This window comes from Drosophila biarmipes, unplaced genomic scaffold (assembly GCF_025231255.1).
Source record: "Drosophila biarmipes strain raj3 unplaced genomic scaffold, RU_DBia_V1.1 ptg000005l, whole genome shotgun sequence".
Lineage (NCBI taxonomy): Eukaryota > Metazoa > Arthropoda > Insecta > Diptera > Drosophilidae > Drosophila > Drosophila biarmipes.
Window position 1 is genome coordinate 3,588,218 of NW_026114527.1, and position 72,089 is coordinate 3,660,306.

Genomic DNA, 72,089 nt, shown 5'->3' on the forward strand with positions numbered 1-72,089 from the left:
ATTACAGTTGCTGCAGACTTTGCCCTCAAGAGCGAGGCTTGTTGCTCAGCCAAACGCTCATTGAGCTTCTCTTGTTGTTCCAGAAAACGAACTAGGTTTTCGTTTCCCACTCCTGACGCCATTGATGCGGCCTCGTCAGGGTTTCCAGATTGTCCAAAGTTGCCTTCTCTTCCATTCTTCTGAGCTTCCTCACAGGTACGAATCAGGTTGCGAAATAATGTGCTTGCCTGCAAGTACTTGTCCTCGTACCTTTCGTTGTCGATGACTGTATTGACGAACCCCTCCTTCTCGTCAAAAAGGGCCATTTGGTCGCTGATGGATTCGAATTCCTTCCATACGTTGTTGAGCCTATCCAATGACACATGTATTTCATCAAGCTTCCAATTTGATCCCGCACGTGGATCTTGCGACGCCGTTAGCAAACGCGTAATGCTTGCCTACGCACGGCTTCTTGCTGCCATCAATGTTAGTGTCAGGTGTGTAGCAAAGCGGAGCAACTCTGGTTTTTCCTGCTATGAGCGAAACAGATACGGTGTCATCTGCTCTCACAACTCTGCTATAGATGACTGCGGAATATGCCTTGATGGAGGCATCTGAAAATCCATGCAGTTCGATGTGATCTTCATTGTTTTGTACAAACCGTGGCAGGCGAATATCTCGCAGTATGTGTAGGTCGTTGCGGCATTTTTTCCACCAATCCGCAGTTTTTGAAGGAAGCTCCGTGTCCCAGCCGAGATCGAGCAGCCACAATTCTGGGAACAGAATTTTAAACTGCACCACCGCTGCAAAGATGCGTGCCACATCTGACAACCCTTGGCGTTTGGTGTTCTCCGGATTTGTTGTGAGGCAGACCTTGTAGGATAAGACATCCTCTTCTGGATCCCATTGAATACCCAGAACCTTTGCTGTAGAATTGGACCCTTTTCCTTGTACATCGGTGGCCGCGAGAGCTTTGTCGGCGATACGTGATGAATTTGAAATACATTTTCCAAGTTCCATACCTGCACATTTCATCAATTGAATCAACTCGTTTTGATTGTGAATGAGCTCCTCCTCGGTATGTGCTCCCGTCAGTACGTCGTCCACATAAAACTGCTCTTTCAGGATCTTTGCAGCGGTAAGAAACTCGTGTTGATGGCCGTGGGCTAACTGATCCAGGACTCTTACTGCCAGAAATGGTGCGCAGGATGTGCCGTATGTTACTGTGGAAAGTTCGTAGTGCTTGATAGGACTTGTTTCATCTTCTCTCCAGACAATACGCTGATCGCAATGCTTAGCAGCCACCCAGATTTGCCGATACATCTTGACAATATCTGCTGAGAAGACATTCTGAAACGCATACAAATCGATAAAAGGATTCGTAGAATGCTGGGAGTAGTGGGAATATCCGGGAGCGGTGGTTTTCGCAGCGGAGGTTTGGACGCTTCCGAGACTCCCGCTGCGATGACCGCAGCTGCGGTCTTATACTCTAGTTTTTCTTATATGTTATACGTTTCCTTTTGAGGAGTGTGTCTAGGAAAAATGAGCTAAAGAATCACTTTAATGTTCAAGTTGTATAAGACTTATAGGATTTTCAGGGCTGAGGATATCGAAATTGTTTGTGTCTACAATAAATATAGACGGGTGTGTATAGAAAAATTAGCTAGTGGGATCACTTTAAGGTTTATGTTTTAAATTTCTTATTGGGAACACTTTTGAGGGTTTATATCTAAAGGCCACCCAATAATATTTATGTGTAGGATAAGAAGTTTAGTTTTAAGAATTTCTTAAAACGGTGCAACGGTATATTCCCACTACTCGACTGAAAAAGGCAAAAAACGACGATGACCTCCGATACCGTAAATAGTATACCCCCTCACTAAAAAAAAAATGTTGGTGTCATTGGAAATCATTTTTCAATCCCTTTCCCATGGTATAATTTTCTGTGTTCTAAAATAAAAACTGCACATTTTGAACAAAACTCACAAAATTAAAATTTCACACCTTCGCACACAAGCAGTCATGAGCAAGGACTCGAGGGTAGGGGGTGAGATTCGGGTTCGTGGGTACGCACGTTCACTTTCTCCTGCTCATTCTCAGAAGATAACGAGAGGTCACAATATTTGAAATGCAATAAAAAGGGAGGGTTCCGTGGAATACCAAACACACTGATTCTAAGATGAGTATACGCTTGCCATTAAAAACAACTCATACAAAATACATTTAAAACCGCCTAAAAAACCTCCGCAACCGCTTTTAATAGCTACTCTAAGCTTAAGGCTTAGGAAATTCGAATGGTTGAATCGCGACATCTTATGCCAATGCTGGCCCGACTTTAACTGACTATTTATTCATATCTTGCTTACACAGCGATTGCCTTTCCTTAACCTATGTCGAAGTTGCACACCTTCGATATTTACCTACATCCAGACCCCTCCTACAACACGTTCACCCCCGGTAACTTGTTATCAATCCTGGTGTTCGTTTTCCTTCTAATAACTATTCTACTGGGGTATTGGGCTGCTCCTTATGTTCGAGAACCAATCGGATTGGTTCTAGGAGTACAACATGCCTGTATGCACTCCCTGTAGATGTCAATCTGTTAAGTGAACATTCTGGACTATAAAAATGACACCACTCAAATTACTCAGGATCAGTTCTTCAAATGCCTCAGTACTGTATTCTAATAAAATAATTAGATCCACATCGGTCCTTGCAATCGCGCCTAACAATTCTAATCGTGCTTTTTACCTTTTAAACGATTGGGTGAAAATTGTTAACAACATTATCGTGCTTTTTACCTATATAACGAGTGGGTGAAAATTGTTAACAACATTACAACATATAACAATATATTTTTTGAATAAAAATATTAAAACCAAATCTCTAAAAATGGAGTCATTCGTTGCTTGTGATTTGTGCACCAAAAATAAGGAGATGAGTGAGTTTGAAACTCATTATGCTCAGTGCTCAAAGCCTCGGAATGCCTTCGAGGTTTTAATGTGTAAATCAAAAATAAGGTGTGACTTATGCTCTACCTTAGTTCATAATTATGAATTTGACGAGCACTATCAAAATTGTAATGGACCTATAAATGTATTCAATGTTTTAATGAATGTTGAAAAACGGCAACCACAAAACAGAAGACAAAATCATTTGGAAGATCATCCCACAACATCAACAAATGCTCTCAAACGGATGAGAATGGATGAGGGTAAGGAAGTACTCAAACATGGAAAAAAGCTAAGATTAGCGAAAATAAAAATGATTTAAAATTAAAACTTTTATGTCCCACATGTGGTGATAAATATCTTGCATCAAGGCAACGTCAACATATATTGACCGATAAGCATAAAAATGCATCAGCCAGAGAAGTAAAAAATAATGAAAACATAATTCTTCGTAACTCTCAAACTGTTTTTCCTGTTAAATCATATCTAATCAATAGTACAGTCCAAAGCACTATTGATTTAAAAGATTTTTATCAGCATTGCCAAAAAAATATAATTGAAATTATAAAGCATTGCATGATAGATTAAATTCAACCTAAGAGTTTTTCGTACCTATATTAAACAAACAGATGAAGGAGTTACTGTTGAAACAACAAAACATTTTGGGACATCATATAAATCTGTATACCAAAATGAAAGCATTATCGATGAACTTAATATGGCAGTAGATAGCTTACTTGCATCGAGCAGTGAGTTTCAAGAAAAAGACTCTGGTTGGGCAATAAAAAATTTCAATTATTTTGAAATTACTATAATAAAGCTAGAAAACATTCCTGCTAGCCAGAATACTGACGTATTTTGTTTCAAATGGTGCATACTGGCATTCATAGCTAACGAAACTCATGAGAGTGCTACCTTTACAACAGCAAAGCAAAAAAAGTATTCACGAGAGAAAATGACAAAGCCCACAACTTACCACATTAATATTAATAATAAAATAATTGTATATGACGGAATAAGATTGGATTTTTCAGGAATCGAGTTTCCAATAACGAATGAAGGGATTATCCATTTCGAGAAAAATAATAAAGACTTTAGTATAAATGTTTATGAGATCGACGCTGATGGTGATCAAATTATCGGCCCAACGTTTAGAACCAAATGTATTCAAACTAACCACATCAATATATTGGGAATAAATAACGTAAGCCAAGACAGTATGCATTACGTTTACATTACAAGTGTAAAAAGATTATGCTACTCACAGCATTCCAAGGCAAAATCAGGAGGATATTTTTGTGATAACTGTCTACAGTTTTTTACAGTTAATTATACTACCCACAACAAACTTGAATGTGGAAAAGTGGCCTCGTTTTACCCTGAACCAAACTTCATTCAAGGGCTTCCATAAAAAATTATCTCCTCCGGTGGTGATATATGCCGATATTGAGGCTGTTATTGAAAACTATAGAACATGCCTAAATTCGTCTTCAACGTCGTCAACAACAAAAGTGCAGAAGCATACTGCATGTGCCGTATCATTTTATATAGCACATAAATATAATCCGGATCTTAACGAATTGTGGACATATGAAGGTATGTAAAAACAATAAATAATTAATTTCTAAGTATTTTAAAAACTAATTCAAATTTTCGTATAATTTTATAGGCGCTGACTGCATACAAAAATTCTGCAAATCACTAAAGGAAAAAACTACGAGCTTGTTTTACATGTACTGGTCGACCCCCAAAAACCCGATTGCTAGCACAATCCATGAACAGGAAGGAAATTGCTGTGCCTATGAAAAGGAAATAAATGCTGACGACCTAGACAAATATTTTGATCAATTTTCTGGAAAATACATGGGTCCCATTCATAAAAATTGTAAGCCAAAGTACAAATTAAGTGATCCCTTCTTTCCTGTAGTATTTCATAACTTATCTAAATATGACATACATTTATTCATTACTGAATTAGAAGGAGACTTAAGCCCCTCACCCTGTAATGAAGAGCTTTATATAACACTAACGCAGACAATTAAAATAAATGCATCAAATAGATATAAAATAAGATATATCGATTCGATTAGATTTTTAAATTCTAGTTTAGCTACATGGAGGACAAAGATTTTAAAATTCTAAGTACTAAATTTCAGGGAGAAAAATTTAAGCAAATGCGTAGGAAGGGTGTTATCCCTTACGACTGTTTAGATAGTTTTGAAAAATTTGAGGATACCCAGCTTCCTGACATTGATACTTTTTACAATTCTCTCAGCGAAGAAAATTGTAGTATAGATGATTACAATTTTGCACAAAAGGTTTGGTGAAAAATTTGAGGATACCCAGCTTCCTGACATTGATACTTTTTACAATTCTCTCAGCGAAGAAAATTGTAGTATAGATGATTACAATTTTGCACAAAAGGTTTGGAAAACTTTCAACTGTAATACTATAAATGATTATATAAAACTTTATTTAGAAAGTGATGTTTTCATTTTGACCGATGTTTTCGAAAATTTTAGAAAAATTAGTCATCAAATTTATAAGCTTGACCCTATTAACTATGATACAGCACCGTCAATATCTTGGAATGCTATGCTCAAGTATACTAATGTAAATTTAGAACTTATTAGTGACGGAGACATGTACAACTTGTTAAAAAGAGCGATAAGGGGTGGGTTAACTCAATGTAATATATAACTAACTTCGATTCAAGTAAATTAAAAAACTACCTCAGTTATATTGATGCAAATAATTTATATGGTTGGGCAATGAGTCAACCCTTACCGCTTTCAGAATTTAAATTTTTAAGTAATGATCAATTAGAATCTTTCGATTTCAAAAATATTTCTGCTGATGGAAATTTAGGATATATATTAGAAGTGGATTTAGAATATCCTACTGATCGGCATGACTCGCATAACTACTTGCCTTTCTGTCCAGAAAACAAAGTTCCTCCAGGAGCTAAGCAGAAATAACTTATAGCTGCTTTATCGAATAAAAGCGAATACATTATTCACTTAAAACAGCTTCAACTTTGTATACAGCATGGTTTAATTGTAAAAAAAATACATAGGGCTTTGTCTTTTACACAATCATGCTGGTTAAAGCCCAATATTGATTTAAACACTGATCAAAAAAAACTAGCCGAAAATGATTTTGAAAAAAATTTTTTTAGGTTAATGAATAATGCAGTATACGGCAAAACAATGGAAAATGTCACCAAGCGTAGAAATATAGTATTAGTAAAACATTATAAATCAAGACAAAATTCGCCAGGCTTCAGGGAACGCATAGCTAGACATGACTTCCATAGCGTTGAGATATTTGGGACAGATCTTGCAACGATTGAATCAACACCATCAAAAATTATGTATGATAAGCCAATATACATAGGAGTTGCTGTTTTAAAATTATCTAAATGATTAATGTATAAAGTTTATTATAATTTTCTATTACTTAAAAGTCCTTCTTCGAAAATAATTTATATGTATACAGATTCATTTATTTTATCTTCACAAGAAGACTTTTACGAAACTATGAAAGAAAATCCTGAACGATTTGATACCTCAAATTATAAAATAGAAAACCAATTTAATATAGTTCAAGTAATAATGGGGAACCTGGCAAAATGAAGGATGAACATGCAGGTAGTGTTATGACTTCTTTTGCTGGACTTAAGGCTAAGGCATACTCTTGTTTAGTTGATAAGGAAGGAAACGAAAACGAATGTATAAAAAAAATTTAAGGAGTTAAGAAATCAGTTATTTAAATAACTGAATCATAAAGATTATATAGAATGTATAAAATATAAAAAAACATTTTATGGATCCCAGCGAGTTATTCGAAGTAGGTCGCACATCCTCTATACTGAAATTATGAATAAAATAAGTCTTAATTATAAGGATGATAAGAGATATATTTTACCAGATAATTGTAATACATTGGCTCGTGGTCATTATAATATTGAACATATATTAAGTAGTCAAAATTAAACCCCATATTAATTAAATGTTTATTTGTTTATATTATAAGAATAAAAATTTATAAATAAATAGATAAAAAATTAAACTTGTTATTGTTGCGTTTTATTACTTTAGCAGGTCATTTACAGATATCTATGAGTTGTGGCTGGAATCGAAACCGCTCCATTTTACAAGCACTTGATTATTTTTCTTTTTTAGTATTTTCTTTTTGTCTTTCACTTTTTGAAGTTCCTCTTCATAAAATGACCCATTAATAGGGGTACCCATATAATCTTATGATTCATATGTTACGGGGTATGTAGACTTGACTTTTAAAACTTTAAAAACTTCTGTGGTCCAATTAGGTTCGTATCCCTCCATAAATGCTTCCTTGTATTTACTTATTCTAACAAAATCACCTACTAAAAATTTATGTTTTGGAAATATTTTTGGTGTATTATATAACGATTTTAAAATAAACTCTTCATTTTTCGTGCAGACATCTATAGGGTTCATTTTAATTGTTCGGTGATATGAATTATTGTAATGATTTACGAGATAATTGATGTTATGAATCCTCTTATATTTACCCTGCATACTAAACATTTTCCACATACGGTTTTTTTTATGTTCTATTAAAGCGTTCACTTATAGAAGCCTTGAGATGCGTATAAGTATGATAATGATTTATATCAAATTTATCCATTAATTTCCTAAAAGTGGAATTAAAAAATTCTTTCCCTTGATCTGACTGAATATTCTTACTCTTTTTAAAAACAGATTTCATTGCCTCTGCTACATCCAGGGCAGACTTTGACTTAACTGCCTCGGCGTATGCATACTTTGAGAACGTGTCAATAACGGTCAGTAAATATCTTATTTTCTTTCCAAAATGGTATCATTTCAACTAAATCAATTTGCCATGCGTCATTTATCCCTTTTTGAACGAACTTTCGCAGTATGAAGTTTTTTCGCGCTGCCTTATGAATTTCATCGACAACTTGTTGTTTGCTCATCTTAAAGTGTTGATTTATTAGTGTTATTTTTTATTTGATGACGATGGTTGCTTAGTCAGTAATGCTTGCTTATATACAAAAACATCCCTTTTTATTTCTGAACGCATCTTTTTTGAAATTTCAAAACATATTCGTGTTAAATCTATTTGCACATCCTTATCATAGGTACCTTCTAAATCAGATAGTTGAATATCAAATTTTTGTAAAGATACACACTTAGGAATAATATGATTATTGTAAAGATATATTACTTGCTGTCTTAATATGGAGTTCCAACATAAAAATGTTGTAAAAAATATGCCTAATCTTAGTAATGATCTCCAGGACTCAGAATCAAACTCAATTTTGTTACCATACTGATTAATCACAACAACGTACTGATTATCTGATTTCCTAAATCTAAAGTTACATTTTATGGAGTGCAAGCACGGATGATCAATAATTGTCTTTGTCAAATCCAATTAAATTATTTTTACTTTGCTGCATCCAAACCATCGGCAAAAATTTTCGAGTAGTTGACAGACCACATTTCAATTTTAAGTTATGAATCTCGAATCCAAAAATGACTTCGTGGTCCTGTTTCTTTCGAGAAGTTTTATTTCTTTTGGTTACACACATGTCCATTAGGTAAGACTACTTCAAATAAACTGTAAATATGTTCTTGTCTTACCGGTATATAAAGGAGAAAGCCCCTCAGTTGATTAAAAAATCTCAACCAATGATGAACACAGTCGATCGTAATTCAAGCATTATAGTAGATTTTCAATATGTACTTGGTAACAACAAACAAGTTTTCGTTAAGAAGCTGGCGTTTATGCCTGCTGGAACTGTTAAACCTAATTTTTTCCATTTCAAACCGCCATATAAAATAAAAGAATGGGATAATGGAGCACTTAAGCAGCAGCACCTTAACCAGCAGAACATAAACGGATTGGATTGGTCAGCTGGAGATATTCCATACACAAATCTTGAAGAAATACTCACCACTCAATAAGTATCACACAGTTCTTGTTCGTGGTGAAATTAAAAAGAATTTTTTAATCAAGTATTTCTCAACAAACATTATCGATATAGATATCGGAAGAAGTTTAACTCAACTACCCAATTTTTTTACGAATTGTAGAATACACAAGAAAAAAATTCCACTTCGATGTTCATTAAATAATTTATTTAAGCTGTTTGTATTCCTAGAAAATATATATAGTAATGGTGACACATGTGTTTAAAATTTAGTTAAACGAAATTCATGGTCCTATCAGGTTGTCTCTTATTATGGATTCTTTTAAGAGATTTTTTGGAAATGATCATCGTAAAAATGGATACACGCAACTTATTTATTGTAATTATTGCGGATCTGATACTCATTTCGAGAAGAACTGCTCAAGAAACGCGATCAAGAGAATATTAATAAAACCTAGTATAACTTAAAAAACATTATATAAGCAATTAGTAATAATATAATATATTAAAATTCATTCCGAATAAAATAAATTTTTTTTAATAAAAAATGTTTACACAATTTATACATCCTTTTACAATGCTTATTTGTGGACCCTCAGGATCGGGAAAAACAACCTTTTTATGAAATCTAATCACCAAAAAGAATGATCTTTTTAATATTTCAATAGATCGAATTATTTGGTGTTATGCAGAGGAGAGTGCCAAGGCCAATTTTGAAAAGATTGAATATTTTAAAGGAGTCCCTGAAACAGTTCAAAATGAAACGAATGAACCAATTCTTTTAATATTGGATGACTTGATAATGGGAGCCTTTAATAAAAATGTGTGTGAGCTGTTTACAAAAGGATCACACCATAGGAATTTATCAGTAATAGTGGTAACTCAGAACATATTTCATAAATCTTCGCACACCAGAGATATTTCACTAAATACTTTGCTTTCAAAAATCTTCGTGATAAGCTTCAATTTCAATGTTTAGCAAGACAAATTTACCAGAAAACCCCACAGAGCTATTTAGAATATATAAAGAGGTAACGGAGCAACCTCACGTATATTTATTTATTGATCTCACTCAGGGCATTAACGATCTCTTAAGATTTAGATCTGACATTTTTAATTCAGAATATTCTGTGTGCTATTCAAATGAAAATGGTTTACAAAAAGAGCCTAAGTCGCTTGAAAGCGAACAAACATTTATTGTATGTGCTCAAAAGGCCGACAATAGACTACGTAAGGCAATTATAAGCAATAGTAATAGTGACCTGGTAAAAACAATAGTAGAGATTGTATTGAACACATTACAGGGAAACCATAAAGTTACTAAATCCCATCTTAATGCTCTAACAAAGTATAAAAATGCATTGCGCTACCTTTCGTGCCCAAAGCGTAAATTAAACTCTAAGAGAAAAGTCCTTATTCAAAAAGGGGGATTTCTACCGATTCTAATAACTTCATTGCTTTCTGGAATTTTTGGAAAACTATTAAAAAATTATTAAGAATAAACATAATTTAAGCAAAGTAATTTTAATGCATCCTAACAGCTATCAGAAATTGATAAACAATGACAGAGGAAATGAACTGATAAATATAAAATTTTTACCAATATTAAATAACAACAAAATAAGTGATTTCGATAAATGGATCAAAATTCGTCAAGAATTAAGTTACTATCAAAATAAAAAACGTAATAAATCATGGAATTTTCAAAATGAACAAAAAGTGAATCCTATTACAACCAAAACAATTGAATTCCAAACCACTGATTGGATTGATATAAAACCCAGCACATCAAAATCAACATCAAATTACGATCACTCACGTCCGGAAAAATTTGAGTTTCCCGATTTACCACCTGAAAGTGATAATGAGGATTTTAGTTCAAATAAAAAAGAAAATGTTGTATCAGATAAACAAAAAGGGAGTGACACCTATTTTTTATATAGTGAAACAGATAAAAAGAAAATAGGATTAGGGAAACCAGTGCTCAAAGCGAAGCTTAATGAACGAAGCAAATTCAAAGCAAAACTACAAAATTTAAAAACGGAAACTTTACCTTATCAAAATTTTAAATATGTAACAGGACGTGAAAGGTTAATGCGATCGGTTAGAACAAAAAATCCAGTGCAAACTGGTAAAAATAAATTAAATTGGATTTCGTATTATTAACTTTCATAAAAATCAAATATGGGTTTTTTAAATGAGATTTTTATCACATTGTTAAGTAATGACTCAATGAATGTATTTCCTGACAACGTAAAGTGTGCATTTACAAACATTGTTAACATTCCAGAAGACATGAACGATGATTGGGAAGTCGGTATTTCAGACATATATTTGAATAATTACATTAAATAGAAACCGAGTTTGTTAGTCTTGTAAATGCTGAAATATTTAGGTATAAAAATGTATCCGTTCAAACGAATATTCCCGAAAATGGATTTATTTTTATTTACACTGACATAATAAAACCAAGGTCAGTAGGTAGTAAAAGAGCGCGATGTCTTCGTGTAATGCATTATAATGGAAAGAAAAGAAATATTCAATTTAAAAATATTGAATATTACCCTTTGGACATCGCAATACTAATTACTGATTCCAATGGATATAAGGTACCATTTGAAACTTAAGCTGTTCCGATTTTCGTTACTCTTCACTTTAGAAGAAGAAGAAGGTCCGGACAGTAAATAATGCATACCCCAATCTTATTTATTTAGAAGCAAAATAGTCATAACGGTGAAATCTTATCAGGATTATTATGTAAATCAGTGTGGTGGGGGCTGAAGCAACATCGGAAGGGTTTACATATCTCCGCATATAGTGCAACAAGGACGAGGAATCGGAAATTTTTTTAGCGGTCTTTTTAATTACATAAAACCACTTTTTCTTTCGGGCATAACTGCTATAAAAAATAAGGCTGCTGAGACTGCTAAGGATGTAATCAATGAATTTGGGAGAAAGCCTTTAAGAAATATAATTCAAGAACAAAGTAAAATTGCTTTACAAAATCTTTCAAATAAGCAATTGATAAAATTACCCGTTTTCAAAGTGGAAGTGGAAAAAGAAATAAAAGGCTAGGTAATAGGAAAAAACGACTTCATTATACATCTAAACGACAACGTAAACATACCCAAACGCAACATAAAAAAAAATCAACAAGAAAATTAAATATTAAAAATATTTTTTTCTAAAGCAAAATGAGTACCGAATGATTATCGAATGTATGAAAAGTGAATTAGATTTGTTTGCGGCACACCCCATGCAAAGTTCTATTCTAAGAACTGAAGAAGTCTCATACAACCCAATTGCTTCTTTGGACGGTGCCTCTTCAATCGCATTTGTTTGCTTGGGAAATGATGAAACGTAACGAGATTTATCCAGTGTTTATTTACGACTTGTTGGTGCAACTTAAAAAAAATGATAACAACAGCATTAAAGGAAATGCTGTTGGTGTTGTAAACAATATTCTACATTCAATATTTAGAAGTTCGTCAGTTTATTTAAATAATATACTGGTATCGCAAAGTGATAATAATTATCACTATATAGCGTATTTGCAAACAGTTTTAAACTATGGGAGTGACGCCTCTGAAAGTCACTTGGCCTCCCAAGGTCATTTTCCCAATTTTGGAAGAATAACAGCAGGGAAATATGTTTATCCCGACTCTAATGAAACCCTTAAAAATATGTTTCAAAATAGTAACAAGGTTGAGTTATTCGGTAAAGTTCATGGATATATTTTCAATCAAATCAAACTTTAGCAGGTCATTTACAGATATCTATGAGTTGTGGCTGGAATCGAAACCGCTCCATTTTACAAGCACTTGATTATTTTTCCTTTTTAGTATTTTCTCTACTAGGAAAGCATTTTTGTCTTTCACTTTTTGAAGTTCCTCTTCCTAAAATGACCCATTAATAGGGGTACCCATATAATCTTATGATTCATATGTTACGGGGTATGTAGACTTGACTTTTAAAACTTTAAAAACTTCTGTGGTCCAATTAGGTTTGTATCCCTCCATAAATGCTTCCTTGTATTTACTTATTCTAACAAAATCACCTACTAAAAATTTATGTTTTGGAAATATTTTTGGTGTATTATATACCGATTTTAAAATAAACTCTTCATTTTTCGTGCAGACATCTATAGGGTTCATTTTAATTGTTCGGTGATATGAATTATTGTAATGATTTACGAGATAATTGATGTTATGAATCCTCTTATATTTACCCTGCATACTAAACATTTTCCACATACGGTTTTTTTTATGTTCTATTAAAGCGTTCACATATAGAAGCCTTGAGATGCGTATAAGTATGATAATGATTTATATCAAATTTATCCATTAATTTCCTAAAAGTGGAATTAAAAAATTCTTTCCCTTGATCTGACTGAATATTCTTACTCTTTTTAAAAACAGATTTCATTGCCTCTGCTACATCCAGGGCAGACTTTGACTTAACTGCCTCGGCGTATGCATACTTTGAGAACGTGTCAATAACGGTCAGTAAATATCTTATTTTCTTTCCAAAATGGTATCATTTCAACTAAATCAATTTGCCATGCGTCATTTATCCCTTTTTGAACGAACTTTCGCAGTATGAAGTTTTTTCGCGCTGCCTTATGAATTTCATCGACAACTTGTTGTTTGCTCATCTTAAAGTGTTGATTTATTAGTGTTATTTTTTATTTGATGACGATGGTTGCTTAGTCAGTAATGCTTGCTTATATACAAAAACATCCCTTTTTATTTCTGAACGCATCTTTTTTGAAATTTCAAAACATATTCGTGTTAAATCTATTTGCACATCCTTATCATAGGTACCTTCTAAATCAGATAGTTGAATATCAAATTTTTGTAAAGATACACACTTAGGAATAATATGATTATTGTAAAGATATATTACTTGCTGTCTTAATATGGAGTTCCAACATAAAAATGTTGTAAAAAATATGCCTAATCTTAGTAATGATCTCCAGGACTCAGAATCAAACTCAATTTTGTTACCATACTGATTAATCACAACAACGTACTGATTATCTGATTTCCTAAATCTAAAGTTACATTTTATGGAGTGCAAGCACGGATGATCAATAATTGTCTTTGTCAAATCCAATTAAATTATTTTTACTTTGCTGCATCCAAACCATCGGCAAAAATTTTCGAGTAGTTGACAGACCACATTTCAATTTTAAGTTATGAATCTCGAATCCAAAAATGACTTCGTGGTCCTGTTTCTTTCGAGAAGTTTTATTTCTTTTGGTTACACACATGTCCATCAGGTAAGACTACTTCAAATAAACTGTAAATATGTTCTTGTCTTACCGGTATATAAAGGAGAAAGCCCCTCAGTTGATTAAAAAATCTCAACCAATGATGAACACAGTCGATCGTAATTCAAGCATTATAGTAGATTTTCAATATGTACTTGGTAACAACAAACAAGTTTTCGTTAAGAAGCTGGCGTTTATGCCTGCTGGAACTGTTAAACCTAATTTTTTCCATTTCAAACCGCCATATAAAATAAAAGAATGGGATAATGGAGCACTTAAGCAGCAGCACCTTAACCAGCAGAACATAAACGGATTGGATTGGTCAGCTGGAGATATTCCATACACAAATCTTGAAGAAATACTCACCACTCAATAAGTATCACACAGTTCTTGTTCGTGGTGAAATTAAAAAGAATTTTTTAATCAAGTATTTCTCAACAAACATTATCGATATAGATATCGGAAGAAGTTTAACTCAACTACCCAATTTTTTTACGAATTGTAGAATACACAAGAAAAAAATTCCACTTCGATGTTCATTAAATAATTTATTTAAGCTGTTTGTATTCCTAGAAAACATATATAGTAATGGTGACACATTTGTGTAAAATTTAGTTAAACGAAATTCATGGTCCTATCAGGTTGTCTCTTATTATGGATTCTTTTAAGAGATTTTTTGGAAATGATCCCCGTAAAAATGGATACACGCAACTTATTTATTGTAATTATTGCGGATCTGATACTCATTTCGAGAAGAACTGCTCAAGAAACGCGATCAAGAGAATATTAATAAAACCTAGTATAACTTAAAAAACATTATATAAGCAATTAGTAATAATATAATATATTAAAATTCATTCCGAATAAAATAAATTTTTTTTTATAAAAAATATTTACACAATTTATACATCCTTTTACAATGCTTATTTGTGGACCCTCAGGATCGGGAAAAACAACCTTTTTATGAAATCTAATCACCAAAAAGAATGATCTTTTTAATATTTCAATAGATCGAATTATTTGGTGTTATGCAGAGGAGAGTGCCAAGGCCAATTTTGAAAAGATTGAATATTTTAAAGGAGTCCCTGAAACAGTTCAAAATGAAACGAATGAACCAATTCTTTTAATATTGGATGACTTGATGATGGGAGCCTTTAATAAAAATTTGTGTGAGCTGTTTACAAAAGGATCACACCATAGGAATTTATCAGTAATAGTGGTAACTCAGAACATATTTCATAAATCTTCGCACACCAGAGATATTTCACTAAATACTTTGCTTTCAAAAATCTTCGTGATAAGCTTCAATTTCAATGTTTAGCAAGACAAATTTACCAGAAAACCCCACAGAGCTATTTAGAATATATAAAGAGGTAACGGAGCAACCTCACGTATATTTATTTATTGATCTCACTCAGGGCATTAACGATCTCTTAAGATTTAGATCTGACATTTTTAATTCAGAATATTCTGTGTGCTATTCAAATGAAAATGGTTTACAAAAAGAGCCTAAGTCGCTTGAAAGCGAACAAACATTTATTGTATGTGCTCAAAAGGCCGACAATAGACTACGTAAGGCAATTATAAGCAATAGTAATAGTGACCTGGTAAAAACAATAGTAGAGATTGTATTGAACACATTACAGGGAAACCATAAAGTTACTAAATCCCATCTTAATGCTCTAACAAAGTATAAAAATGCATTGCGCTACCTTTCGTGCCCAAAGCGTAAATTAAACTCTAAGAGAAAAGTCCTTATTCAAAAAGGGGGATTTCTACCGATTCTAATAACTTCATTGCTTTCTGGAATTTTTGGAAAACTATTAAAAAATGATTAAGAATAAACATAATTTAAGCAAAGTAATTTTAATGCATCCTAACAGCTATCAGAAATTGATAAACAATGACAGAGGAAATGAACTGATAAATATAAAATTTTTACCAATATCAAATAACAACAAAATAAGTGATTTCGATAAATGGATCAAAATTCGTCAAGAATTAAGTTACTATCAAAATAAAAAACGTAATAAATCATGGAATTTTCAAAATGAACAAAAAGTGAATCCTCTAACAACCAAAACAATTGAATCCCAAACCACTGATTGGATTGATATAAAACCCAGCACATCAAAATCAACATCAAAGTACGATCACTCACGTCCGGAAAAATTTGAGTTTCCCGATTTACCACCTGAAAGTGATAATGAGGATTTTAGTTCAAATAAAAAAGAAAATGTTGTATCAGATAAACAAAAAGGGAGTGACACCTATTTTTTATATAGTGAAACAGATAAAAAGAAAATAGGATTAGGGAAACCAGTGCTCAAAGCGAAGCTTAATGAACGAAGCAAATTCAAAGCAAAACTACAAAATTTAAAAACGGAAACTTTACCTTATCAAAATTTTAAATATGTAACAGGACGTGAAAGGTTAATGCGATCGGTTAGAACAAAAAATCCAGTGCAAACTGGTAAAAATAAATTAAATTGGATTTCGTATTATTAACTTTCATAAAAATCAAATATGGGTTTTTTAAATGAGATTTTTATCACATTGTTAAGTAATAACTCAATGAATGTATTTCCTGACAACGTAAAGTGTGCATTTACAAACATTGTTAACATTCCAGAAGACATGAACGATGATTGGGAAGTCGGTATTTCAGACATATATTTGAATAATTACATTAAATAGAAACCGAGTTTGTTAGTCTTGTAAATGCTGAAATATTTAGGTATAAAAATGTATCCGTTCAAACGAATATTCCCGAAAATGGATTTATTTTTATTTACACTGACATAATAAAACCAAGGTCAGTAGGTAGTAAAAGAGCGCGATGTCTTCGTGTAATGCATTATAATGGAAAGAAAAGAAATATTCAATTTAAAAATATTGAATATTACCCTTTGGACATCGCAATACTAATTACTGATTCCAATGGATATAAGGTACCATTTGAAACTTCAGCTGTTCCGATTTTCGTTACTCTTCACTTTAGAAGAAGAAGAAGGTCCGGACAATAAATAATGCATACCCCAATCTTATTTATTTAGAAGCAAAATAGTCATAATGGTGAAATCTTATCAGGATTATTATGTAAATCAGTGTGGTGGGGGCTGAAGCAACATCGGAAGGGTTTACATATCTCCGCATATAGTGCAACAAGGACGAGGAATCGGAAATTTTTTTAGCGGTCTTTTTAATTACATAAAACCACTTTTTCTTTCGGGCATAACTGCTATAAAAAATAAGGCTGCTGAGACTGGTAAGGATGTAATCAATGAATTTGGGAGAAAGCCTTTAAGAAATATAATTCAAGAACAAAGTAAAATTGCTTTACAAAATCTTTCAAATAAAGCAATTGATAAAATTACCCGTTTTCAAAGTGGAAGTGGAAAAAGAAATAAAAGGCTAGGTAATAGGAAAAAACGACTTCATTATACATCTAAACGACAACGTAAACATACCCAAACGCAACATAAAAAAAAATCAACAAGAAAATTAAATATTAAAAATATTTTTTTCTAAAGCAAAATGAGTACCGAATGATTATCGAATGTATGAAAAGTGAATTAGATTTGTTTGCGGCACACCCCACGCAAAGTTCTATTCTAAGAACTGAAGAAGTCTCATACAACCCAATTGCTTCTTTGGACGGTGCCTCTTCAATCGCATTTGTTTGCTTGGGAAATGATGAAACGTATCGAGATTTATCCAGTGTTTATTTACGACTTGTTGGTGCAACTTAAAAAAAATGATAACAACAGCATTAAAGGAAATGCTGTTGGTGTTGTAAACAATATTCTACATTCAATATTTAGAAGTTCGTCAGTTTATTTAAATAATATACTGGTATCGCAAAGTGATAATAATTATCACTATATAGCGTATTTGCAAACAGTTTTAAACTATGGGAGTGACGCCTCTGAAAGTCACTTGGCCTCCCAAGGTCATTTTCCCAATTTTGGAAGAATAACAGCAGGGAAATATGTTTATCCCGACTCTAATGAAACCCTTAAAAATATGTTTCAAAATAGTAACAAGGTTGAGTTATTCGGTAAAGTTCATGGATATATTTTCAATCAAATCAAACTGCTTGTTATGAATGTTGATTTAAGAATCAATTTCAATATTGAAAAAACATCGTTTTATTTAATGGAAACTGGTACTGAATCAAATTAAAAGATACTTGAAGCACAACTTTTCATGAACCACATAACAGTTAACCCAAACATTTTATTGGCTCATCATCATGTTTTACAAACAAAAAATGCTCTGTACCCATTCAGCAAAGTTGAAGTCAAATCATTTACAATATATCCGGGCAACAATACACTGTCAATAGACAACGCAGTTATTGGACAAATACAAAATTTTCTGGCCTTTTGTATGGTTAAGATCCGCTCATACTCAGGAAACCGAGGCTTAGACCCATTTCAATTTGAACATTTTAATATTCAACGCTTTAACCTATTGGTTAACGGAGTTCAAGTTCCTTCCCAGGCTCTGGAGTTCGATTACGCGAACGCTGAAAAGGTTCAGAGCTCAAGAGGTTATAATATGCTTTTAAGATCATGTGGAATCAAACGATTGTGGACTACAAATTACCAAGGAAATGTTTGATTCAAACAGTTTTATATAAGCCTTTGACTTAACTGCTGATCAATAAAATTTTTTCAAAGTTTTTCCTTCTGATAAGTTACCAAAAACTATTTTAAAGTATCACGCACTAATAATTGCGAATACCGACACTTCAACTCAACCTGGAACTCATTGGATTGCATTTTATTTTGATAGTCGTAGGTCAGCAGAATTTTTCGATTCATATGATCAATATCCCCAGAAAAAAGAATTTTTAAAATGTTTATAATCTAACGCTTATTATTTTTGTTTTAATAAGCAACAACTGCAGGGATACTTTTCTAACACTTGCGGACATTATTGTATTCGGTCTTTTTAAAAGTAAAAAGAAAACACTAAATTCTTTTTTAAGAAAATTCAAGAAAAACGACTATTTATTTAATGATAAATTAATAATAAAAATGTTTAAGAACCATTTTAAAAAATAAAAAACATATATATATTTAAGTAAAATTAATTCGTTTTATTTATGGTTTTGGAGCAATACGTTTGTTTAACTTATAATATTTAATCATTATCCTAAGGGCTTCCTCTTTCAGTGCAGGCAGCATATGACACTGACATGTGTCTTGTCCAGATGAGGCATCATCGTCGCTCCAGGGACAAAGTTTATAATGGAATGGATCAACTATTTTTCCTCAAAATCCTCCAAAGTAGCTTTTAGGAACTCCATCTTTTGTAGGTGTTGCTCGAAAAGCATGCCCTCAATTGCATCAAGAATAGTTCTATCTGTTAAGCGTACATTTTTAAGGAAAACTATTTATTTTTGAGACTGATTTAAGACTGTTGTTGGATTTAAAAACTGAGCTCTTTATATTGAAGAATCTTATTTACTTTACTTATTTACTGATAAAAATTCAATTTGAGCACAACTAAATCTGTTCAGATCTTTTCCTTTATATACCATATGAGTTATTCCATTCTCATTTAAATTCCTAAATGGTGTCTTTGTAGAAAATTTGTTCACATAACTTTTAGGTAGAAATATCCAAACATCTTTATCGCCCTTATCAGTTAAATACCATATGGTGTCTTTTTCAGCTTACATCCAGTGATCTTATACTCAAATCCAATACATAGATTTTCAATTTTTGTGTAGCCAATCACAGGCTTCACGTCATTTAAGGTCTCTAAGAAGTCCAATAAAATTCAACAAAATTAGGTGATAAAGTATTTACTCTTAATTTATATGCATACCATTTTTGATCAGCGTAAGATTGGATTCGTCGTGCACTAGTACCTAACTGTTGTATACAAATTCTTTAACCAGAAATTAAATGGTCTTTTATACTTGTCAAAAACTATACATTTCTATCAATTCATGTGGAGTAAATGAGATAACAATATGTATTCATTATATGTACCAAAATACTTATATAAACTATGTAATACTTGAGAATAAAGTCAGAAATACATATCAGTATGTCTATCTCTTCTTATATTTATATAAATCTTTCAATAGCGTTAAAATAAAGTTAGTATATATAACGTAAGAATTGTCCCTCAAATGCTATATAATTTACATTTTTTATAGAAAAGTCGGTTTATTTTTAAAAACTTCGAAATGGTGAAGTACCATTGCGAGTTGTGTTCAGAAACAAAATCCTTTACTACTCGCAGCGGCCTAAAAGCGCATACATTCAAAATACACAACTTCGCCTATCAGAAATCTAAATCCTCCTTTTAATTATTGTTATTTCTGTCCTAAAGTACGAAAAATTTTGTTGCGATACGACTTTAATATGCATCGTCTATTGGTTCACAACGCAGAGCTAAAAAGTATTTTTAAGGCAAAGAAAAATTGTTCAATAAATAAAAAACAATTATAAGCCCTCAATTTTAAAATAGTTTTTACTTTATTTTTCTTTATGCATGGTGTATTTATAATTAAAAAGTTAAGAATCTAGGTCAAATAAAACATCTAGTAATGCGTCGTCATCTCCATCATCCAGCAAAGTTAAATAATGGTTAGTCAGCGGCGGTTGAGGTCCCATAAGTTCTTCAAAGATGTGGTCGTCGTTAGCAAAAACCTCATCTTCTGGCCTGAATAGGTCGTCGTCCAATTGAAATTCCTGTGCACACTGAAGTACATCTTCACCATCTTCGTGTGTGATAAGGGATTTTAAGAAAGACTGCGTAGTATTCCCCAATGGAAACTGGCTCCACTCAAGAGACTCCAATCCTGGGTCCCTATTTTGGGTCGACGATGCAGCCGGTTGAAATACGCTTTGTAGAAGGCAATCAACCAAACTTCTGCTTCGGAAACCTGCGCAAGTTCCAGATCCGAGTTTTCGATTATTTCAAGATCAGAATCTTGCGTGGGTGGTAATTCCAGGTTGTCAATCTCAACCTCGTTTTCCGAATCGATAAATTCTACGGTTAGATCCATAGGTATGCAGTACTGAGGCATTTGAAGAACTGATCCTCAGCAATTTGAGTGGTGTCATTTTTATAGTCCAGAATGTTCACTTAACAGGTTGACATCTACAGGGAGTGCATACAGGCATGTTGTACTCCTAGAACCAATCCGATTGGTTCTCGAACATAAGGAGCAGCCCAATAGAATGGTTATTAGAAGGAAAACGAACACCAGGATTGATAACAAGTTACCGGGGGTGAACGTGTTGTAGGAGGGGTCTGGATGTAGGTAAATATCGAAGGTGTGCAACTTCGACATAGGTTAAGGAAAGGCAATCGCTGTGTAAGCAAGATATGAATAAATAGTCAGTTAAAGTCGGGCCAGCATTGGCATAAGATGTCGCGATTCAACCATTCGAATTTCCTAAGCCTTAAGCTAAGAGTAGCTATTAAAAGCGGTTGCGGAGGTTTTTTAGGCAGTTTTAAATGTATTTTGTATGAGTTGTTTTTAATTTCAAGCGTATACTAATCCCAGAATCAGTGTGTTTGGTATTCCACGGAACCCTCCCTTTTTATTTTATATTCCCACTACTCGACTGAAAAAGGCAAAAAACGACGATGACCTCCGATAGTATACCCCCTCACTAAAAAAATTTGGTGTCATTGGAAAGCATTTTTCAAGCCCTTTCTTATAGTATAATTTTCTCTGTTCTAAAATAAAAACTGCACATTTTGAACAAAACTCACAAAATTAAAATTTCACACCTTCGCGCACAAGCAGTCATGAGCAAGGACTCGAGGGTAGGGGTGAGATTCGGGTTCGTGGGTACGCACGTTAACTTTCTCCTGCTCATTCTCAGAAGATAACGAGGGGTCACAATATTTGAAATGCAATAAAAAGGGAGGGATCCGTGGAATACCAAACACACTGATTCTGGGATGAGTATACGCTTGCAATTAAAAACAACTCATACAAAATACATTTAAAACCGCCTAAAAAACCTCCGCAACCGCTTTTAATAGCTACTTCTGGGTTTAATGTGCAGAGCTTCATGTAAGGACCTTCCATTCGTGTCCTTGAATGAAATATCAAATACGACCCGTAACTTTTGGGTGATTACAAGGTGATGTGTCAAGTAAAAGCTTGGCCGTTTGTCAATGTCTTCTGGAGGTAGTTCTCGCATGTGGCCCAATTGAAGATAATCCCGCATAAATTGCACGTACTGTGAGTTCAGATTGGGGTCTTTCTCTAGGCGGCGTTCTACACCCTTGAATCTTGTGAGTGCTCCTTGTAATGTATCTGAAATCTGTTCCTTGGAGTTTTTGAACAGAAGTTCGACGATGTAACGCCCCTTGGGGTCACGAGTGTGTGTCTTGACAAAGTGCTGTTCAACTTCATAGTCGTCTGGTTTCCCATGAAATTTCGGGTTGACATCCTCGAGCTCTCAAAAGCGAGAGATGCGTCAATGTCAATAGCCCTGTGAATTGTTGTTGTAGATGAACGGCCGGTGGTTACGATAGATGTTATGACCCATCCAAATATTGTCGAAATGGCGATGATGTTGCCCTCATTGTCGAACATCTTTTGACCGGTGAACATGGTCTAACCGTAGTCGCTGCCCAGGAGTATGTCGACTGGCGCCAACGACTGATAGTCAGAATCCACAAGCTAAAAGCCAGCAAATGCCTTGAGTGTTGAGGAGCTGATATCGTGTCTTGCCAATATGGAGATAATTTTGCTGAGTATGTGAGCACGTACCTTCATTGTGTGATCCGAGATCTTCGACTGCGAGTCCAGTGTGCTGCAGCCTCTAGTTGTCTCAGATTCCACCAAGATTCGTGACGGCAAGCGTGCCAGTCCGAGAGCCTGAACGCACCGCTCGGAGATGTAAGACAGTTCCGAACCACTGTCCAAAAGCACACGGCAGGTGGTGTGCGATCCCTTTGCGTTTTTGAAAAACACTAAAGCTGTTGGCAATGCACGCTTTCGTAGCCCTTGTGGCTGTGTTGCGGTTGTTGATCCGTTGCACAAGGCTTCAGCGTGGCAGCTACTTGTGCCCGTGCAATATGGCTGATGGTGACCGTAGGATCTGTGTGTGCCTTTCATCTCGTGGGTGTGCTGTAAAGACAGCGGCTTGGAAACCAATAACCTCTGCGTGTAGCAGAAAATGGTGGCGATTGTGGCAAAACTTACATGTGAATTTGGACTCACACTTTCACGATTCTTGTCCAGGCTTAAGGCAGTTGAAACACATTGATTTGGCCTTAACAAATGTGCTTCTCTGCTGGACTGACAATTCAGAAAACTGTGAGAAGGCATAGATGTTGTACTCCTTGGAGTTACACTTCACACAAGAGGTTGCCTTCATCGATACTAAAGCGTGTGCCGATCGCTCTGCCTTGCCATGTTGTGGACCCACCTTAGAGTCTAAGTCTGACTCACATTTGCTGAGCTCAAATTCCTCGCAACGTCGGTCTAAAAACTTGAGAAGATCATCCACAGACGGAGATTCCAGATCCCGGCTTCCTTCAATCCATTTGCGACGGGTTTCAGCATCGATCTTACCGAGAATAAAGTGTATAACCCAGCAGCCCCTTTGAGTTTGCCCTGCTGCATCTAGTCCGCGTACAACTTCGGTGGCTTCGTCCGTCACCTTGCGCAGAACTGTTACATCTGCTCTGGCGGTCGAAGGTAAGTTGACAAATGTCTGCACAAGAGTGTTAACAATGTGACGTGGTCTATTGTAGCGATCAATCAGGCAAGTCCATACAGTCTCGTAAGCTGCATCCGTAATTGACATATGGCGAATCAAGTCAGCTGCTTCTCCAGTGATGTACGTTTTTAAGTAGTGGAACTTTTGTATTGCTGTCAAATGCTGCTTGCTATGGATTGTGCTCTCGTATATGTTCTTGAAGGCTGGCCACTCCTTTTAGTCGCCAGTAAACAGAATTACAGTTGCTGCAGAGTTTGCCCTCAAAAGCGTGGCTTGTTGCTCAGCCAAACGCTCATTGAGCTGCTGTTGTTGTTCCAGAAAACGAACTAGGTTTTCGTTTGCCACTCCTGACGCCATTGATGCGGCCTCGCCAGGGTTGCCAGATTGTCTAAAGTAGCCGTCTCTTCCATTATCCTGAGCTTCTTCACAGGTACGAATCAGGTTGGGAAATAATGTGCACGCCTGCAAGTACTTGTCCTCGTACCTTTCGTTGTCGATGGCTGGATCGACGTACCCCTCCTCCTCGTCAAAAAGGGCCATTTGGTCGCTGATGGATTCGAATTCCTTCCATACGTTGTTGAGCCTATCCAATGACACATGTATTTCATCAAGCTTCCATGTCGATCCCGCACGTGGATCTTGCGACGACGTTAGCAAACGCGTAATGCTTGCCTTCGCACGGCTTCTTGCTGCCTTCAACAGTTTCAAATGATCCATGCTAATCAGTAACTAAATCTGGCGAAAAGCACCAAAGATATGGTGTAGAATAAAAACGTAATATTTCCCGAATTTTTGAGTGGACTGTATTCTTTATTTCATTTCCTTCGTGTCCGACGAGTTCAAATTTAGTCTTAACACTAAGTCCTAAAAAATCTATAAGTGGTGACGCAGCAGCAAAATATATCAAAAAATGGCAAAGTTATAATAAGATTCAAATTCCAATGAAACTGCAAAGCGTTTATCATCACCTTTAGTTACCGTGCATCAAATGAATATTATTATTAAACTAGGGTTTTTGTTGGGCAAAAGACCTTTAATATTAGAAAAGAAAGCGCACTACTGCTGAGTGTCTTTCCAAAAACTATTCAGCTAAACAAATCTCAAAACAGTAATGACTTAATATTTGATCTCTAAGAATACAATCATGAGTACTTGATAGAAATTTCCTACAAAGTTAATCTCTGATGACTTTCTTTGGGTGTATCAAATCTTATTAATAAAAGAATAATGTTTCTTGGTGTGTTCAGAAACAAAATCCTTTACTACTCGCAGCGGCCTAAAAGCGCATACATTCAAAATACACAACTTCGCCTATCAGAAATCTAAATCCTCCTTTTAATTATTGTTATTTCTGTCCTAAAGTACGAAAAATTTTGTTGCGATACGACTTTAATATGCATCGTCTATTGGTTCACAACGCAGAGCTAAAAAGTATTTTTAAGGCAAAGAAAAATTGTTCAATAAATAAAAAACAATTATAAGCCCTCAATTTTAAAATAGTTTTTACTTTATTTTTCTTTATGCATGGTGTATTTATAATTAAAAAGTTAAGAATCTAGGTCAAATAAAACATCTAGTAATGCGTCGTCATCTCCATCATCCAGCAAAGTTAAATAATGGTTAGTCAGCGGCGGTTGAGGTCCCATAAGTTCTTCAAAGATGTGGTCGTCGTTAGCAAAAACCTCATCTTCTGGCCTGAATAGGTCGTCGTCCAATTGAAATTCCTGTGCACACTGAAGTACATCTTCACCATCTTCGTGTGTGATAAGGGATTTTAAGAAAGACTGCGTAGTATTCCCCAATGGAAACTGGCTCCACTCAAGAGACTCCAATCCTGGGTCCCTATTTTGGGTCGACGATGCAGCCGGTTGAAATACGCTTTGTAGAAGGCAATCAACCAAACTTCTGCTTCGGAAACCTGCGCAAGTTCCAGATCCGAGTTTTCGATTATTTCAAGATCAGAATCTTGCGTGGGTGGTAATTCCAGGTTGTCAATCTCAACCTCGTTTTCCGAATCGATAAATTCTACGGTTAGATCCATAGGTATGCAGTACTGAGGCATTTGAAGAACTGATCCTCAGCAATTTGAGTGGTGTCATTTTTATAGTCCAGAATGTTCACTTAACAGGTTGACATCTACAGGGAGTGCATACAGGCATGTTGTACTCCTAGAACCAATCCGATTGGTTCTCGAACATAAGGAGCAGCCCAATAGAATGGTTATTAGAAGGAAAACGAACACCAGGATTGATAACAAGTTACCGGGGGTGAACGTGTTGTAGGAGGGGTCTGGATGTAGGTAAATATCGAAGGTGTGCAACTTCGACATAGGTTAAGGAAAGGCAATCGCTGTGTAAGCAAGATATGAATAAATAGTCAGTTAAAGTCGGGCCAGCATTGGCATAAGATGTCGCGATTCAACCATTCGAATTTCCTAAGCCTTAAGCTAAGAGTAGCTATTAAAAGCGGTTGCGGAGGTTTTTTAGGCAGTTTTAAATGTATTTTGTATGAGTTGTTTTTAATTTCAAGCGTATACTAATCCCAGAATCAGTGTGTTTGGTATTCCACGGAACCCTCCCTTTTTATTTTATATTCCCACTACTCGACTGAAAAAGGCAAAAAACGACGATGACCTCCGATAGTATACCCCCTCACTAAAAAAATTTGGTGTCATTGGAAAGCATTTTTCAAGCCCTTTCCAATAGTATAATTTTCTCTGTTCTAAAATAAAAACTGCACATTTTGAACAAAACTCACAAAATTAAAATTTCACACCTTCGCGCACAAGCAGTCATGAGCAAGGACTCGAGGGTAGGGGGTGAGATTCGGGTTCGTGGGTACGCACGTTAACTTTCTCCTGCTCATTCTCAGAAGATAACGAGGGGTCACAATATTTGAAATGCAATAAAAAGGGAGGGATCCGTGGAATACCAAACACACTGATTCTGGGATGAGTATACGCTTGCAATTAAAAACAACTCATACAAAATACATTTAAAACCGCCTAAAAAACCTCCGCAACCGCTTTTAATAGCTACTGCTGGGTTTAATGTGCAGAGCTTCATGTAAGGACCTTCCATTCGTGTCCTTGAATGAAATATCAAATACGACCCGTAACTTTTGGGTGATTACAAGGTGATGTGTCAAGTAAAAGCTTGGCCGTTTGTCAATGTCTTCTGGAGGTAGTTCTCGCATGTGGCCCAATTGAAGATAATCCCGCATAAATTGCACGTACTGCGAGTTCAGATTGGGGTCTTTCTCTAGGCGGCGTTCTACACCCTTGAATCTTGTGAGTGCTCCTTGTAATGTATCTGAAATCTGTTCCTTGGAGTTTTTGAACAGAAGTTCGACGATGTAACGCCCCTTGGGGTCACGAGTGTGTGTCTTGACAAAGTGCTGTTCAACTTCATAGTCGTCTGGTTTCCCATGAAATTTCGGGTTGACATCCTCGAGCTCTCAAAAGCGAGAGATGCGTCAATGTCAATAGCCCTGTGAATTGTTGTTGTAGATGAACGGCCGGTGGTTACGATAGATGTTATGACCCATCCAAATATTGTCGAAATGGCGATGATGTTGCCCTCATTGTCGAACATCTTTTGACCGGTGAACATGGTCTAACCGTAGTCGCTGCCCAGGAGTATGTCGACTGGCGCCAACGACTGATAGTCAGAATCCACAAGCTAAAAGCCAGCAAATGCCTTGAGTGTTGAGGAGCTGATATCGTGTCTTGCCAATATGGAGATAATTTTGCTGAGTATGTGAGCACGTACCTTCATTGTGTGATCCGAGATCTTCGACTGCGAGTCCAGTGTGCTGCAGCCTCTAGTTGTCTCAGATTCCACCAAGATTCGTGACGGCAAGCGTGCCAGTCCGAGAGCCTGAACGCACCGCTCGGAGATGTAAGACAGTTCCGAACCACTGTCCAAAAGCACACGGCAGGTGGTGTGCGATCCCTTTGCGTTTTTGAAAAACACTAAAGCTGTTGGCAATGCACGCTTTCGTAGCCCTTGTGGCTGTGTTGCGGTTGTTGATCCGTTGCACAAGGCTTCAGCGTGGCAGCTACTTGTGCCCGTGCAATATGGCTGATGGTGACCGTAGGATCTGTGTGTGCCTTTCATCTCGTGGGTGTGCTGTAAAGACAGCGGCTTGGAAACCAATAACCTCTGCGTGTAGCAGAAAATGGTGGCGATTGTGGCAAAACTTACATGTGAATTTGGACTCACACTTTCACGATTCTTGTCCAGGCTTAAGGCAGTTGAAACACATTGATTTGGCCTTAACAAATGTGCTTCTCTGCTGGACTGACAATTCAGAAAACTGTGAGAAGGCATAGATGTTGTACTCCTTGGAGTTACACTTCACACAAGAGGTTGCCTTCATCGATACTAAAGCGTGTGCCGATCGCTCTGCCTTGCCATGTTGTGGACCCACCTTAGAGTCTAAGTCTGACTCACATTTGCTGAGCTCAAATTCCTCGCAACGTCGGTCTAAAAACTTGAGAAGATCATCCACAGACGGAGATTCCAGATCCCGGCTTCCTTCAATCCATTTGCGACGGGTTTCAGCATCGATCTTACCGAGAATAAAGTGTATAACCCAGCAGCCCCTTTGAGTTTGCCCTGCTGCATCTAGTCCGCGTACAACTTCGGTGGCTTCGTCCGTCACCTTGCGCAGAACTGTTACATCTGCTCTGGCGGTCGAAGGTAAGTTGACAAATGTCTGCACAAGAGTGTTAACAATGTGACGTGGTCTATTGTAGCGATCAATCAGGCAAGTCCATACAGTCTCGTAAGCTGCATCCGTAATTGACATATGGCGAATCAAGTCAGCTGCTTCTCCAGTGATGTACGTTTTTAAGTAGTGGAACTTTTGTATTGCTGTCAAATGCTGCTTGCTATGGATTGTGCTCTCGTATATGTTCTTGAAGGCTGGCCACTCCTTTTAGTCGCCAGTAAACAGCATTACAGTTGCTGCAGAGTTTGCCCTCAAAAGCGTGGCTTGTTGCTCAGCCAAACGCTCATTGAGCTGCTGTTGTTGTTCCAGAAAACGAACTAGGTTTTCGTTTGCCACTCCTGACGCCATTGATGCGGCCTCGCCAGGGTTGCCAGATTGTCTAAAGTAGCCGTCTCTTCCATTATCCTGAGCTTCTTCACAGGTACGAATCAGGTTGGGAAATAATGTGCACGCCTGCAAGTACTTGTCCTCGTACCTTTCGTTGTCGATGGCTGGATCGACGTACCCCTCCTCCTCGTCAAAAAGGGCCATTTGGTCGCTGATGGATTCGAATTCCTTCCATACGTTGTTGAGCCTATCCAATGACACATGTATTTCATCAAGCTTCCATGTCGATCCCGCACGTGGATCTTGCGACGACGTTAGCAAACGCGTAATGCTTGCCTTCGCACGGCTTCTTGCTGCCTTCAACAGTTTCAAATGATCCATGCTAATCAGTAACTAAATCTGGCGAAAAGCACCAAAGATATGGTGTAGAATAAAAACGTAATATTTCCCGAATTTTTGAGTGGACTGTATTCTTTATTTCATTTCCTTCGTGTCCGACGAGTTCAAATTTAGTCTTAACACTAAGTCCTAAAAAATCTATAAGTGGTGACGCAGCAGCAAAATATATCAAAAAATGGCAAAGTTATAATAAGATTCAAATTCCAATGAAACTGCAAAGCGTTTATCATCACCTTTAGTTACCGTGCATCAAATGAATATTATTATTAAACTAGGGTTTTTGTTGGGCAAAAGACCTTTAATATTAGAAAAGAAAGCGCACTACTGCTGAGTGTCTTTCCAAAAACTATTCAGCTAAACAAATCTCAAAACAGTAATGACATAATGTTTGATCTCTAAGAATACAATCATAGTACTTGATAGAAATTTCCTACAAAGTTAATCTCTGATGACTTTCTTTGGGTGTATCAAATCTTATTAATAAAAGAATAATGTTTCTTGGTGTGTTCAGAAACAAAATCCTTTACTACTCGCAGCGGCCTAAAAGCGCATACATTCAAAATACACAACTTCGCCTATCAGAAATCTAAATCCTCCTTTTAATTATTGTTATTTCTGTCCTAAAGTACGAAAAATTTTGTTGCGATACGACTTTAATATGCATCGTCTATTGGTTCACAACGCAGAGCTAAAAAGTATTTTTAAGGCAAAGAAAAATTGTTCAATAAATAAAAAACAATTATAAGCCCTCAATTTTAAAATAGTTTTTACTTTATTTTTCTTTATGCATGGTGTATTTATAATTAAAAAGTTAAGAATCTAGGTCAAATAAAACATCTAGTAATGCGTCGTCATCTCCATCATCCAGCAAAGTTAAATAATGGTTAGTCAGCGGCGGTTGAGGTCCCATAAGTTCTTCAAAGATGTGGTCGTCGTTAGCAAAAACCTCATCTTCTGGCCTGAATAGGTCGTCGTCCAATTGAAATTCCTGTGCACACTGAAGTACATCTTCACCATCTTCGTGTGTGATAAGGGATTTTAAGAAAGACTGCGTAGTATTCCCCAATGGAAACTGGCTCCACTCAAGAGACTCCAATCCTGGGTCCCTATTTTGGGTCGACGATGCAGCCGGTTGAAATACGCTTTGTAGAAGGCAATCAACCAAACTTCTGCTTCGGAAACCTGCGCAAGTTCCAGATCCGAGTTTTCGATTATTTCAAGATCAGAATCTTGCGTGGGTGGTAATTCCAGGTTGTCAATCTCAACCTCGTTTTCCGAATCGATAAATTCTACGGTTAGATCCATAGGTATGCAGTACTGAGGCATTTGAAGAACTGATCCTCAGCAATTTGAGTGGTGTCATTTTTATAGTCCAGAATGTTCACTTAACAGGTTGACATCTACAGGGAGTGCATACAGGCATGTTGTACTCCTAGAACCAATCCGATTGGTTCTCGAACATAAGGAGCAGCCCAATAGAATGGTTATTAGAAGGAAAACGAACACCAGGATTGATAACAAGTTACCGGGGGTGAACGTGTTGTAGGAGGGGTCTGGATGTAGGTAAATATCGAAGGTGTGCAACTTCGACATAGGTTAAGGAAAGGCAATCGCTGTGTAAGCAAGATATGAATAAATAGTCAGTTAAAGTCGGGCCAGCATTGGCATAAGATGTCGCGATTCAACCATTCGAATTTCCTAAGCCTTAAGCTAAGAGTAGCTATTAAAAGCGGTTGCGGAGGTTTTTTAGGCAGTTTTAAATGTATTTTGTATGAGTTGTTTTTAATTTCAAGCGTATACTAATCCCAGAATCAGTGTGTTTGGTATTCCACGGAACCCTCCCTTTTTATTTTATATTCCCACTACTCGACTGAAAAAGGCAAAAAACGACGATGACCTCCGATAGTATACCCCCTCACTAAAAAAATTTGGTGTCATTGGAAAGCATTTTTCAAGCCCTTTCCAATAGTATAATTTTCTCTGTTCTAAAATAAAAACTGCACATTTTGAACAAAACTCACAAAATTAAAATTTCACACCTTCGCGCACAAGCAGTCATGAGCAAGGACTCGAGGGTAGGGGGTGAGATTCGGGTTCGTGGGTACGCACGTTAACTTTCTCCTGCTCATTCTCAGAAGATAACGAGGGGTCACAATATTTGAAATGCAATAAAAAGGGAGGGATCCGTGGAATACCAAACACACTGATTCTGGGATGAGTATACGCTTGCAATTAAAAACAACTCATACAAAATACATTTAAAACCGCCTAAAAAACCTCCGCAACCGCTTTTAATAGCTACTGCTGGGTTTAATGTGCAGAGCTTCATGTAAGGACCTTCCATTCGTGTCCTTGAATGAAATATCAAATACGACCCGTAACTTTTGGGTGATTACAAGGTGATGTGTCAAGTAAAAGCTTGGCCGTTTGTCAATGTCTTCTGGAGGTAGTTCTCGCATGTGGCCCAATTGAAGATAATCCCGCATAAATTGCACGTACTGTGAGTTCAGATTGGGGTCTTTCTCTAGGCGGCGTTCTACACCCTTGAATCTTGTGAGTGCTCCTTGTAATGTATCTGAAATCTGTTCCTTGGAGTTTTTGAACAGAAGTTCGACGATGTAACGCCCCTTGGGGTCACGAGTGTGTGTCTTGACAAAGTGCTGTTCAACTTCATAGTCGTCTGGTTTCCCATGAAATTTCGGGTTGACATCCTCGAGCTCTCAAAAGCGAGAGATGCGTCAATGTCAATAGCCCTGTGAATTGTTGTTGTAGATGAACGGCCGGTGGTTACGATAGATGTTATGACCCATCCAAATATTGTCGAAATGGCGATGATGTTGCCCTCATTGTCGAACATCTTTTGACCGGTGAACATGGTCTAACCGGGTTCGCTGCCCAGGAGTATGTCGACTGGCGCCAACGACTGATAGTCAGAATCCACAAGCTAAAAGCCAGCAAATGCCTTGAGTGTTGAGGAGCTGATATCGTGTCTTGCCAATATGGAGATAATTTTGCTGAGTATGTGAGCACGTACCTTCATTGTGTGATCCGAGATCTTCGACTGCGAGTCCAGTGTGCTGCAGCCTCTAGTTGTCTCAGATTCCACCAAGATTCGTGACGGCAAGCGTGCCAGTCCGAGAGCCTGAACGCACCGCTCGGAGATGTAAGACAGTTCCGAACCACTGTCCAAAAGCACACGGCAGGTGGTGTGCGATCCCTTTGCGTTTTTGACAAACACTAAAGCTGTTGGCAATGCACGCTTTCGTAGCCCTTGTGGCTGTGTTGCGGTTGTTGATCCGTTGCACAAGGCTTCAGCGTGGCAGCTACTTGTGCCCGTGCAATATGGCTGATGGTGACCGTAGGATCTGTGTGTGCCTTTCATCTCGTGGGTGTGCTGTAAAGACAGCGGCTTGGAAACCAATAACCTCTGCGTGTAGCAGAAAATGGTGGCGATTGTGGCAAAACTTACATGTGAATTTGGACTCACACTTTCACGATTCTTGTCCAGGCTTAAGGCAGTTGAAACACATTGATTTGGCCTTAACAAATGTGCTTCTCTGCTCGACTGACAATTCAGAAAACTGTGAGAAGGCATAGATGTTGTACTCCTTGGAGTTACACTTCACACAAGAGGTTGCCTTCATCGATACTAAAGCGTGTGCCGATCGCTCTGCCTTGCCATGTTGTGGACCCACCTTAGAGTCTAAGTCTGACTCACATTTGCTGAGCTGAAATTCCTCGCAACGTCGGTCTAAAAACTTGAGAAGATCATCCACAGACGGAGATTCCAGATCCCGGCTTCCTTCAATCCATTTGCGACGGGTTTCAGCATCGATCTTACCGAGAATAAAGTGTATAACCCAGCAGCCCCTTTGAGTTTGCCCTGCTGCATCTAGTCCGCGTACAACTTCGGTGGCTTCGTCCGTCACCTTGCGCAGAACTGTTACATCTGCTCTGGCGGTCGAAGGTAAGTTGACAAATGTCTGCACAAGAGTGTTAACAATGTGACGTGGTCTATTGTAGCGATCAATCAGGCAAGTCCATACAGTCTCGTAAGCTGCATCCGTAATTGACATATGGCGAATCAAGTCAGCTGCTTCTCCAGTGATGTACGTTTTTAAGTAGTGGAACTTTTGTATTGCTGTCAAATGCTGCTTGCTATGGATTGTGCTCTCGTATATGTTCTTGAAGGCTGGCCACTCCTTTTAGTCGCCAGTAAACAGCATTACAGTTGCTGCAGAGTTTGCCCTCAAAAGCGTGGCTTGTTGCTCAGCCAAACGCTCATTGAGCTGCTGTTGTTGTTCCAGAAAACGAACTAGGTTTTCGTTTGCCACTCCTGACGCCATTGATGCGGCCTCGCCAGGGTTGCCAGATTGTCTAAAGTAGCCGTCTCTTCCATTATCCTGAGCTTCTTCACAGGTACGAATCAGGTTGGGAAATAATGTGCACGCCTGCAAGTACTTGTCCTCGTACCTTTCGTTGTCGATGGCTGGATCGACGTACCCCTCCTCCTCGTCAAAAAGGGCCATTTGGTCGCTGATGGATTCGAATTCCTTCCATACGTTGTTGAGCCTATCCAATGACACATGTATTTCATCAAGCTTCCATGTCGATCCCGCACGTGTATCTTGCGACGACGTTAGCAAACGCGTAATGCTTGCCTTCGCACGGCTTCTTGCTGCCTTCAACAGTTTCAAATGATCCATGCTAATCAGTAACTAAATCTGGCGAAAAGCACCAAAGATATGGTGTAGAATAAAAACGTAATATTTCCCGAATTTTTGAGTGGACTGTATTCTTTATTTCATTTCCTTCGTGTCCGACAAGTTCAAATTTAGTCTCAACACTAAGTCCTAAAAAATCTATAAGTGGTGACGCAGCAGCAAAATATATCAAAAAATGGCAAAGTTATAATAAGATTCAAATTCCAATGAAACTGCAAAGCGTTTATCATCACCTTTAGTTACCGTGCATCAAATGAATATTATTATTAAACTAGGGTTTTTGTTGGGCAAAAGACCTTTAATATTAGAAAAGAAAGCGCACTACTGCTGAGTGTCTTTCCGAAAACTATTCAGCTAAACAAATCTCAAAACAGTAATGACTTAATGTTTGATCTCTAAGAATACAATCATGAGTACTTGATAGAAATTTCCTACAAAGTTAATCTCTGATGACTTTCTTTGGGTGTATCAAATCTTATTAATAAAAGAATAATGTTTCTTGGTGCGAATTCGAGGTTTTCCAAATCTCACATTCCGAAGCAATTCATTTATTGTTGATAGGGGAATTAGGATTTTGCGATATCATAATCTAGGTTCAGCACATGCAAGAACGTGCGATGTCTGAATTCCGCCGATTCACCTTTAGGCTCAAATTAAGAAACTATACAAAAATTTGGATTTTACTTCAGAAAATTGCTTTTGGTAGCGACACGAAAAATGAACTGTGTTATCTTCTAAAGATACGGTATTTCTGATTTCCGATCACCCGACGTTGGGCGCCAAAGAATATGTAACGAACACGACAATGTGTGCGGCTATCTGGCAGCGTACTCTGCCTACAGGGTCGGCGGTGCTTAGGGAAAATGGGAGTGGGAGTGCGACCTAGAGAACCGCGCCATCACATAAACTTAAATAGTAGACAGAGTAGGGAACTATTGACTAACTAAACCAAAGCCCAAATAATTTAATTTTATACTAAGTGTGAGGAATTGCAGATGTCATTTTATTCCTCTTCAAAACCCACCCAACCTTGAATAAACTCGGTTTGCGTATGTGGCTAATGCTCTTATTAATAATGCACAGTTACTTCAGGTGTCCCAATTCGCAAAAAATGTACTTCATTTTATACTTTATTATCAGATAAGTTCCCCATAGCGGCTGCATATGATTTTCTTAACGTTAGCTTGCCCATGGCAAATTAACCGTAAATGGATACAAATGACTTCATTTATGTTCTTCATTCAAAAATTTACGTTTACAATTATGTTTAAAAAAAAAATGAAGGTAATCTTCAACAAAATAGTACGGGTGTCGAAACTTGAATCTATTGTTATTCTATAATTATATTTCTTGGCTCAGATTGATGTTAACTGACGGTTAACAGATGAATGGTTACCATCGTTAATAAATTCTACAAGCTTAAAATTACTTAAATTTTAAAAATCGCGTCCTACTACCATTGAGTACCTTACAGATTCATCAGTTACAACCAGCAATTCAATTAATACGTTTTTATTTGAACTTTTAATTCGCAAACTGTTTTTCCTATTACATTAAGTTTACTTTCGTTTATTCCGAAAAAGGTATTATTCAACTTGTTCTCTTCAATGATTACGTTACGGGAACTATGGACTTCTTTAGAAATGAAACGGGACTTCCCGAATCTATGGACTTTAAAATGTCTTACATATTCGTCGCTATGTTCTCTCTTCTTGTACAGTGAACACTCTCCAGCCACGTGTCGAACTTCTCCACAAGCATAGCAAGCTCCTACAGCCCGTACTGGCTTACGGCAGTCCTTAGCCAGATGACCAAGACTATGGCAGTTAAAGCATTTGACCCTCTGTTCCGAGGTAGCAGCGTTTGATGAAGACGTTCCTTGCATCCTATTTTGTTGTACCGGAGCTCTGGGTTTCTCTACATCTTGAAAGGCTTCCAACACATCAGCAGGCACTGCTAAACGTAGTAGTTTCGCTTGATTTTTAAGTTGTACATTTTGCATGCCATCTATCAAGTACTGCACTAGTTCGTGAACACTCATAGCGATGTTTTGTGCAGGGTAAGCTTGTTAAAATAGTAGATAGCAAACTTCTCGCCGAACTGCCACTTGCTGTTTTCAAACTTGCGTCGCATTTCCAAGACGTTGTGCCAGAATTAGGTCAATACTTCCAGCCAACAGTGATGGGCGAGATAACAGCCAAAATCGCCATTGGTTGAACGCCATCACGATCAACTGTCTCGAAAATTTAAGGATCGTTGCCGAACACGTCGTCATCTTCTTCTTCACTTTGTTCTTCGTTGTTGTTGTTGGCTGCATTGGCGTCAGTCAGCACCAATTTCGCCTGTAGACTCCACCTTTTCGAAGTACAACTCCGGATCAATTTCCGACGGACAGCATTTAGTTGAGCAATTAGTGCGGCTTTGTTTCCTTGTGCGGATTTTTTGATTTACACTAATTTCAGTTCTCCGAGATTACTGCGTGAAGCCATTTTAATAAATTTCTACAAAGTGTTTGCAGAGCATTAGTTAGTCTGAAAGGCATTCGTGTAAATTGATATAAAGGACGGTTGGATATAGTTATTGCGGTTTCTGGTTTCGATTTTTCGTCCAGACATATCTGCAGTGTACTGGAGATAAGCGACTTAGTAAACCTTCAATAAGAGGAGTAGAGTAACAGAATTAAGCTTCGTAGAATCTAAGCAAATTCTCACTTTGCCTGGTTTTAGGACAAGGACTGCCGGAGAAGACCATGAGGACGCGGGTGCTTCTTCTAGTACTCCCAGTCTAATGATGCAGTATAAGGCATAACTGAAACTCTTTGGCTGGAGATAGGTTGTAATATCTTTGTTTAATTGCTTTTGCTGCACCGGTGTCAATATTATGTTCAAAAGGGGTTGTTTTTCCTAAACCACTTTTTTCAGACGATAGAAAGAATTCGATAGCAGCTTGTAATCGGTTTCGACCGGATGCATTAAGCAAGACTGTGTCACTAAAAGCATTGGAGTCAGAAATTTCGGAAATAGTCGTTGGACTGGATATTCGAAGACCAAATAGTTTCAAAAAATCCATTCCGCAGATTATATCTTGTTTAATACTGGGTACTAATTAAAATTCTACATCCTGAGATAAGGAGTTATAGTTAATCGGAACGACAATGGTAGCGGTGTAGTTTTGATTTTGACCGTCGGCTGTACCAACATAACATTTTAACCTCCTTAACCCTGGATGATCTGTAGAAATAAGCTTAGCCAATTTACCACTTACTACGCATTTGTTAGCTCCACTATCAAGCAAGGCCAAGAAGGTTTTGTTAAGTAATTCCAAAGCGATGTAAGGACGGTTGTCCTTGTCATCTCTAACAATAGAGAATACGACATATTTCTTTATTTTTCGCTGCTGTTTCCAAAATGAACACATTTGAACACACATGAACACATGAACACACGATAGTGTAAATATTTCCGCTCTGCGCCGATAATAGTTACGTACTCTTTCATGGTAGGGGATAATTTCAAAGTTTCGTGAGGGCTCTGTATTGTTTTTAATTAACATACAGTTGGGTTTGTCTAATTCTGGGCTATATGTTGTCGAGCCAGGTTGAGAGTTACTCAAATTAGAAGATGGAAGGTGATTAGTACGTATTATTGATGCTGAGTTTGAAAAAGGATATCCACTAGTCAGAATTGATGGACATCCTCTTACGAGTTTTCCGACAAGGGATTACATTTCAAGCAACTAGGCTTATAAGTGTCATGACGGCCACAAAAATAGCAAAATATGCGTCTGGCTTTGAGGCAATCATGATATCTGTGTCCTGTTTCCGCACAGTTCCAACATTTATAACGCTCAGCATTTATTTCTACTTCGTTTATAGTTTGATAATTCTCTTCTTCCCTAGACTCCCAACCTGCACTAGCTCATTTACAAATCGCCGGTTTGGAAGAGATGGTCTGCCATGCTAATGAGAAATCGTTCGTGCTTGTGGCACTCTGCTCTTAAGGAGGCAATGTTTGGGGTCAAGACATGTAATAATACTAGTCGTAATTCAGGTTTAAGGTTCTTTTTAACATTGGTAACTAGTTCACTGTCGGACATAGGCTCACGCAAAGCATCTGCAATCGTTAGGATAGCATCTAGAAAATCGTCGAAATTTTCTCCACTCTTCTGCTTCCTATGTCGAAAAGACTCTTTAATCCCTTCGTCAGTGTGTTGTTCTCTATACCGTTCACGGAGACTTGTACACAGGTGAAACCAAATCGGTTCACTCAAAACTCCAGTAAAATTGTAGACCTGGTCCAGAAAATAGTACGTTGGCAATTGGTATAGCTAATTCCAGTTTGCGTTTAGGCATTGTATAGTCAAACTATTTATCCTATAGATGAAGTCTTCAACAGGTATGTCATTTGCCATGCCAGTAAATTTCACATTCCAATTAGAAATAACGCTTGAAACTTTGTCAGGACGATATATGGCTTGTGTCAAAGGATCACCATAAGACAATCGTATACTAGAGCCTTGAATACTATCAACTCTGCTTGCATTGGATCGATTTAAGTTACCAGGATTTTCTACAGGGATATTATTTCGCGGATTTTGGGAATTATTAGCCATCTGAAGGTTTCGCATCGTATTACTGATCTCATACGCTATTGCTGCAACCAAGCTAACTCGAAAGGTTTCTAAGGAGTCTGTGATTAACTGCTGTACTCGAGTTTCGGAAAGGCTAGAACGTTCAGTTGATCTATATCATGTGTTTTGGCTTCTCAAGCTAGAGTGTGCTCTCTGATTCGTCGAGTTCTGATTGGAATTCGCTCTTGTGTTTGGTCAAGTTCGGTTGACGGCACCAGTAGCTTGATTGGCAGAAGCACCTCGAACTTCCCTATTACTATCATTAGTAGACCTATTCGGTTGCGCAGGAGGAAAGGTTATCAGTTGTACCAGGGTACAAGCACTTCGGCAAAGCGGACAAGTTTCAAGACCTTTAATATTAGAAAAGAAAGCGCACTACTGCTGAGTGTCTTTCCAAAAACTATTCAGCTAAACAAAGCTCAAAACAGTAATGACTTAATGTTTGATCTCTAAGAATACAATCATGAGTACTTGATAGAAATTTCCTACGAAGTTAATCTCTAATGTCTTTCCTTGGGTGTATCAAATCTTATTAATAATAGAATAATGTTGCTTGGTGCGAATTCGAGCTTTTCACAAATCTCACATTCCGAAGCAATTCATTTATTGTTGATAGGGGAATTAGGATTGAGCGATAACATAATCTAGGTTCAGCACATGCAAGAACGTGCGGTGTCTGAATTCCGGCGAATCACCTTAAGGCTCAAATTAAGAAACTATACAAAAATTTGGATTTTACTTCAGAATATTTCTATTGGTAGCGACACGAAAAATTAACTGTGTTATCTTCTCAAGATACGGTATTTCTGATTTCCGATCACCCGACGTTGGGCGCCAAAGAATATGTAACGAACACGGCAATGTGTGCGGCTATCTGGCAGCCTACTCTGCCTACAAGGTCGGCGGTGCTTAGGGAAAATGGGAGTGGGGTTTTGCGACCTAGAGAACCGCGACATCACATAAACTTAAATAGTAGACAGAGTAGGAAACTATTGACTAACTAAACCAAAGCCCAAATAATTCAATTTTATACTAAGTGTGAGGAATTGCAGATGTCATTTTTTCCTCTTCAAAACCCACCCAACTTTGAATAAGCTCGCTTTGCGTATCTGGCTAATGCTCTTATTAATAATGCACAATTACTTCAGGTGTCCCAATTCGCAAAAAATTTACTTCATTTTATATTTTATTATCAAATACGGATATGATTTATCATTTTCTTAACGTTAGCTTGCCCATGGCAAATTAACCGTATAATGGGTACAAATGACTTCATTTATGTTCTTCATTCAAAAATTTACGTTTACAATTAAGTTAAAAAAAAAAAATGAATGTAATCTTTAACAAAATAGTACGGGTGTTGAAACTTGAATCTATTGTTATTCTATAATTATATTTGTTGGCTCAGATTGATGTTAACAGACGGTTAACAGATAAATGGTTACCATCGTTAATTACTTCTACAAGCTTAAAATTATATTAAATTTTAAAAATCGCGTCCTGCTACCATTGAGTACCTTACAGATTCATCAGTTACAACCATCAATTCAATCAATACGTTTTTATTTGAACTTTTAATTAAGCAAACTGTTTTTCCTATTACATTAAGTTTACTTTCGTTTATTCCGAAAAAGGTATTATTTATCTTGTTCTCTTCAATGATTACGCTAAGAACACTACGGACTTCTTTAGAAATGAAACGGGACTTCCCGAATCTATGGACTTTAAAATGTCTTACATATTCGTTGCTATGTTCTGTCTTCTTGTACAATGAAAACTCTCCAGCCACGTGTCGAACTTCTCCACAAGCATAACAAGCTCCATCAGCCCGTACTGGCTTTCGGCAGTCTTTAGCCAGATGCCCAAGACTGTGGCAGTTAAAGCATTTGACCCTCTGTTTCGAGGTCGCAGCGTTTGATGAAGACGTTCCTTGCATCCTATTTTGTCGTACCGGAGGTCTGGGTTTCTCTACATCTTGAAAGGCTTCCAACACATCAGCAGGCACTGCAAAACGTAGTAGTTTCGCTTGATTTTTAAGTTGTACATTTTGTATGCCATCTATCAAGTACTGCACTAGTTCGTGATCACTCATAGCGATGTTTTGTGCAGGGTAAGCTTGTCAAAATAGTAGATAGCAAACTTCTACAAAGTGTTTGCAGAGCATTAGTTAGTCTGAATGGTATTCGTGTAAATTGATATAAAGGACGGTTGGATATAGTTATTGCGGTTTTTGGTTTCGATTTTTAGCGATTTAGTAAACCTTCAATAAGAGGAGTAGGATAAGCATCCTGTACTGTAACAGAATTAAGCTTCCTAGGATCTAAGCAAATTCTCACTTTGCCTGGTTTTACGACAAGGACTGCCGGAGAAGACCATGAGGAAGCGGGCGCTTCTTCTAGTACTCCCAGTCTAATGATGCTGTATAAGGCATAACTGAAGCTCTTTGGCTGGAGATAGGTTGTAATATCTTTGTTTAATTGCTTTTGCTGCACCGGTGTCAATATGATGTTCAATAAGGGTTGTTTTTCCTAAACCACTTTTTTCAGACGATAGAAAGAATTCGATAGCAGCTTTCGATCGGTTGCATTAAGCAAGACTGTGTCACTTAAAGCATTGGAGTCAGAAATTTCGGAAATAGTCGTTGGACTGGATATTCGAAGACCAAATAGTTTCAAAAAATCCATTCCGCAGATTATATCTTGTTTAATACTGGGTACTAATTAAAATTCTACATACTGAGATAAGGAGTTGTAGTTAATCGGAACGACAATGTTAGCGTTCCGATAACATTTTAACCTCCTTAACCCTGGATGATCTGTAGAAATAAGCTTAGCCAATTTACCACTTACTACGCATTTGTTAGCTCCACTATCAAGCAAGGCCAAGAAGGTTTTGTTAAATAATTCCAAAGCGATGTAAGGACGGTTGTCCTTGTCCTGTCTAACAATACGACATATTTCTTTATTTTTCGCTGCTGTTTCCAAAATGAACACATTCGATTAGCCGATCGAGATTTGTTGGCGGAATTAATTCGTAATGTAAATATTTCCGCTCTGCGCCGATAATAGTTACGTGCTCTTTCATGGTAGGGGATAATTTCAAAGTTTCGTGAGGGCTCTGTATTGTTTTTAATTAACATACAGTTGGGTTTGTCTAATTCTGGGTTATATGTTGTCCAGTCAGTTTGAGAGTTACTCAAATTAGAGGAAGGAAGATGATTAGTACCTACTATTGATGCTGAGTTTGAAAAAGGATATCCACTAGTCAGAATTGATGGACATCCTCTTACGAGTTTTCCGAGATTACATTTCAAGCAACTAGGCTTATAAGTGTCATGACGACCACAACAACAGCAAAATATGCGTCTGGCTTTGAGGCAATCATGATATCTGAGTCCGGTTTCCGCACAGTTTCAACATTTATAACGTTCAGCATTACGCATCGCATTTATTTCTACTTCGTTCATACTTTGATAATTCTCTTCTTCCCTAGACTCTTCAACCTGCACTAGTTTATTTACAAATCGCCAGTTTGGAGGAGGGCGGTCTGCGATCTACCTGCCATGCTAATGAGAAATCTTTCGTGCTTGTGGCACTCTGCTCTTAAGGAGGCAATGTTTCGGGTCAAGACATGTAATAATACTAGTTAAAATTCAGGTTTAAGGTTCTTTTTAACATTGGTTGCAATCGTTTGGATAGCATCTAGAAAATCGTCGAAATTTTCTCCACTCTTCTGCTTCCCATGTCGAAAAGATTCTTTAATGCCTTCGTCAGTGTGCTGTTCTCTATACCGTTCACGGAGACCTGGTCCACAAAATAGTACGTTGGCAATTGGTATAGCTAATTCCAGTTTGCGTTTAGGCATTTTATAGTCAAACTATTTATCCTATAGATGAAGTCTTCAACAGGTATGTCATTTGCCATGCCAGTAAATTTCACATTCCAATTAGAAATAACGCTTGAAACTTTTTCAGGACGATATACGGCTTGTGTCAAAGGATCACCATAAGGCAATCGTATACTAGAGCCTTGGTTACTATCAACTCTGCTTGCATTGGATCGATTTAAGTTACCACGATTTTCTACAGGGATATTATTTCGCGGATTTTGGGAATTATTAGCCAACTGAATGTTTCGCATCGTATTACTGATCTTATACGCTATTGCTGCAACCATGCTAACTCGAAAGGTTTCTAAGGAGTCTGTGATTAACTGCTGTACTCGGGTTTCGGAAAGGCTAGAACGTTCAGATGATCTATATCTTGTGTTTTGGCTTCTCAAGCTAGAGTGTGCTCTCTGATTCGTTGAGTTCTGATTGGAATATGCTCTTGTGTTTGGTCTAGTTCGGTTGACGGCACCAGTAGCTTGATTGGCAGAAGCACCCCGAACTTCCCTATTACTATCATTAGTAGACCTATTCGGTTGCGCAGCAGGAAAGGTTATCAGTTGTACCAGGGTACAAGCACTTCGGCAAAGCGGACAAGTTTCATTAGTTCCTAACCAAAGTACCACGCATGTTCTGTGAAATTTATGTCTACAAGGGGTTTCTGCAAGTTCAGTATCTATTACCATAGTAGCACTACTGCTGAGTGTCTTTCCAAAAACTATTCAGCTAAACAAATCTCAAAACAGTAATGGCTTAATTTTTGATCTCTAAGAATACAATCATGAGTATTTGATAGAAATTTCCTACAAAGTAAATCTGTAATGACTTTTCTTGGGTGTATCAAATCTTATTAATAAAAGAATAATGTTGCTTGGTGCGAATTCGAGCTTTTTCCAAATCTCACATTTCGAAGCAATTCATTTATTGTTGATAGGGGAATTAGGATTGAGCGATAACATAATCTAGGTTCAGCACATGCAAGAACGTGCGATGTCTGAATTCCGCCGAATCACCTTTAGGCTCAAATTAAGAAACTATACAAAAATTTGGATTTTACTTCAGAAAATTGCTTTTGGTAGCGACACGAAAAATTAACTGTGTTATCTTCTCAAGATACGGTATTTGTGATTTCCGATCACCCGACGTTGGGCGCCAAAGAATATGTAACGAACACGGCAATGTGTGCGGCTATCTGGCAGCGTACTCTGCCTACAGGGTCAGCGGTGCTTAGGGAAAATGGGAGTGGGAGTGCGACCTAGAGAACCGCGCCATCACATAAACTTAAATAGTAGACAGAGTAGGGAACTATTGACTAACTAAACCAAAGCCCAAAAACCTTAATTTTATACTAAATGTGAGAATTTGCAGATGTCATTTTATTCCTCTTCAAAACCCACCCAACCTTGAATAAGCTCGCTTTGCGTATGTGGCTAATGCTCTTATTAATAAAGCACAGTTACTTCAGGTGTCCCAATTCGCAAAAAATGTACTTCATTTTATACTTTATTATCAAACACGGACGAAATTTAATTAAAGATATGTTCCCCATAGCGGCTGCTTATGATTTTCTTAACGTTAGCTTGCCCATGGCAAATTGACCGTATAATGAATACAAATGACTTCATTTATGTTCTTCATTCAAAAATTTACGTTTACAATCAGGTTTAAAAAAAAAAATGAAGGTGATCTTTAACAAAATAGTACGGGTGTCGAAACATGAATCTATTGTTATTCTATAATTATATTTCTTGGCTCAGATTGATGTTAACTGACGGTTAACAGATAAATGGTTACCATCGTTAATAAATTCTACAAGCTTAAAATTACTTAAATTTTAAAAATCGCGTCCTACTACCATTGAGTACCTTACAGATTCATCAGTTACAACCAGCAATTCAATTAATACGTTTTTATTTGAACTTTTAATTAAGCCAACTGTTTTTCCTATTACATTAAGTTTACTTTCGTTTATTCCGAAAAAGGTATTATTCAACTTGTTCTCTTCTTTACTTCTCCACAGGCATAGCAAGCTCTTTCAGCCCCTACTGGCTTGCGGCAGTCATTAGCCAGATGACCAAGACTGTGGCAATTAAAGTATTTGTCCCTCTGTTCTGAGGTCGCAGCGTTTGATGAAGACGTTCCTTGCATCCTATTTTGTTGTACCGGAGCTCTGGGTTTCTCTACATCTTGAAAGACTTCCAACACATCAGCAGGCACTGCAAAACGTAGTAGTTTCGCTTGATTTTTAAGTTGTACATTTTGTATTCCATCTATCAAGTACTGCACTAGTTCGTGAACACTCATAGCGATGTTTTGTGCAGGGTAAGCTTGTCAAAATAGTAGATAGCAAACTTCTACAAAGTGTTTGCAGAGCATTAGTTAGCCTGAAAGGCATTCGTGTAAATTAATTTAAAGGACGGTTGGATATAGTTATTGCGGTTTTTGGTTTCGATTTTTCGTCCAGACATATCTGCAGTGTACTGGAGATAAGCAACTTACTAAACCTTCAATAAGAGGAGTAGGATAAGCATCCTGTACTGTAGCAGAATTAATTTCCTAGAATCTAAACAAATTCTCACTTTGCCTGGTTTTAGGACAAGGACTGCCGGAGACCATGAGGACGCGGGCGCTTCTTCTAGTACACCCAGTCTAATGATGCTGTATAAGGCATAACTGAAGCTCTTTGGCTGGAGATAGGTTGTAATATCTTTGTTTAATTGCTTTTGCTGCACCGGTGTCAATATTATGTTCAAAAGGGGTTGTTTTTCCTAAACCACTTTTTTCAGACGATAGAAAGAATTCGATAGCAGCTTGTAATCGGTTTCGACCGGATGCATTAAGCAAGACTGTGTCACTTAAAGCAATGGAGTCAGAAATTTCGGAAATAGTCGTTGGACTGGATATTCGAAGACCAAATAGTTTCAAAAAATCCATTCCGCAGATTATATCTTGTTTAATACTGGGTACTATTAAAAATTCTACATCCTGGGATAAGGAGTTATAGTTAATCGGAACGACAATGGTAGCGGTGTAGTTTTGATTTTGACCATCGGCTGTACGAACATAACAGTTTAACCTCCTTAACCCTGGATGATCTGTAGAAATAAGCTTAGCCAATTTACCACTTACTACGCATTTGTTAGCTCCACTATCAAGCAAGGCCAAGAAGGTTTTGTTAAATAATTCCAAAGCGAGGTAAGGACGGTTGTCCTTGTCCTGTCTAACAATAGAGAATACGACATATTTCTTTATTTTTCGCTGCTGTTTCCAAAATGAACACATTCGATTAGCCGATCGAGATTTGTTGGCGGAATTAATTTGTAGTGTAAATATTTCCGCTCTGCGCCGATAATAGTTACGTACTCTTTCATGGTAGGGGATAATTTCAAAGTTTCGTGAGGGCTCTGTATTGTTTTTAATTAATTTGTCTAATTCTGGGTTATATGTTGTCGAGTCAGGTTGAGAGTTACTCAAATTAGAGGATGGAAAATGATTAGTACCTACTATTGATGCTGAGTTTGAAAAAGGATATCCACTAGTCAGAATTGATGGACATCCCCTCGAGTTTTCCGACAAGGGATTACATTTCAAGCAACTAGGCTTATAAGTGTCATGACGACCACAAAAATAGCAAAATAATTGTTTTTAATTAATTTGTCTAATTCTGGGTTATATGTTGTCGAGTCAGGTTGAGAGTTACTCAAATTAGAGGATGGAAAATGATTAGTACCTACTATTGATGGTGAGTTTGAAAAAGGATATCCACTAGTCAGAATTGATGGACATCCTCTTACGAGTTTTCCGACAAGGGATTACATTTCAAGCAACTAGGCTTATAAGTGTCATGACGACCACAAAAATAGCAAAATAATTGTTTTTAATTAATTTGTCTAATTCTGGGTTATATGTTGTCGAGTCAGGTTGAGAGTTACTCAAATTAGAGGATGGAAAATGATTAGTACCTACTATTGATGCTGAGTTTGAAAAAGGATATCCACTAGTCAGAATTGATGGACATCCTCTTACGAGTTTTCCGACAAGGGATTACATTTCAAGCAACTAGGCTTATAAGTGTCATGACGACCACAAAAATAGCAAAATAATTGTTTTTAATTAATTTGTCTAATTCTGGGTTATATGTTGTCGAGTCAGGTTGAGAGTTACTCAAATTAGAGGATGGAAAATGATTAGTACCTACTATTGATGCTGAGTTTGAAAAAGGATATCCACTAGTCAGAATTGATGGACATCCTCTTACGAGTTTTCCGACAAGGGATTACATTTCAAGCAACTAGGCTTATAAGTGTCATGACGACCACAAAAATAGCAAAATATGCGTCTGGCTTTGAGGCAATCATGATATCTGTGTCCTGTTTCCGCACAGTTCCAACATTTATAACGCTCAGCATTGCGCATCGCATTTATTTCTACTTCGTTCATACTTTGATAATTCTCTTCTTCCCTAGACTCCCAACCTGCACTAGCTCATTTACAAATCGCCGAAGAGGGCGGTCTGCCGATCTACCTGCCATGCTAATGAGAAATCGTTCGTGCTTGTGGCACTCTGCTCTTAAGGAGGCAATGTTTGGGGTCAAGACATGTAATAATACTAGTCGTAATTCAGGTTTAATTCAGGTTCTTAACATTGCTAACTACTTCACTGTCGGACATAGGCTCACGCAAAGCATCTGCAATCGTTAGGATAGCATCTAGAAAATCGTCGAAATTTTCTCCACTCTTCTGCTTCCTATGTCGAAAAGACTCTTTAATCTCTTCAGTCAGTGTGTTGTTCTCTATACCGTTCACGGAGACTTGTACACAGGTGAAACCAAATCGGTTCACTGGAAGTTCTCTCAAAACTCCAGTAAAATTGTAGACCTGGTCCAGAAAATAGAACGTTGGCAATTGGTATAGCTAATTCAGGTTTGCGTTTAGGCATTGTATAGTCAAACTATTTATCCTATAGATGAAGTCTTCAACAGGTATGTCATTTGCCATGCCAGTACATTTCACATTCCAATTAGAAATAACGCTTGAAACTTTGTCAGGACGATATATGGCTTGTGTCAAAGGATCACCATAAGACAAACGTATACTAGAGCCTTGAATACTATCAACTCTGCTTGCATTGGATCGATTTATGTTACCAGGATTTTCTACAGGGATATTATTTCGCGGATTTTGGGAATTATTAGCCATCTGAAGGTTTCGCATCGTATTACTGATCTCATACGCTATTGCTGCAACCAAGCTAACTCGAAAGGTTTCTAAGGAGTCTGTGATTAACTGCTGTACTCGAGTTTCGGAAAGGCTAGAACGTTCAGTTGATCTATATCATGTGTTTTGGCTTCTCAAGCTAGAGTGTGCTCTCTGATTCGTTGAGTTCTGATTGGAATTCGCTCTTGTGTTTGGTCTAGTTCGGTTGACGGCACCAGTAGCTTGATTGGCAGAAGCACCTCGAACTTCCCTATTACTATTATTAGTAGACCTATTCGGTTGCGCAGGAGGAAAGGTTATCAGTTGTACCAGGGTACAAGCACTTCGGCAAAGCGGACAAGTTTCATTAGTTCCTAACCAAAGTACCACGCATGTTCTGTGAAATTTATGTCTACAAGGGATTTCTGCAAGTTCAGTATCTATTACCATAGTAGCATTGCAAATAATACAAAGAGAACGTTCATCCCCACTATCGGTGACTGCAACCTAGTCTCGATTAGGCTGAACTGACATCTTGTAGTATTTACTCTTTGCCTGGTTTTACGACAAGGACTTCCGGAGAAGACCATGAGGAAGCGGGCGCTTCTTCTAGTACTCCCAGTCTAATGATGCAGTATAAGGCATAACTGAAGCTCTTTGGCTGGAGATAGGTTATAATATTTTTGTTTAATTGCTTTTACTGCACCGGTATCAATATGATGTTCAGTAAGGGTTGTTTTTCCTAAACCACTTTTTTCAGACGATGGAAAGAATTCGATAGCAGCTTGTAATCGGTTTCGATCGGTTGCATTAAGCAAGACTGTGTCACTTAAAGCAATGGAGTCAGAAATTTCGGAAATAGTCGTTGGACTGGATATTCGAAGACCAAATAGTTTCAAAAAATCCATTCCGCAGATTATATCTTGTTTAATACTGGGTACTATTAAAAATTCTACATCCTGGGATAAGGAGTTATAGTTAATCGGAACGACAATGGTAGCGGTGTAGTTTTGATTTTGACCATCGGCTGTACGAACATAACAGTTTAACCTCCTTAACCCTGGATGATCTGTAGAAATAAGCTTAGCCAATTTACCACTTACTACGCATTTGTTAGCTCCACTATCATGCAAGGCCAAGAAGGTTTTGTTAAATAATTCCAAAGGGATGTAAAGACGGTTGTCCTTGTCCTGTCTAACAATAGAGAATACGACATATTTCTTTATTTTTCGCTGCTGTTTCCAAAATGAACACATTCGATTAGCCGATCGAGATTTGTTGGCGGAATTAATTCGTAGTGTAAATATTTCCGCTCTGCGCCGATTATAGTTACGTACTCTTTCATGGTAGGGGATAATTTCAAAGTTTCGTGAGGGCTCTGTATTGATTTTAATTAATTTGTCTAATTCTGGGTTATATGTTGTCGATTCAGGTTGAGAGTTACTCAAATTAGAGGATGGATAATGATTAGTACCTACTATTGATGCTGAGTTTGAAAAAGGATATCCACTAGTCAGAATTGATGGACATCCCCTCGAGTTTTCCGACAAGGGATTACATTTCAAGCAACTAGGCTTATAAGTGTCATGACGACCACAAAAATAGCAAAATAATTGTTTTTAATTAATTTGTCTAATTCTGGGTTATATGTTGTCGAGTCAGGTTGAGAGTTACTCAAATTAGAGGATGGAAAATGATTAGTACCTACTATTGATGCTGAGTTTGAAAAAGGATATCCACTAGTCAGAATTGATGGACATCCTCTTACGAGTTTTCCGACAAGGGATTACATTTCAAGCAACTAGGCTTATAAGTGTCATGACGGCCACAAAAATAGCAAAATATGCGTCTGGCTTTGAGGCAATCATGATATCTGTGTCCTGTTTCCGCACAGTTCCAACATTTATAACGCTCAGCATTTATTTCTACTTCGTTTATAGTTTGATAATTCTCTTCTTCCCTAGACTCCCAACCTGCACTAGCTCATTTACAAATCGCCGGTTTGGAAGAGATGGTCTGCCATGCTAATGAGAAATCGTTCGTGCTTGTGGCACTCTGCTCTTAAGGAGGCAATGTTTGGGGTCAAGACATGTAATAATACTAGTCGTAATTCAGGTTTAATTCAGGTTCTTAACATTGCTAACTACTTCACTGTCGGACATAGGCTCACGCAAAGCATCTGCAATCGTTAGGATAGCATCTAGAAAATCGTCGAAATTTGCTCCACTCTTCTGCTTCCTATGTCGAAAAGACTCTGTAATCTCTTCAGTCAGTGTGTTGTTCTCTATACCGTTCACGGAGACTTGTACACAGGTGAAACCAAATCGGTTCACTGGAAGTTCTCTCAAAACTCCAATAAAATTGTAGACCTGGTCCAGAAAATAGTACGTTGGCAATTGGTATAGCTAATTCCAGTTTGCGTTTAGGCATTGTATAGTCAAACTATTTATCCTATAGATGAAGTCTTCAACAGGTATGTCATTTGCCATGCCAGTAAATTTCACATTCCAATTAGAAATAACGCTTGAAACTTTGTCAGGACGATATATGGCTTGTGTCAAAGGATCACCATAAGACAATCGTATACTAGAGCCTTGATTACTATTAACTCTGCTTGCATTGGATCGATTTAAGTTACCAGGATTTTCTACAAGGATATTATTTCGTGGATTTTGGGAATTATTAGCCAACTGAATGTTTCGCATCGTATTACTGATCTCATACGCTATTGCTGCAACCAAGCTAACTCGAAAGGTTTCTAAGGAGTCTGTGATTAACTGCTGTACTCGAGTTTCGGAAAGGCTAGAACGTTCAGTTGATCTATATCATGTGTTTTGACTTCTCAAGCTAGAGTGTGCTCTCTGATTCGTTGAGTTCTGATTGGAATTCGCTCTTGTGTTTGGTCTAGTTCGGTTGACGGCACCAGTAGCTTGATTGGCAGAAGCACCTCGAACTTCCCTATTACTATTATTAGTAGACCTATTCGGTTGCGCAGGAGGAAAGGTTATCAGTTGTACCAGGGTACAAGCACTTCGGCAAAGCGGACAAGTTTCATTAGTTCCTAACCAAAGTACCACGCATGTTCTGTGAAATTTATGTCTACAAGGGATTTCTGCAAGTTCAGTATCTATTACCATAGTAGCATTGCAAATAATACAAAGAGAACGTTCATCCCCACTATCGGTGACTGCAACCTCGTCTCGATTAGGCTGAACTGACATCTTGTAGTATTTACTCTTTGCCTGGTTTTACGACAAGGACTTCCGGAGAAGACCATGAGGAAGCGGGCGCTTCTTCTAGTACTCCCAGTCTAATGATGCAGTATAAGGCATAACTGAAGCTCTTTGGCTGGAGATAGGTTATAATATTTTTGTTTAATTGCTTTTACTGCACCGGTATCAATATGATGTTTAGGAAGGGTTGTTTTTCCTAAACCACTTTTTTCAGACGATGGAAAGAATTCGATAGCAGCTTGTAATCGGTTTCGATCGGTTGCATTAAGCAAGACTGTGTCACTTAAAGCAATGGAGTCAGAAATTTCGGAAATAGTCGTTGGACTGGATATTCGAAGACCAAATAGTTTCAAAAAATCCATTCCGCAGATTATATCTTGTTTAATACTGGGTACTATTAAAAATTCTACATCCTGGGATAAGGAGTTATAGTTAATCGGAACGACAATGGTAGCGGTGTAGTTTTGATTTTGACCATCGGCTGTACGAACATAACAGTTTAACCTCCTTAACCCTGGATGATCTGTAGAAATAAGCTTAGCCAATTTACCACTTACTACGCATTTGTTAGCTCCACTATCAAGCAAGGCCAAGAAGGTTTTGTTAAATAATTCCAAAGCGAGGTAAGGACGGTTGTCCTTGTCCTGTCTAACAATAGAGAATACGACATATTTCTTTATTTTTCGCTGCTGTTTCCAAAATGAACACATTCGATTAGCCGATCGAGATTTGTTGGCGGAATTAATTTGTAGTGTAAATATTTCCGCTCTGCGCCGATAATAGTTACGTACTCTTTCATGGTAGGGGATAATTTCAAAGTTTCGTGAGGGCTCTGTATTGTTTTTAATTAATTTGTCTAATTCTGGGTTATATGTTGTCGAGTCAGGTTGAGAGTTACTCAAATTAGAGGATGGAAAATGATTAGTACCTACTATTGATGCTGAGTTTGAAAAAGGATATCCACTAGTCAGAATTGATGGACATCCTCTTACGAGTTTTCCGACAAGGGATTACATTTCAAGCAACTAGGCTTATAAGTGTCATGACGACCACAAAAATAGCAAAATAATTGTTTTTAATTAATTTGTCTAATTCTGGGTTATTTGTTGTCGAGTCAGGTTGAGAGTTACTCAAATTAGAGGATTTAAAATGATTAGTACCTACTATTGATGCTGAGTTTGAAAAAGGATATCCACTAGTCAGAATTGATGGACATCCTCTTACGAGTTTTCCGACAAGGGATTACATTTCAAGCAACTAGGCTTATAAGTGTCATGACGACCACAAAAATAGCAAAATATGCGTCTGGCTTTGAGGCAATCATGATATCTGTGTCCTGTTTCCGCACATAACATTTATAACGCTCAGCATTGCGCATCGCATTTATTTCTACTTCGTTCATACTTTGATAATTCTCTTCTTCCCTAGACTCCCAACCTGCACTAGCTCACCTACAAATCGCCGGTTTGGAGGAGGGCGGTCTGCCGATCTACCTGCCATGCTAATAAGAAATCGTTCGTGCTTGTGGCACTCTGCTCTTAAGGAGGCAATGTTTGGGGTCAAGACATGTAATAATACTAGTCGTAATTCAGGTTTAATTCAGGTTCTTAACATTGCTAACTACTTCACTGTCGGACATAGGCTCACGCAAAGCATCTGCAATCGTTAGGATAGCATCTAGAAAATCGTCGAAATTTTCTCCACTCTTCTGCTTCCTATGTCGAAAAGACTGTTTAATCTCTTCAGTCAGTGTGTTGTTCTCTATACCGTTCACGGAGACTTGTACACAGGTGAAAACAAATCGGTTCACTGGAAGTTCTCTCAAAACTCCAGTAAAATTGTAGACCTGGTCCAGAAAATAGTACGTTGGCAATTGGTATAGCTAATTCCAGTTTGCGTTTAGGCATTGTATAGTCAAACTATTTATCCTATAGATGAAGTCTTCAACAGGTATGTCATTTGCCATGCCAGTAAATTTCACATTCCAATTAGAAATAACGCTTGAAACTTTGTCAGGACGATATATGGCTTGTGTCAAAGGATCACCATAAGACAATCGTATACTAGAGCCTTGAATACTATCAACTCTGCTTGCATTGGATCGATTTAAGTTACCAGGATTTTCTACAGGGATATTATTTCGCGGATTTTGGGAATTATTAGCCATCTGAAGGTTTCGCATCGTATTACTGATCTCATACGCTATTGCTGCAACCAAGCTAACTCGAAAGGTTTCTAAGGAGTCTGTGATTAACTGCTGTACTCGAGTTTCGGAAAGGCTAGAACGTTCAGTTGATCTATATCATGTGTTTTGGCTTCTCAAGCTAGAGTGTGCTCTCTGATTCGTCGAGTTCTGATTGGAATTCGCTCTTGTGTTTGGTCAAGTTCGGTTGACGGCACCAGTAGCTTGATTGGCAGAAGCACCTCGAACTTCCCTATTACTATCATTAGTAGACCTATTCGGTTGCGCAGGAGGAAAGGTTATCAGTTGTACCAGGGTACAAGCACTTCGGCAAAGCGGACAAGTTTCAAGACCTTTAATATTAGAAAAGAAAGCGCACTACTGCTGAGTGTCTTTCCAAAAACTATTCAGCTAAACAAAGCTCAAAACAGTAATGACTTAATGTTTGATCTCTAAGAATACAATCATGAGTACTTGATAGAAATTTCCTACGAAGTTAATCTCTAATGTCTTTCCTTGGGTGTATCAAATCTTATTAATAATAGAATAATGTTGCTTGGTGCGAATTCGAGCTTTTCACAAATCTCACATTCCGAAGCAATTCATTTATTGTTGATAGGGGAATTAGGATTGAGCGATAACATAATCTAGGTTCAGCACATGCAAGAACGTGCGATGTCTGAATTCCGCCGAATCACCTTTAGGCTCAAATTAAGAAACTATACAAAAATTTGGATTTTACTTCAGAAAATTGCTTTTGGTAGCGACACGAAAAATTAACTGTGTTATCTTCTCAAGATACGGTATTTGTGATTTCCGATCACCCGACGTTGGGCGCCAAAGAATATGTAACGAACACGGCAATGTGTGCGGCTATCTGGCAGCGTACTCTGCCTACAGGGTCAGCGGTGCTTAGGGAAAATGGGAGTGGGAGTGCGACCTAGAGAACCGCGCCATCACATAAACTTAAATAGTAGACAGAGTAGGGAACTATTGACTAACTAAACCAAAGCCCAAAAACCTTAATTTTATACTAAATGTGAGAATTTGCAGATGTCATTTTATTCCTCTTCAAAACCCACCCAACCTTGAATAAGCTCGCTTTGCGTATGTGGCTAATGCTCTTATTAATAAAGCACAGTTACTTCAGGTGTCCCAATTCGCAAAAAATGTACTTCATTTTATACTTTATTATCAAACACGGACGAAATTTAATTAAAGATATGTTCCCCATAGCGGCTGCTTATGATTTTCTTAACGTTAGCTTGCCCATGGCAAATTGACCGTATAATGAATACAAATGACTTCATTTATGTTCTTCATTCAAAAATTTACGTTTACAATCAGGTTTAAAAAAAAAATGAAGGTGATCTTTAACAAAATAGTACGGGCGTCGAAACATGAATCTATTGTTATTCTATAATTATATTTCTTGGCTCAGATTGATGTTAACTGACGGTTAACAGATAAATGGTTACCATCGTTAATAAATTCTACAAGCTTAAAATTACTTAAATTTTAAAAATCGCGTCCTACTACCATTGAGTACCTTACAGATTCATCAGTTACAACCAGCAATTCAATTAATACGTTTTTATTTGAACTTTTAATTAAGCCAACTGTTTTTCCTATTACATTAAGTTTACTTTCGTTTATTCCGAAAAAGGTATTATTCAACTTGTTCTCTTCTTTACTTCTCCACAGGCATAGCAAGCTCTTTCAGCCCCTACTGGCTTGCGGCAGTCATTAGCCAGATGACCAAGACTGTGGCAATTAAAGTATTTGTCCCTCTGTTCTGAGGTCGCAGCGTTTGATGAAGACGTTCCTTGCATCCTATTTTGTTGTACCGGAGCTCTGGGTTTCTCTACATCTTGAAAGGCTTCCAACACATCAGCAGGCACTGCTAAACGTAGTAGTTTCGCTTGATTTTTAAGTTGTACATTTTGTATTCCATCTATCAAGTACTGCACTAGTTCGTGAACACTCATAGCGATGTTTTGTGCAGGGTAAGCTTGTCAAAATAGTAGATAGCAAACTTCTACAAAGTGTTTGCAGAGCATTAGTTAGCCTGAAAGCCATTCGTGTAAATTTATTTAAAGGACGGTTGGATATAGTTATTGCGGTTTTTGGTTTCGATTTTTCGTCCAGACATATCTGCAGTGTACTGGAGATAAGCAACTTACTAAACCTTCAATAAGAGGAGTAGGATAAGCATCCTGTACTGTAGCAGAATTAATTTCCTAGAATCTAAACAAATTCTCACTTTGCCTGGTTTTAGGACAAGGACTGCCGGAGAAGACCATGAGGACGCGGGCGCTTCTTCTAGTACACCCAGTCTAATGATGCTGTATAAGGCATAACTGAAGCTCTTTGGCTGGAGATAGGTTTCTAATATCTTTGTTTAATTGCTTTTGCTGCACCGGTGTCAATATTATGTTCAAAAGGGGTTGTTTTTCCTAAACCACTTTTTTCAGACGATAGAAAGAATTCGATAGCAGCTTGTAATCGGTTTCGACCGGATGCATTAAGCAAGACTGTGTCACTTAAAGCAATGGAGTCAGAAATTTCGGAAATAGTCGTTGGACTGGATATTCGAAGACCAAATAGTTTCAAAAAATCCATTCCGTAGATTATATCTTGTTTAATACTGGGTACTATTAAAAAGTCTACATCCTAAGATAAGGAGTTATAGTTAATCGGAACGACAATGGTAGCGGTGTAGTTTTGATTTTGACCATCGGCTGTACGAACATAACAGTTTAACCTCCTTAACCCTGGATGATCTGTAGAAATAAGCTTAGCCAATTTACCACTTACTACGCATTTGTTAGCTCCACTATCATGCAAGGCCAAGAAGGTTTTGTTAAATAATTCCAAAGGGATGTAAAGACGGTTGTCCTTGTCCTGTCTAACAATAGAGAATACGACATATTTCTTTATTTTTCGCTGCTGTTTCCAAAATGAACACATTCGATTAGCCGATCGAGATTTGTTGGCGGAATTAATTTGTAGTGTAAATATTTCCGCTCTGCGCCGATAATAGTTACGTACTCTTTCATGGTAGGGGATAATTTCAAAGTTTCGTGAGGGCTCTGTATTGTTTTTAATTAATTTGTCTAATTCTGGGTTATATGTTGTCGAGTCAGGTTGAGAGTTACTCAAATTAGAGGATGGAAAATGATTAGTACCTACTATTGATGCTGAGTTTGAAAAAGGATATCCACTAGTCAGAATTGATGGACATCCTCTTACGAGTTTTCCGACAAGGGATTACATTTCAAGCAACTAGGCTTATAAGTGTCATGACGACCACAAAAATAGCAAAATAATTGTTTTTAATTAATTTGTCTAATTCTGGGTTATATGTTGTCGAGTCAGGTTGAGAGTTACTCAAATTAGAGGATGGAAAATGATTAGTACCTACTATTGATGGTGAGTTTGAAAAAGGATATCCACTAGTCAGAATTGATGGACATCCTCTTACGAGTTTTCAGACAAGGGATTACATTTCAAGCAACTAGGCTTATAAGTGTCATGACGACCACAAAAATAGCAAAATAATTGTTTTTAATTAATTTGTCTAATTCTGGGTTATATGTTGTCGAGTCAGGTTGAGAGTTACTCAAATTAGAGGATGGAAAATGATTAGTACCTACTATTGATGCTGAGTTTGAAAAAGGATATCCACTAGTCAGAATTGATGGACATCCTCTTACGAGTTTTCCGACAAGGGATTACATTTCAAGCAACTAGGCTTATAAGTGTCATGACGACCACAAAAATAGCAAAATAATTGTTTTTAATTAATTTGTCTAATTCTGGGTTATATGTTGTCGAGTCAGGTTGAGAGTTACTCAAATTAGAGGATGGAAAATGATTAGTACCTACTATTGATGCTGAGTTTGAAAAAGGATATCCACTAGTCAGAATTGATGGACATCCTCTTACGAGTTTTCCGACAAGGGATTACATTTCAAGCAACTAGGCTTATAAGTGTCATGACGACCACAAAAATAGCAAAATATGCGTCTGGCTTTGAGGCAATCATGATATCTGTGTCCTGTTTCCGCACAGTTCCAACATTTATAACGCTCAGCATTGCGCATCGCATTTATTTCTACTTCGTTCATACTTTGATAATTCTCTTCTTCCCTAGACTCCCAACCTGCACTAGCTCACCTACAAATCGCCGGTTTGGAGGAGGGCGGTCTGCCGATCTACCTGCCATGCTAATAAGAAATCGTTCGTGCTTGTGACACTCTGCTCTTAAGGAGGCAATGTTTGGGGTCAAGACATGTAATAATACTAGTCTCAATTCAGGTTTAATTCAGGTTCTTAACATTGCTAACTACTTCACTGTCGGACATAGGCTCACGCAAAGCATCTGCAATCGTTAGGATAGCATCTAGAAAATCGTCGAAATTTTCTCCACTCTTCTGCTTCCTATGTCGAAAAGACTGTTTAATCTCTTCAGTCAGTGTGTTGTTCTCTATACCGTTCACGGAGACTTGTACACAGGTGAAACCAAATCGGTTCACTGGAAGTTCTCTCAAAACTCCAGTAAAATTGTAGACCTGGTCCAGAAAATAGTACGTTGGCAATTGGTATAGCTAATTCCAGTTTGCGTTTAGGCATTGTATAGTCAAACTATTTATCGTATAGATGAAGTCTTCAACAGGTATGTCATTTGCCATGCCAGTAAATTTCACATTCCAATTAGAAATAACGCTTGAAACTTTGTCAGGACGATATATGGCTTGTGTCAAAGGATCACCATAAGACAATCGTATACTAGAGCCTTGAATACTATCAACTCTGCTTGCATTGGATCGATTTAAGTTACCAGGATTTTCTACAGGGATATTATTTCGCGGATTTTGGGAATTATTAGCCATCTGAAGGTTTCGCATCGTATTACTGATCTCATACGCTATTGCTGCAACCAAGCTAACTCGAAAGGTTTCTAAGGAGTCTGTGATTAACTGCTGTACTCGAGTTTCGGAAAGGCTAGAACGTTCAGTTGATCTATATCATGTGTTTTGGCTTCTCAAGCTAGAGTGTGCTCTCTGATTCGTCGAGTTCTGATTGGAATTCGCTCTTGTGTTTGGTCAAGTTCGGTTGACGGCACCAGTAGCTTGATTGGCAGAAGCACCTCGAACTTCCCTATTACTATCATTAGTAGACCTATTCGGTTGCGCAGGAGGAAAGGTTATCAGTTGTACCAGGGTACAAGCACTTCGGCAAAGCGGACAAGTTTCAAGACCTTTAATATTAGAAAAGAAAGCGCACTACTGCTGAGTGTCTTTCCAAAAACTATTCAGCTAAACAAAGCTCAAAACAGTAATGACTTAATGTTTGATCTCTAAGAATACAATCATGAGTACTTGATAGAAATTTCCTACGAAGTTAATCTCTAATGTCTTTCCTTGGGTGTATCAAATCTTATTAATAATAGAATAATGTTGCTTGGTGCGAATTCGAGCTTTTCACAAATCTCACATTCCGAAGCAATTCATTTATTGTTGATAGGGGAATTAGGATTGAGCGATAACATAATCTAGGTTCAGCACATGCAAGAACGTGCGATGTCTGAATTCCGCCGAATCACCTTTAGGCTCAAATTAAGAAACTATACAAAAATTTGGATTTTACTTCAGAAAATTGCTTTTGGTAGCGACACGAAAAATTAACTGTGTTATCTTCTCAAGATACGGTATTTGTGATTTCCGATCACACGACGTTGGGCGCCAAAGAATATGTAACGAACACGGCAATGTGTGCGGCTATCTGGCAGCGTACTCTGCCTACAGGGTCAGCGGTGCTTAGGGAAAATGGGAGTGGGAGTGCGACCTAGAGAACCGCGCCATCACATAAACTTAAATAGTAGACAGAGTAGGGAACTATTGACTAACTAAACCAAAGCCCAAAAACCTTAATTTTATACTAAATGTGAGAATTTGCAGATATCATTTTATTCCTCTTCAAAACCCACCCAACCTTGAATAAGCTCGCTTTGCGTATGTGGCTAATGCTCTTATTAATAAAGCACAGTTACTTCAGGTGTCCCAATTCGCAAAAAATGTACTTCATTTTATACTTTATTATCAAACACGGACGAAATTTAATTAAAGATATGTTCCCCATAGCGGCTGCTTATGATTTTCTTAACGTTAGCTTGCCCATGGCAAATTGACCGTATAATGAATACAAATGACTTCATTTATGTTCTTCATTCAAAAATTTACGTTTACAATCAGGTTTAAAAAAAAAATGAAGGTGATCTTTAACAAAATAGTACGGGTGTCGAAACATGAATCTATTGTTATTCTATAATTATATTTCTTGGCTCAGATTGATGTTAACTGACGGTTAACAGATAAATGGTTACCATCGTTAATAAATTCTACAAGCTTAAAATTACTTAAATTTTAAAAATCGCGTCCTACTACCATTGAGTACCTTACAGATTCATCAGTTACAACCAGCAATTCAATTAATACGTTTTTATTTGAACTTTTAATTAAGCCAACTGTTTTTCCTATTACATTAAGTTTACTTTCGTTTATTCCGAAAAAGGTATTATTCAACTTGTTCTCTTCTTTACTTCTCCACAGGCATAGCAAGCTCTTTCAGCCCCTACTGGCTTGCGGCAGTCATTAGCCAGATGACCAAGACTGTGGCAATTAAAGTATTTGTCCCTCTGTTCTGAGGTCGCAGCGTTTGATGAAGACGTTCCTTGCATCCTATTTTGTTGTACCGGAGCTCTGGGTTTCTCTACATCTTGAAAGACTTCCAACACATCAGCAGGCACTGCAAAACGTAGTAGTTTCGCTTGATTTTTAAGTTGTACATTTTGTATTCCATCTATCAAGTACTGCACTAGTTCGTGAACACTCATAGCGATGTTTTGTGCAGGGTAAGCTTGTCAAAATAGTAGATAGCAAACTTCTACAAAGTGTTTGCAGAGCATTAGTTAGCCTGAAAGGCATTCGTGTAAATTGATATAAAGGACGGTTGGATATAGTTATTGCGGTTTTTGGTTTCGATTTTTCGTCCAGACATATCTGCAGTGTACTGGAGATAAGCAACTTACTAAACCTTCAATAAGAGGAGTAGGATAAGCATCCTGTACTGTAGCAGAATTAATTTCCTAGAATCTAAACAAATTCTCACTTTGCCTGGTTTTAGGACAAGGACTGCCGGAGAAGACCATGAGGACGCGGGCGCTTCTTCTAGTACACCCAGTCTAATGATGCTGTATAAGGCATAACTGAAGCTCTTTGGCTGGAGATAGGTTGTAATATCTTTGTTTAATTGCTTTTGCTGCACCGGTGTCAATATTATGTTCAAAAGGGGTTGTTTTTCCTAAACCACTTTTTTCAGACGATAGAAAGAATTCGATAGCAGCTTGTAATCGGTTTCGACCGGATGCATTAAGCAAGACTGTGTCACTTAAAGCAATGGAGTCAGAAATTTCGGAAATAGTCGTTGGACTGGATATTCGAAGACCAAATAGTTTCAAAAAATCCATTCCGTAGATTATATCTTGTTTAATACTGGGTACTATTAAAAAGTCTACATCCTTAGATAAGGAGTTATAGTTAATCGGAACGACAATGGTAGCGGTGTAGTTTTGATTTTGACCATCGGCTGTACGAACATAACAGTTTAACCTCCTTAACCCTGGATGATCTGTAGAAATAAGCTTAGCCAATTTACCACTTACTACGCATTTGTTAGCTCCACTATCATGCAAGGCCAAGAAGGTTTTGTTAAATAATTCCAAAGGGATGTAAAGACGGTTGTCCTTGTCCTGTCTAACAATAGAGAATACGACATATTTCTTTATTTTTCGCTGCTGTTTCCAAAATGAACACATTCGATTAGCCGATCGAGATTTGTTGGCGGAATTAATTTGTAGTGTAAATATTTCCGCTCTGCGCCGATAATAGTTACGTACTCTTTCATGGTAGGGGATAATTTCAAAGTTTCGTGAGGGCTCTGTATTGTTTTTAATTAATTTGTCTAATTCTGGGTTATATGTTGTCGAGTCAGGTTGAGAGTTACTCAAATTAGAGGATGGAAAATGATTAGTACCTACTATTGATGCTGAGTTTGAAAAAGGATATCCACTAGTCAGAATTGATGGACATCCTCTTACGAGTTTTCCGACAAGGGATTACATTTCAAGCAACTAGGCTTATAAGTGTCATGACGACCACAAAAATAGCAAAATAATTGTTTTTAATTAATTTGTCTAATTCTGGGTTATATGTTGTCGAGTCAGGTTGAGAGTTACTCAAATTAGAGGATGGAAAATGATTAGTACCTACTATTGATGGTGAGTTTGAAAAAGGATATCCACTAGTCAGAATTGATGGACATCCTCTTACGAGTTTTCCGACAAGGGATTACATTTCAAGCAACTAGGCTTATAAGTGTCATGACGACCACAAAAATAGCAAAATAATTGTTTTTAATTAATTTGTCTAATTCTGGGTTATATGTTGTCGAGTCAGGTTGAGAGTTACTCAAATTAGAGGATGGAAAATGATTAGTACCTACTATTGATGCTGAGTTTGAAAAAGGATATCCACTAGTCAGAATTGATGGACATCCTCTTACGAGTTTTCCGACAAGGGATTACATTTCAAGCAACTAGGCTTATAAGTGTCATGACGACCACAAAAATAGCAAAATAATTGTTTTTAATTAATTTGTCTAATTCTGGGTTATATGTTGTCGAGTCAGGTTGAGAGTTACTCAAATTAGAGGATGGAAAATGATTAGTACCTACTATTGATGCTGAGTTTGAAAAAGGATATCCACTAGTCAGAATTGATGGACATCCTCTTACGAGTTTTCCGACAAGGGATTACATTTCAAGCAACTAGGCTTATAAGTGTCATGACGACCACAAAAATAGCAAAATATGCGTCTGGCTTTGAGGCAATCATGATATCTGTGTCCTGTTTCCGCACAGTTCCAACATTTATAACGCTCAGCATTGCGCATCGCATTTATTTCTACTTCGTTCATACTTTGATAATTCTCTTCTTCCCTAGACTCCCAACCTGCACTAGCTCACCTACAAATCGCCGGTTTGGAGGAGGGCGGTCTGCCGATCTACCTGCCATGCTAATAAGAAATCGTTCGTGCTTGTGGCACTCTGCTCTTAAGGAGGCAATGTTTGGGGTCAAGACATGTAATAATACTAGTCGTAATTCAGGTTTAATTCAGGTTCTTAACATTGCTAACTACTTCACTGTCGGACATAGGCTCACGCAAAGCATCTGCAATCGTTAGGATAGCATCTAGAAAATCGTCGAAATTTTCTCCACTCTTCTGCTTCCTATGTCGAAAAGACTGTTTAATCTCTTCAGTCAGTGTGTTGTTCTCTATACCGTTCACGGAGACTTGTACACAGGTGAAAACAAATCGGTTCACTGGAAGTTCTCTCAAAACTCCAGTAAAATTGTAGACCTGGTCCAGAAAATAGTACGTTGGCAATTGGTATAGCTAATTCCAGTTTGCGTTTAGGCATTGTATAGTCAAACTATTTATCCTATAGATGAAGTCTTCAACAGGTATGTCATTTGCCATGCCAGTAAATTTCACATTCCAATTAGAAATAACGCTTGAAACTTTGTCAGGACGATATATGGCTTGTGTCAAAGGATCACCATAAGACAATCGTATACTAGAGCCTTGAATACTATCAACTCTGCTTGCATTGGATCGATTTAAGTTACCAGGATTTTCTACAGGGATATTATTTCGCGGATTTTGGGAATTATTAGCCATCTGAAGGTTTCGCATCGTATTACTGATCTCATACGCTATTGCTGCAACCAAGCTAACTCGAAAGGTTTCTAAGGAGTCTGTGATTAACTGCTGTACTCGAGTTTCGGAAAGGCTAGAACGTTCAGTTGATCTATATCATGTGTTTTGGCTTCTCAAGCTAGAGTGTGCTCTCTGATTCGTCGAGTTCTGATTGGAATTCGCTCTTGTGTTTGGTCAAGTTCGGTTGACGGCACCAGTAGCTTGATTGGCAGAAGCACCTCGAACTTCCCTATTACTATCATTAGTAGACCTATTCGGTTGCGCAGGAGGAAAGGTTATCAGTTGTACCAGGGTACAAGCACTTCGGCAAAGCGGACAAGTTTCAAGACCTTTAATATTAGAAAAGAAAGCGCACTACTGCTGAGTGTCTTTCCAAAAACTATTCAGCTAAACAAAGCTCAAAACAGTAATGACTTAATGTTTGATCTCTAAGAATACAATCATGAGTACTTGATAGAAATTTCCTACGAAGTTAATCTCTAATGTCTTTCCTTGGGTGTATCAAATCTTATTAATAATAGAATAATGTTGCTTGGTGCGAATTCGAGCTTTTCACAAATCTCACATTCCGAAGCAATTCATTTATTGTTGATAGGGGAATTAGGATTGAGCGATAACATAATCTAGGTTCAGCACATGCAAGAACGTGCGATGTCTGAATTCCGCCGAATCACCTTTAGGCTCAAATTAAGAAACTATACAAAAATTTGGATTTTACTTCAGAAAATTGCTTTTGGTAGCGACACGAAAAATTAACTGTGTTATCTTCTCAAGATACGGTATTTGTGATTTCCGATCACCCGACGTTGGGCGCCAAAGAATATGTAACGAACACGGCAATGTGTGCGGCTATCTGGCAGCGTACTCTGCCTACAGGGTCAGCGGTGCTTAGGGAAAATGGGAGTGGGAGTGCGACCTAGAGAACCGCGCCATCACATAAACTTAAATAGTAGACAGAGTAGGGAACTATTGACTAACTAAACCAAAGCCCAAAAACCTTAATTTTATACTAAATGTGAGAATTTGCAGATATCATTTTATTCCTCTTCAAAACCCACCCAACCTTGAATAAGCTCGCTTTGCGTATGTGGCTAATGCTCTTATTAATAAAGCACAGTTACTTCAGGTGTCCCAATTCGCAAAAAATGTACTTCATTTTATACTTTATTATCAAACACGGACGAAATTTAATTAAAGATATGTTCCCCATAGCGGCTGCTTATGATTTTCTTAACGTTAGCTTGCCCATGGCAAATTGACCGTATAATGAATACAAATGACTTCATTTATGTTCTTCATTCAAAAATTTACGTTTACAATCAGGTTTAAAAAAAAAATGAAGGTGATCTTTAACAAAATAGTACGGGTGTCGAAACATGAATCTATTGTTATTCTATAATTATATTTCTTGGCTCAGATTGATGTTAACTGACGGTTAACAGATAAATGGTTACCATCGTTAATAAATTCTACAAGCTTAAAATTACTTAAATTTTAAAAATCGCGTCCTACTACCATTGAGTACCTTACAGATTCATCAGTTACAACCAGCAATTCAATTAATACGTTTTTATTTGAACTTTTAATTAAGCCAACTGTTTTTCCTATTACATTAAGTTTACTTTCGTTTATTCCGAAAAAGGTATTATTCAACTTGTTCTCTTCTTTACTTCTCCACAGGCATAGCAAGCTCTTTCAGCCCCTACTGGCTTGCGGCAGTCATTAGCCAGATGACCAAGACTGTGGCAATTAAAGTATTTGTCCCTCTGTTCTGAGGTCGCAGCGTTTGATGAAGACGTTCCTTGCATCCTATTTTGTTGTACCGGAGCTCTGGGTTTCTCTACATCTTGAAAGACTTCCAACACATCAGCAGGCACTGCAAAACGTAGTAGTTTCGCTTGATTTTTAAGTTGTACATTTTGTATTCCATCTATCAAGTACTGCACTAGTTCGTGAACACTCATAGCGATGTTTTGTGCAGGGTAAGCTTGTCAAAATAGTAGATAGCAAACTTCTACAAAGTGTTTGCAGAGCATTAGTTAGCCTGAAAGGCATTCGTGTAAATTGATATAAAGGACGGTTGGATATAGTTATTGCGGTTTTTGGTTTCGATTTTTCGTCCAGACATATCTGCAGTGTACTGGAGATAAGCAACTTACTAAACCTTCAATAAGAGGAGTAGGATAAGCATCCTGTACTGTAGCAGAATTAATTTCCTAGAATCTAAACAAATTCTCACTTTGCCTGGTTTTAGGACAAGGACTGCCGGAGAAGACCATGAGGACGCGGGCGCTTCTTCTAGTACACCCAGTCTAATGATGCTGTATAAGGCATAACTGAAGCTCTTTGGCTGGAGATAGGTTGTAATATCTTTGTTTAATTGCTTTTGCTGCACCGGTGTCAATATTATGTTCAAAAGGGGTTGTTTTTCCTAAACCACTTTTTTCAGACGATAGAAAGAATTCGATAGCAGCTTGTAATCGGTTTCGACCGGATGCATTAAGCAAGACTGTGTCACTTAAAGCAATGGAGTCAGAAATTTCGGAAATAGTCGTTGGACTGGATATTCGAAGACCAAATAGTTTCAAAAAATCCATTCCGTAGATTATATCTTGTTTAATACTGGGTACTATTAAAAAGTCTACATCCTTAGATAAGGAGTTATAGTTAATCGGAACGACAATGGTAGCGGTGTAGTTTTGATTTTGACCATCGGCTGTACGAACATAACAGTTTAACCTCCTTAACCCTGGATGATCTGTAGAAATAAGCTTAGCCAATTTACCACTTACTACGCATTTGTTAGCTCCACTATCATGCAAGGCCAAGAAGGTTTTGTTAAATAATTCCAAAGGGATGTAAAGACGGTTGTCCTTGTCCTGTCTAACAATAGAGAATACGACATATTTCTTTATTTTTCGCTGCTGTTTCCAAAATGAACACATTCGATTAGCCGATCGAGATTTGTTGGCGGAATTAATTTGTAGTGTAAATATTTCCGCTCTGCGCCGATAATAGTTACGTACTCTTTCATGGTAGGGGATAATTTCAAAGTTTCGTGAGGGCTCTGTATTGATTTTAATTAATTTGTCTAATTCTGGGTTATATGTTGTCGATTCAGGTTGAGAGTTACTCAAATTAGAGGATGGATAATGATTAGTACCTACTATTGATGCTGAGTTTGAAAAAGGATATCCACTAGTCAGAATTGATGGACATCCCCTCGAGTTTTCCGACAAGGGATTACATTTCAAGCAACTAGGCTTATAAGTGTCATGACGACCACAAAAATAGCAAAATAATTGTTTTTAATTAATTTGTCTAATTCTGGGTTATATGTTGTCGAGTCAGGTTGAGAGTTACTCAAATTAGAGGATGGAAAATGATTAGTACCTACTATTGATGCTGAGTTTGAAAAAGGATATCCACTAGTCAGAATTGATGGACATCCTCTTACGAGTTTTCCGACAAGGGATTACATTTCAAGCAACTAGGCTTATAAGTGTCATGACGGCCACAAAAATAGCAAAATATGCGTCTGGCTTTGAGGCAATCATGATATCTGTGTCCTGTTTCCGCACAGTTCCAACATTTATAACGCTCAGCATTGCGCATCGCATTTATTTCTACTTCGTTTATAGTTTGATAATTCTCTTCTTCCCTAGACTCCCAACCTGCACTAGCTCATTTACAAATCGCCGGTTTGGAAGAGATGGTCTGCCATGCTAATGAGAAATCGTTCGTGCTTGTGGCACTCTGCTCTTAAGGAGGCAATGTTTGGGGTCAAGACATGTAATAATACTAGTCGTAATTCAGGTTTAATTCAGGTTCTTAACATTGCTAACTACTTCACTGTCGGACATAGGCTCACGCAAAGCATCTGCAATCGTTAGGATAGCATCTAGAAAATCGTCGAAATTTGCTCCACTCTTCTGCTTCCTATGTCGAAAAGACTCTTTAATCTCTTCAGTCAGTGTGTTGTTCTCTATACCGTTCACGGAGACTTGTACACAGGTGAAACCAAATCGGTTCACTGGAAGTTCTCTCAAAACTCCAGTAAAATTGTAGACCTGGTCCAGAAAATAGTACGTTGGCAATTGGTATAGCTAATTCCAGTTTGCGTTTAGGCATTGTATAGTATAACTATTTATCCTATAGATGAAGTCTTCAACAGGTATGTCATTTGCCATGCCAGTAAATTTCACATTCCAATTAGAAATAACGCTTGAAACTTTGTCAGGACGATGTACGGCTTGTGTCAAAGGATCACCATAAGGCAATCGTATACTAGAGCCTTGATTACTATCAACTCTGCTTGCATTGGATCGATTTAAGTTACCAGGATTTTCTACAGGGATATTATTTCGCGGATTTTGGGAATTATTAGCCATCTGAAGGTTTCGCATCGTATTACTGATCTCATACGCTATTGCTGCAACCAAGCTAACTCGAAAGGTTTCCATGGAGTCTGTGATTAACTGCTGTACTCGAGTTTCGGAAATGCTAGAACGTTCAGTTGATCTATGTGTTGTGTTTTGGCTTCTCAAGCTAGAGTGTGCTCTCTTATTCGTTGAGTTCTGATTGGAATTCGCTCTTGTGTTTGGTCTAGTTCGGTTGACGGCACCAGTAGCTTGATTGGCAGAAGCACCTCGAACTTCCCTATTACTATCATTAGTAGACCTATTCGGTTGCGCAGCAGGAAAGGTTATCAGTTGTACCAGGGTACAAGCACTTCGGCAAAGCGGACAAGTTTCATTAGTTCCTAACCAAAGTACCACGCATGTTCTGTGAAATTTATGTCTACAAGGGGTTTCTGCAAGTTCAGTATCTATTACCATAGTAGCATTGCAAATAATACAAAGAGAACGTTCATCCCCACTATCGGTGACTGCAACCTCGTCTCGATTAGGCTGAACTGACATGTTGTAGTATTATAATAATTTCTCAAATATTGTAAATAAAAAAACTTTGATTTAAAATTGGGACTATCCATTAGTTACCGTACATCAAATGAATATTAATATAAAATTAGGGTTTCTGTTGGGCAAAAGACCTTTAATATTAGGAAAGAAAGCGCACTACTGCTGAGTGTTTTTCCAAAAACTATTCAGCTAAACAAATCTCAAAACAGTAATAACTTAATGTTTGATCTCTAAGAATATAATCATGAGTACTTGATAGAAATTTCCTAGAAAGTTAATCTCTAATGTGTTTCCATGGGTGTATCAAATCTTATTAATAAAAGAATAATGTTGTTTGGTGCGAATTCGAGCTTTTCCTAAATCTCACATTCCGAAGCAATTAATTTATTGTTGATAGGGGAATTAGGATTGAGCGATAACATAATTTAGGTTCAGCACATGCAAGAACGTGCGATGTCTGAATTCCGCCGAATCACCATAAGGCTCAAATTAAGAAACTATACAAAAGTTTGGATTTTACTTCAGAATATTGCTTTTGGTAGCGACACGAAAAATTAACTGTGTTATCTTCTCAAGATACGGTATTTGTGATTTCCAATCACCCGACGTTGGGCGCCAAGGAATATGTAACGAACACGGCAATGTGTGCGGCTATCTGGCAGCGTACTCTGCCTACAGGGTCAGCGGTGCTTAGGGAAAATGGGAGTGGCGTTTTGCGACCTAGAGAACCGCGACATCACATAAACTTAAATAGTAGACAGAGTAGGGAACTATTGACTAACTAAACCAAAGCCCAAATAATTTAATTTTATACTAAGTGTGAGGAATTGCAGATGTCATTTTATTCCTCTTCAAAACCCACCCAACCTTGAATAAACTCGGTTTGCGTATGTGGCTAATGCTCTTATTAATAAAGCACAGTTACTTCAGGTGTCCCAATTCGCAAAAAATGTACTTCATTTTATACTTTATTATCAGATAAGTTCCCCATAGCGGCTGCTTATGATTTTCTTAACGTTAGCTTGCCCATGGCAAATTAACCGTATAATGGATACAAATGACTTCATTTATGTTCTTCATTCAAAAATTTACGTTTACAATTATGTTTAAAAAAAAAATGAAGGTAATCTTCAACAAAATAGGACGGGTGTTAAAACTTGAATCTATTGTTATTCTATAATTATATTTCTTGGCTCAGATTGATGTTAACTGACGGTTAACAGATAAATGGTTACCATCGTTAATAAATTCTACAAGCTTAAAATTACTTAAATTTTAAAAATCGCGTCCTACTACCATTGAGTACCTTACAGATTCATCAGTTACAACCAGCAATTCAATTAATACGTTTTTATTTGAACTTTTAATTCGCAAACTGTTTTTCCTATTACATTAAGTTTACTTTCGTTTATTCCGAAAAAGGTATTATTCAACTTGTTCTCTTCAATGATTACGTTACGGGAACTACGGACTTCTTTTAAAATGAAACGGGACTTCCCGAATCTATGAGGCACTCTATAGAATAAAATTTGTTAGAAATGTGTAACGTATTTTTAAATTGGACTTTAAAGTGTCTTACATATTCGTTGCTTTGTTCTCTCTTCTTGTACAATGAACACTCTCCAGCCACGTGTCGAACTTCTCCACAAGCATAGCAAGCTCCTACAGCCCGTACTGGCTTACGGCGGTCCTTAGCCCGATGACCAAGACTAGGGCAGTTAAAGCATTTGACCCTCTGTTCCGAGGTCGCAGCGTTTGATGAAGACGTTCCTTGCATCTATTTTGTTGTACCGGAGCTCTGGGTTTCTCTACATCTTGAAAGGCTTCCAACACATCAGCAGGCACTGCAAAACGTAGTAGTTTCGCTTGATTTTTAAGTTGTACATTTTGCATGCCATCTATCAAGTACTACACTAGTTCGTGAACACTCATAGCGATGTTTTGTGCAGGGTAAGCTTGTCAAAATAGTAGATAGCAAACTTCTCGCGAACTTGCGGTTTTCAAACTTGCGTCGCATTTCCAAGACGTTATCCTTGGTTCCGAAAAAAATTTTTAGTTGTGCCACAATTAGGTCAATACTTCCAGCCAACAGTGATGGGCGAGATATCAGCCAAAAATAGGCCTTGCCCTTCAAGCGTGAGCAAATTAATGGCCGCATGACGTCATCACTAACTTTGAACACATCATGAACGTTTTTAACCAACATCAACCATTTTTTATGTTGCCATCGCTGTTGTATTCTGGCAGTAGCTCTTTGAAGTTCATCTCTGGCTTGGAAAGGCGGTCAACATTCTCGAAACGTAAATTGTGCATCGCCTGTTCCATTCCCGCAGCGTTGCCACCTGGATTACGTTGAACGCCGAAAATTGAATCGCCATTGGTTGAACGCCATCATGATCAACTGTCTCGAAAATTTAAGGTTCGTTGCCGAACACGTCGTCATCTTCTTCTTCACTTTGTTCTTCGTTGTTGTTGTTGGCTGCATTGGCGTCAGTCATCCCAGCACCAATTTCGCCTGTAGACTCCACCTTTTCGTAGTACAACTCCGGATCAATTTCAGACGGTAGTACAGCATTTAGTTGAGCAATTAGTGCGGCTATGTTTCCTTTTGTGGATAAACCAAATTTGTCACACAAACTTTTGATTTACACTAATTTCAGTTCTCCGAGATTACTGCGTGAAGCCATTTTAATAAATTTCTACAAAGTGTTTGCAGGCATTCGTGTAAATTGATATAAAAGACATATCTGTAGTGTACTGGAGATAAGCGACTTAGTAAACCTTCAATAAGAGGAGTAGAATAAGCATCCTGTACTGTAACAAATTCTCACTTTGCCTGGTTTTACGACAAGGACTGCCGGAGAAGACCATGAGGACGCGGGCGCTTCTTCTAGTACTCCCAGTCTAATGATGCAGTATAAGGCATAACTGAAACTCTTTGGCTGGAGATAGGTTGTAATATCTTTGTTTAATTGCTTTTGCTTTTTTCCTAAACCACTTTTTTCAGACGATGGAAAGAATTCGATAGCAGCTTGTAATCGGTTTCGACCGGTTGCATTAAGCAAGACTGTGTCACTTAAAGCATTGGAGTCAGAAATTTCGGAAATAGTCGTTTGACTGGATATTCGAAGACCACATAGTTTAAAAAAATCCATTCCGCAGATTATATCTTGTTTAATACTGGGTACTAATAAAAAATCTACATACTGAGATAAGGAGTTGTAGTTAATCGGAACGACAATGGTAGCGGTGACGTTTTGATTTTGACCGTCAGCTGTACGAACATAACATTTTAACCTCCTTAACCCTGGATGATCTGAAGAAATAAGCTTAGCCAATTTACCACTTACTACGCATTTGTTAGCTCCACTATCAAGCAAGGCCAAGAAGGTTTTGTTAAATAATTCCAAAGCGAGGTAAGGACGGTAGTCCTTGTCCTTGCCAACAATAGAGAATGTGACATATTTCTTTATTTTTCGCTGCTGTTTCCAAAATGAACACATTCGATTAGCCGATCGAGATTTGTTGGCGGAATTAATTTGTAGTGTAAATATTTCCGCTCTGCGCCGATAATAGTTACGTACTCTTTCATGGTAGGGGATAATTTCAAAGTTTCGTGAGGGCTCTGTATTGATTTTAATTAATTTGTCTAATTCTGGGTTATATGTTGTCGAGTCAGGTTGAGAGGAACTCAAATAAGAGGATGGAAGGTGATTAGTACCTAATATTGATGCTGAGGTTGAAAAAGGATATCCACTAGTCAGAATTGATGGACATCCTCTTACGAGTTTTCCGACAGGAGATTACATTTCAAGCAACTAGGCTTATAAGTGTCATGACGACCACAACAATAGCAAAATATGCGTCTGGCTTTGAGGCAATCATGATATCTGTGTCCGGTTTCCGCACAGTTCCAACGTTTATAACGCTCAGCATTGCGCATCGCATTTATTTCTACTTCGTTCATACTTTGATAATTCTCTTCTTCCCTAGACTCCCAACCTGCACTAGCTCATTTACAAATCGCCGGTTTGGAGGAGGGTGGTCTGCCATGCTAATGAGAAATCGTTCGTGCTTGTGGCACTCTGCTCTTAAGGAGGCAATGTTTGGGGTCAAGACATGTAATAATACTAGTCGTAATTCAGGTTTAATTCAG

General features: G+C 37.6%; 3 protein-coding genes across 3 annotated transcripts; all 3 read right to left on the reverse strand.

The window, feature by feature from the left end:
• Positions 1-22,161: 22,161 nt before the first annotated feature.
• LOC127011683 (uncharacterized) lies at positions 22,162-22,745 on the reverse strand. The gene is made up of 2 exons (XM_050889688.1): positions 22,649-22,745; positions 22,162-22,589 (listed from the first exon to the last, which is right to left on the reverse strand). Exons 1-2 carry the CDS (start codon positions 22,743-22,745, stop codon positions 22,162-22,164), a joined length of 525 nt encoding a protein of 174 aa, XP_050745645.1.
• Positions 22,746-26,886: 4,141 nt separating this feature from the next.
• On the reverse strand, positions 26,887-27,470 carry LOC127011684 (uncharacterized). Its single transcript, XM_050889689.1, has 2 exons — positions 27,374-27,470; positions 26,887-27,314 (listed from the first exon to the last, which is right to left on the reverse strand). Exons 1-2 carry the CDS (start codon positions 27,468-27,470, stop codon positions 26,887-26,889), a joined length of 525 nt encoding a protein of 174 aa, XP_050745646.1.
• Positions 27,471-31,610: 4,140 nt separating this feature from the next.
• On the reverse strand, positions 31,611-32,194 carry LOC127011685 (uncharacterized). Its single transcript, XM_050889690.1, has 2 exons — positions 32,098-32,194; positions 31,611-32,038 (listed from the first exon to the last, which is right to left on the reverse strand). Exons 1-2 carry the CDS (start codon positions 32,192-32,194, stop codon positions 31,611-31,613), a joined length of 525 nt encoding a protein of 174 aa, XP_050745647.1.
• Positions 32,195-72,089: the final 39,895 nt, after the last annotated feature.

Bases quoted from the DNA above. Each gene is read 5' to 3' on its own strand.
- LOC127011683 (XM_050889688.1), bottom strand. From the start codon at position 22,745: ATGTTCACCGGTCAAAAGATGTTCGACAATGAGGGCAACATCATCGCC. The intron at 22,590-22,648 runs GTTCATCTACAA...CTCGCTTTTGAG, and splicing joins ATCTATCGTAACCACCGGCC to AGCTCGAGGATGTCAACCCG.
- LOC127011684 (XM_050889689.1), bottom strand. From the start codon at position 27,470: ATGTTCACCGGTCAAAAGATGTTCGACAATGAGGGCAACATCATCGCC. The intron at 27,315-27,373 runs GTTCATCTACAA...CTCGCTTTTGAG, and splicing joins ATCTATCGTAACCACCGGCC to AGCTCGAGGATGTCAACCCG.
- LOC127011685 (XM_050889690.1), bottom strand. From the start codon at position 32,194: ATGTTCACCGGTCAAAAGATGTTCGACAATGAGGGCAACATCATCGCC. The intron at 32,039-32,097 runs GTTCATCTACAA...CTCGCTTTTGAG, and splicing joins ATCTATCGTAACCACCGGCC to AGCTCGAGGATGTCAACCCG.